The 72,089-nt window shown below is 34.8% G+C and overlaps 4 protein-coding genes and 1 long non-coding RNA gene across 6 annotated transcripts; 3 read left to right on the forward strand and 2 right to left on the reverse strand.

Moving 5' to 3' along the window:
* The first annotated feature begins 6,452 nt into the window (after positions 1–6,452).
* On the forward strand, positions 6,453–7,292 carry LOC132639958 (uncharacterized). The gene has a single exon (XM_060356334.1). It carries the CDS (start codon positions 6,453–6,455, stop codon positions 7,290–7,292), a length of 840 nt encoding a protein of 279 aa, XP_060212317.1.
* A 4,111-nt stretch (positions 7,293–11,403) lies between these two features.
* Positions 11,404–12,589, forward strand: LOC132642877 (uncharacterized). The gene is made up of 3 exons (XR_009583360.1): positions 11,404–11,573; positions 12,097–12,146; positions 12,420–12,589. It is a non-coding gene; the product is annotated as an uncharacterized LOC132642877 (long non-coding RNA).
* A 2,093-nt stretch (positions 12,590–14,682) lies between these two features.
* On the reverse strand, positions 14,683–21,595 carry LOC132642064 (transcription termination factor MTEF1, chloroplastic). 2 transcript variants are annotated; one of them, XM_060359319.1, is made up of 2 exons: positions 20,550–21,594; positions 14,683–15,092 (listed from the first exon to the last, which is right to left on the reverse strand). In XM_060359319.1, the coding sequence occupies exon 1, from the start codon at positions 21,464–21,466 to the stop codon at positions 20,555–20,557; it is 912 nt and encodes a 303-aa protein (XP_060215302.1). In that variant the 5' UTR covers positions 21,467–21,594; the 3' UTR covers positions 14,683–15,092; positions 20,550–20,554. The 2 variants fall into 2 exon arrangements, with proteins under 2 accessions (XP_060215302.1, XP_060215304.1); XM_060359321.1 differs by lacking the exon at positions 14,683–15,092 and adding an exon at positions 16,596–17,254 and having other exon boundaries at positions 20,550–21,595.
* Positions 21,596–32,400: 10,805 nt separating this feature from the next.
* On the reverse strand, positions 32,401–34,551 carry LOC132642065 (expansin-A1-like). Its single transcript, XM_060359322.1, has 4 exons — positions 34,395–34,551; positions 34,137–34,271; positions 33,749–34,061; positions 32,401–33,221 (listed from the first exon to the last, which is right to left on the reverse strand). Exons 2-4 carry the CDS (start codon positions 34,264–34,266, stop codon positions 32,915–32,917), a joined length of 750 nt encoding a protein of 249 aa, XP_060215305.1. The 5' UTR covers positions 34,267–34,271; positions 34,395–34,551; the 3' UTR covers positions 32,401–32,914.
* Positions 34,552–45,010: 10,459 nt separating this feature from the next.
* Positions 45,011–45,799, forward strand: LOC132639959 (uncharacterized). The gene has a single exon (XM_060356335.1). The coding sequence runs from the start codon at positions 45,011–45,013 to the stop codon at positions 45,797–45,799; it is 789 nt and encodes a 262-aa protein (XP_060212318.1).
* The last annotated feature ends 26,290 nt before the right edge of the window (positions 45,800–72,089 follow it).

Consider the following 72,089-nt stretch of genomic DNA (forward strand, 5'->3'; position numbering starts at 1 on the left):
CACTCAGGTATGTGAGGCTTACCTTTCTTTCCTTGGCATGTCCTAGAGCCATGTAGGATATGATATGATATGATATGATATGTATCTTGAGGTTATTCCATTCTGTAATTCGAAGTCTGTTTGTGATCTGTATGTTTTCCCTAACTTAAGTGTCAAATGAGTCTGATAGGTAAATCGTGATTTAAGCATTTTTGATATAAACATTCTGGGCTAATCATGCCAACACAAATGTTCTGACGTAAGTATTTGGCATAAGTGTTCCGATATGAGAAATTCCGATACAAGTAGGTACTCTGATCTGAACATTCCGATATAAATATGTGGAATTAAGTATCCTGGCATAACCCTTTAGATATATTTATTCTGACTTAAGTGTTCCGACGTACGTATGATTCCAAGAGTTCTATTTGGTTTGATCCACAATCATGTCTAAAAGGTAGTTAACCTAATTACAGCTTTGGTTTTCCAAGAAAAGCTTCTGAAATGATTATAGAGCGTTCTGTACTTCGAACGCTCGTAACTTTTGTATACTAGCTCCGATTGACCCGAAACTCGTTCTGGACCCCCACATGTCTATAAGCATTCCGTCATAACCCTTTTGATATATGTATTCGGACATAAGTAGTCGGTTATGGGTAATCCAATGCAAGCAATTTGGAACATGTATTCTGATTGAGTAAAAGCGATAAGTACTTTGATAGAAATAGTCTTTTAAAAGTAATTTGACATAAAGTATTCTGTAATAAGATATCTGTTATGGATATTCCGAGAATATGTTTGAATAATCTATAAGTAATCTGTAATAAGTGATCTGTATGGACATTCTGAGAATACGTTTGATTAACTTATTGAGCTTGAGTTATGCGCATTTGATTCTTCACGACTCTGCTCGTGCATATGTTATGACTTCCTTCGCCGAGTCCCGGGCCGGTATGTATCGTGCGGATGGTTCGCCGAGTCCTCTGTTGAGGGCCGGGTTCCATATATGAATTCTGAAGTATGATGTGTCCGGTTCCGGGGTACCGTGTTATCTGTCCGTCCCCGGTTACCGAGGTTACGTTACGAAGTATGTTGTGTCCGGGCTCGGGGTGCTGTGTTATCTGTCCGCCGCCGGGTACCGTGGTTATGTGTGATGTGTGACGGAGATCGGAGAAAAACTTCTGGAAGTTAGATGTGCTGTGGCGCCAAAGGCAGGAGTGGCAGCCACGTTCCTATGCTATCGTGCGCATTCATTGGCACTGTTCATCGGTACCTCGGCGTGTTATCTGTCCCCGAGGCCACCATGCATATGATATGATGTGACCGTCCCTCGGCGTGCTATTTGTCCCCGAGGTTATCGTCTGTATGATATGGCACTTGTCCCGGCGTGTTATTTGTCCCCGGGGTTGCCGCGTATATGATACGATATCCGATCCTGATACGTATGACTTACGTTGGAGAGTAAGTATTCTGACCTTCCGTATATTCTGTATTCCGTCTGCTATATGATGTCATTTAAACAATTTGTACGTTCTGTAATCTGTCTAGTATACGAGGTGAGTAAGTATGATTCGTGTCTGGAAAAGAAAAACGATAAGTGTTTGATATTTCTGAATAAGCTTTTGTATGTTGTTCTGTCTATATCAGTCATGGTTTCGTTTTCTGTACTCATGCCTTACATACTCAGTACATATCCGTACTGACCCCCTGTTCTTCGGGGGCTGCGTTTCATGCCGCGCAGGTACCCACAAATGGTTAGACGAGATGAGCTGAAGATGGCCCAACGGATTGGCAGGCTCCATTTCCTCCAGGAGTACTGCCGAGTCAGGGTATGTATGTTGTGATGTCTGATTAGTATTAGAGACTTTGCAGACAGCGTCGTGGGTAGTGATAGTCAGTCTGTAAGCGGCTCCATCAGCCGATATGCGATTTGGTGTGCTATATAATAAATTTTTGTATAATTACAGATTTGTTAAATTCTGGAAATAGTAAGCAGAAGATTTCGAAAGCACAACATGTATTTTGTTCGTAATTGACTTTCAAAATTCAAAAAAAAAAATTATGTATGGAATCAGAGTCTGAGGGTTCGCTCGACTCCGTATGTGGGGTCGGGTGCCCATCACACCCTAGTAAGATCAGGGTGTGACAGATAATAGGGATGAAAGGAGCGGGGTTCTCTTCGATTGCTCCCTTATAATCGATCTTCTTTGTTTTTGGCCCCATAGTGGTGTTCGGCTTTGTAGTAGGGTCTTTTGGTTGATCTATATACGCCGGTAATCCGGCCGCCGGTGGTATCATTAGGTAAGAGAGTGAGTCTACGCGTTTGGCTTTTTACCGTTGTGGTTTGTTGTACGGAGAGAGTTTTTTTGTTATGAGTTCGCTTGGGGAATCGAAACTTAGCACATTCGGATACACATACTCATTATGAGAATGTGTTATATAATCATCTTTTTGGCAAATAAAAGGCCTAGGCTGGGATTGGGGGAATTGTCCGGAATGATCAGGGTGACATGATCATAGCTTTCTCAGTTACTATACAGTGCAACAACAACAATATAGCTGAGGTTTGGGCTGCTGAGTTTGGAATGAAATTATGGTGTGGTCTTCAAGGGCACACTAATTTCACTTTAGAACTCGACTCATTGATTATAGTGGATATGCTGAACAAGAAGGACAACAACTACTTGAAGCTGAAACAGGCCAATGAAGGATGCTTTTGATGTTCAGGCATCTCATTACTATAGGGAAGGGAATCAGGTTGCGGACTATCTTTCCAAACTGGCCTCATCCTCTCCTCATAACATAGTCTATCACTTTTTTGATCAGCTACCAGGACAGGCTAAAGGACCATTTCAACTCGATAAATGGCAGATGCCTAGTAGTAGAACAAGATTTGATAAAGCCAACTTCTATGTTAGTTAGTTGGTTGCACATAGTTTCTACCAGAAGACCCTAAATTTTTTTGATGCCTTCTGATTTTAAAGTGATAGTATCACCTTTGTGGGTTAATCTTTGTGTTGCATCTGGGTCAGGACAAGCCCCCCTCTGCTCCTTTTTGCTAATACAACACCACCCAGACTTTAATCTAGGTAATTGAATTAAAAAAAGGCCATTATTGAGTGAAACTATTAGTGAAAACATAAAAGAAAGGACACAAGATTTAACGTGTTTAGGATAAAATTTTTCCTACGTTCACCAGAGAAAAGTTGTCTTTATATTATTAACAAAACAAGGGGATATTTCCCAATTACACCTAAGAGAATTGCTCTCAACTCTCTACTTCGAGGACGAATGATCCTGAGAGGGGGATAATGTAACACTCCGTGAATTTGGGTTAGGTGTGAATATGTTAAATGAGAAGTAATGTGAAATTTTAGGCATGTGAAGTCCCACTAAAATAAGTTTGAGTGGAAATAGTTGCTTTAAGATCAAGTCGAATAGTGAGGTGCATAAGATTCGATTGAATCGACTAAGTTAATAGTAGGTCTGACTTCCAGCTAGTATACGTGCAAATCCGTTGGAATTTAAGAAAACATGAAAGTTGTAGAACTTTGAAATACCTTTCTAACGATATATGATGGAGCCCAAGAAGAGCTTTGTGGTAGAAGTTATGCTCATTTTACCAAACGTTGTCGACGCAGTCGAAAATCAAAAAAAATTGACTAAGTGTGAAATGGTTCGGGGAGCTGCTGAGCGAGCTCCAAAGTGAGACATGAGCTCGTCATAGGCCTCGCTCAGCGAGGTATGAGGTCCAAAATGTCCAGGCCTATAGATACGACCCTTGGACAATTTTATGTCATTTTTCACATTCCAGACTTCGTTCTAAACCGTATTTTGGAGAGAAAATAACCCTAAGGTCTCCCCAAACCTCTAAGGTAAGTTATTGATCGATTCCTATCATTACTACATCAAATTAACACTAGTTCATCCTTCAAACCCATAGACTCTTGAAAACCGAAGAAAGAGAAATTGAGAAGACTCTGGGAAATCTCTTAAAGGTATGATCTTTGATCCTTATTGATGTTATTTAAAGGATTTAGACTAGTGTAGGGTATTAGAACGATCAGAATTCATAGGCGATTCATGGGGGGTTTCAAGAATACGTTTTTGGGCATGAGCCTTAGATTTTCGATAAGGGTAGAAACTCTTAGAATTTTATTGAAGTCCTGAACTTTATCACTAATAATCATTGTAGAACGATTTGTTGAACTTAGAGGAATACTTTTGAGCGGGAATTAAGGTATGTCTACCTTTTCAAAAATGTTTTGATACACTATACTTTGAAACCATCGTTTGAAATATGTCTACTTTTAAGACTGTTTTTGAAAGCTTGATTGGTTTTGAGAATTCTCCTTTGATTGTTGTACACATTAAAACCATGGTTTGGTGATTGATCTTTGGTGAATTTATTTTTGAACTAAAGGCGATATTTTGAATAACGCCATGCACGTGTAAGGTCAAGCCCGCATCAAACCTTGTACGAATTATACTATTGTGTTGAACATGTTTTGCCCCATTATTGGAAGATTGAAATTATTTTCTAAGGATTGAAGTTTTAAACGTGTTTGAATGGGTTTTCTTGAACTTGAAATTGAATAAGTGATTTGAATAAGGTGTCTAAATTGGTTATGCCTTGAGAAGTGAATCCGGCTATAAGCCATGATTGATGATTCGGTTGATATACCATGACTTGTGTTTGTTTGTGCTTGGGCCTGTATGGGTAAGTTGTGCTAGTCCAGAGGATGATTAGCCATCATGGATCCTAACGTATCGTTTTTTAGCATTGCTGTGTCATTTTAGAGGACAATTGACCTCCTTGGGAAATTAACCCCGGAACATCTATTGATGTGGTGGTCCAGAGAACCATTAGCCTCCGTGGAAAATTAACCCCAGTGTATCTATTATAATTAAACCCAGTGTATCTATTGTTGTGCTAGTCTAGAGGACTATTAGCCTCCGAGGGATGGTAACCCTGGTGCATCGATTGATTGTTCGCCCACGAGTTGGCATTTGTTGAATCTTTGGTTGCCCATAAGTTGGCTTGTTGATGATTCTGGATTCGTAAGTGAACACTTAATATAGTAAAGGGTAAATGATCTAAGTTTTTTGTGTTCTTTGTTATTGGTTTCTTCCCAGATGACTTTTACTAAATTTACTGGTTTACTCTATCTTTGGATTTCAAACTGTTTTTTAAAGAACTTAAGGTAACGAGAATGACTTAAGTATTCAAAGTGATTATTTCTTCATCATTGACTTATACTGGATATTCATGAGATGTTATCATTTATTTTGAACTGTTTCTCAATATTGTTTTCAATTACACTCACGAATTATATATTTTGATATTAACTATTGCCCTTTAGACATTCGCTGAGCACCAGTACTCAGGCATATCATTGTTGTTTTTTTATAGTATGTTAGGTAACGAAGAAGAGCAGGTTCGTGATACTCCTACGGAATAGGAGAACTTGCTGCTTTCCAGACTTATTAGTGAGCCCACGTGTTTGTTCGTGGGACACCCCTCTATTTAAATTTATTGCTTTTAGTTTCCGAGTTGCGTCCTGAAGTTAGTTCATTCATTTATTTATCTTAAAAGCTCAACAGATAGTTGTCAGATTGTGGGTAGTTGTTGAAGTCTCGTTCGACTTATGGAGCCATTTGCCACATTTTATAATTGATTATTCATTTTGACTTTCGCTGATTTTTATAAGTATGAGTATGCTTTCAGTTATGACTGTTTTAAATAAATATTAAAAGACTACTGAAAGAGAATATATGTTTATTGATTTTATAAGGTGGTTTTGGTGTTGTTCATAGCATCGGATGCCTGTTGCGTCTAGGGTGGGTTTTGAGGTGTTACAGATGTATCATCGGGATACTTTCCGTCAATAGCATGGTGTTACATCGCGCACTTTTGTATGTTGGATTTGTCGTAAGTTAATCGACATAAGTTCAAGGACAAGATGATTTTTGAGGTTATAAGTAGTTATGTTATGTTTAACAAGTGATAAGGAAGTGTCATAAGAACTAAAGGTTAAATGAATCGAAGAAAATAAATTTTGTCAAAGTTTAGAGATGTTGAGCAAGTTATACGGACTGTATGGAATTTTGGTCATATTCAAGTATGCAAATCAAGAGCTTGGTGTATAAAAGGATGAGGTCCAGAAATAATTTAGGACTGAACAAGTGTGACGACGGTGATTGAGAATAATATTTGTGTTAGATTATGTAAATATTTAGTCAAATATATTTTGTAATCTTCTATTTTAGGTTAGCATATATTAGTCAAATTAGTTCCTAATTTTTAGCCTACATTTATGTTGTAAATGTTGTATATTAACCTATTTAAGGAATGAGAATGATCAGGGAAAATATTCTCTTACATGGTATCAGACTAGGTCTCTCCTAAAAACCCTAGCCTCCGACCCCTTTTTCGTTTTCCTCCTCTTCGGTCCTTCCTCCTCCTCTTCTCCATGGCTGACGCGACCAAGTTGCATCCTGCGACTACAGTCACCAATATCAAATCATGCATTCCTATTGTTCTTGACTATGAAGGAAGCCAATACAATAACTGGGCTACCCTCTTCAAGCTCCATTGCCGAGCAAACTTGGTGATCGACCACATACTACATCCAGCCTCCCCCACCGTCCCACCCCCGGCAACCGCAGCCGAGAAACTTGCTACTAAAGCTCTATGGGAACGGATAGATGACATTGTTCGGCAATGGATATATGGTACGATATCGAATGATCTTCTCAACACGATCATTCATCAAGAGGACACCGCAGCCGAGGCTTGGAATCGCCTTGTTCATCTCTTTCGGGACAACAAATCGGCTAGGGCTCTTGCTCTTGATGCAAAATTCACCAACACCAAATTGGTGAATTTTTTGAATGTGAAGGCATACTGCACCAGGCTGAAAGTTCTTGCTGACAATCTCGCCAATGTCGGACACAAAGTTTCCGACGAACGACTTGTGCTTCGTCTTCTGCGAGGGTTATCGGAAGAATATAAAACCTTTCGAACGATGATGCAGCACCGTACTCCTCTCCCATCTTTTGACGTTGTCCGGTCGATGCTCGAACTTGAGGAAGACAGCCATGGCGAGGAAGCCATTCACGACTCCGGGTCGAATGCTGCTCTCGTTTCCCAAAATATTAATCCTCATAATTTCTCTGGTAATGGGCAGCCCAACAATTCTGAAAATACCTTCAACAATCGAGGAAATTCTCACGACCGTGGAAAGAGGAACAACCGCGGTCGCAACGGCGGCAACCGCAACAACAACCGCGGTGGCCCCGGAAATGAGTAAAGAAGCGGCGGGGGCAGCCGGAATAATGCCCAGCCCAACCAGCCCGCCGCATTGCAGTAACAGCGCGCCACTACCCAGTCGTGGTATTTTCCACCGTGGGCTGCTTGGAGGCCACAGCCGTGGGCCACCCCACCGTTCCCGTACCCCACCGCAGGGTGGCAGTAGCCCCGCGGCTGGCAGCAGCCACGCCCAGCCCCGTCACAGCAGGGAGTTCTCGGTGCTCGTCCTCTACAGTCATTCTACTCGGCAGCCCCGTCATCACATGGTGGGTATGCGCCCACGGACATTGATCAAGATATGCACACAATGTCTTTGAATCCACCCGATGACAACAATTGGTACATGGATACCGGAGCCACATCTCACATGACCAACTCCCAAGGTACTCTCTCGTCTTACAATCAATTGAGCAAAAATAATGGCATTGTTGTTGGTAATGGTAACATGATTCCGATTCGTGGTTATGGTCATACATCCCTTCAAGTAAATCCCTCCTTAAACCTGAAAAATGTTTTACATGCACCTAAACTCATCAAAAACCTTATTTCCATTCGTAAATTTACTATCGATAATATGGTTTCTGTTGATTTTGATCCTTTTGGCTTTTCTGTGAAGGATTTACGGACCGGGAGCAAACTCATGAGATATGAGAGTTCAGGTGATCTTTATGCATTCTTCAAAAATTATCGAGCCATCTCGCCTCCGCACCATCTGCTTTTACCGTCATCTCTCATCACATTTGGCACTCCCGTTTAGGTCATCCCGGGGATGTAATTCTTAGTTCTTTACATAGTAGTAATTTTATTGAATGTAATAAGGCTCGAAACAATGTTTGTCATTCTTGCCCTTTGGTAAAATTAATTAAAATGCCTTTTTATGACTGTATTTCAACTACTACTATGCCCTTTGACATTGTTCACAGTGATTTATGGACTTCACCTGTTCTTAGCTCTTCTGGTCACAGATATTATGTTTTATTTCTTGACAATTATACTAATTTTCTTTGGACTTTTCCCATTAAAACAAAGTCCCAAGTTTATGATTGTTTTTTGTCTTTCGGGATTTTCATTCGCACTCAGTTTGAAAAAGAAATCAAAACTTTTCAATGTGACAACGGGCGTGAATTTGATAATGGTCCTTTTCATAAATTTTGTGAACAAAACGGGATGCTTTTCCGGTTTTCTTGCCCGCACACTTCACCCAAAATGGTAAGGCGGAACGGAAAATTAAATCCATAAATAATATTGTTCGTACACTCCTTGCCCATGCATCTATGCCCCCCTCCTATTGGCATCACGCCTTGGCCATGGCAACGTACCTACACAATATTCTCCCTTCTAAAATCTTAGCATATAAGACACCGACTCATATTTTTTATCAAAAGAATCCATCCTACTCTCATCTCCGAGTCTTTGGTTGTCTATGCTTTCCTTTTTTTCCGTCCACACAAATTCATAAGCTACAATCTAGGTCCACTCCGTGTGTTTTCCTGAGGTATCCTTCTCATCATCGGGGGTACAAATGCTATGATTTATCGAGCCGAAAATAATCATAGCTCGGCATGTGTAGTTTGATGAAAACTCCTTTCCATTTTCACAAATAAGTAGTCCATCTTCTACCTCATATGAGTTTTTGGGTGATGATAATTCCCCATTGAGAATACATTTGTTGCATGACCAGGCCGTTGCTCCGCCTCCTGCAACCCAGCACCCAAGCTCACCCATCTCCTCTCCTCCCTCGTCGCCTGTCCAGCCGCTGCCCGCCACCCCAGCTGCCCGCCAGCTCCTTCCCAATCCTTTCGCAGTCCAGCCAGCAGTCCCGCCACTGCCAGCCCCTCCGTCACCCTCACTGCTAGCCCCCCACTCGCTGCCAGCCCCCCACCACGGCAGCAGCCCCATCTCTGCCAGCCCCCCACCCGCTCCTCGCATGGCTACACGTAGTCAACATGGGATATTTAAGCCGAACTTGAAATACCGTAATCAAGCCTTAAGTGTCACCAACAATTCCATCTCCCCTATTCCCCGGAGTACAGTTGGTGCGCTTAATGACCCGAATTGGAAAAATGCTATGCAAGATGAATATAATGCTCTTATTGATAGTAAGACTTGGGAGTTGGTCCCTCGTCCTTCGAATGCTAATATTATTCGGTCTTTATGGATTTTTCAGCATAAAAGGAAATTTGATGGTTCTTTTGAGAGGCATAAAGCCCGTCTTGTAGGTGATGGCAGGTCTCAACGGGAAGGTGTTGATTGTGACGAGACTTTCAGTCCGGTGGTCTAGCCGGCAACTATCCGTGTGGTTCTTACTATTGCTATATCTCACTCTTGGCCCATTCACCAACTTGATGTAAAGAATGCTTTCTTACATAGCAATTTGAATGAGACCGTCTATATGTATCAGCCTCAGGGATTCCGGGATCCGGCTCGTCCTGATCATGTTTGTCTCTTGCGTAAGTCTCTTTATGGCTTGAAACATGCACCGCGGGCATGGTATCAGTGTTTTGCTGAATATGTGGCAACCATTGGTTTCTCGCATAGTACATCTGACAACTCTCTCTTCACTTATTGTCGTGGAAAGGATACTGCTTACATTTTGTTATATGTGGATGATATTATTCTAACTACATCTTCAAACTCTCTCAGACTAGGTATTATGTCCAAGTTAGCTACGGAATTTGCAATGAAAGACTTGGGTCCGTTGAGCTATTTTTTGGGGATTGTCGTCTCCCGGGACAACAATAGCCTATTCATGTCTCAAAGTTCTTATGCAGAGGATATTCTTGACAGGGCAGGCATGTCACAATGTAAGCCTTGCCCCACTCCAGTTGATACCAAAGGCAAACTCAGTGCTACTTCGAGCGCCCCGTATGAAGATCCTACGAAATATCGTCGTTTGGCAGGTGCTTTGTAATACTTGACATTTACTCGGCCAGACATATCATATGCGGTCCAACAGGTTTGCTTGTTTATGCATGATCCCAAAGTTAATCATATGGAAGCATTAAAACGCATTTTGCGATACATTCGAGGTACAATTGACTTTGGTACACACTTATACAAAACCTCTCTACAGTCACTACTATCATATATAGATGCTGATTGGGGAGGATGTCCAGACACTCGACGCTCCACAGCGGGTTATTGTGTATATTTTGGGGATAACTTGATTTCTTAGTCTTCCAAGCGCCAACCTAGTCTATCTAAGTCTAGTGCTAAAGCTGAGTACCGAGGGGTTGCTAATGTTTTCTCCGAAGCTTGTTGGATTCGTAATCTGTTGCTTGAACTCAATTGTCCTATCTGTAAAGCAACTTTGGTCTATTGTGATAATGTGAGTGCCATTTATTTGTCTGGAAATCCGGCACAACATCAACGTACCAAGCATATTGAAATGGACATTCACTTTGTTCGTGAAAAGGTTAGACGTGGAGAGGTTTGTGTCCTACATGTTCCGTCCCGTTATCAGATTGCCGACATCTTCACCAAAGGTCTTCCACGCGTACTATTTGATGATTTTTGGGACAGTCTAACCGTTCGTAAACCTCCCGCTTCGACTGCGGAGGTGTGTTAGATTATGTAAATATTTAGTCAAATATATTTTGTAATCTTCTATTTTTGGTTAGCATATATTAGTCAAATTAGTTCCTAATTTGTAGCCTACATTTATGTTGTAAATGTTGTATATTAACCTATTCAAGGAATGAGAATGATCAGGGAAAATATTCTCTTACAATTTGGTGTATGTATAAAGAGGCTAAGGACTAGAGTTCTACCACATGATTATGATAATGAGTATATGAAGTGTGTTAGAAGTGATCAATATTGAGTGAATTGAGATCAATAAATTAATTATATTTAGTTGGTTAAATGTTGGAATAAAGTGGGAGTTGGAGAAATTGAATATTGTATTAGTAGATAAAGGGATGCATGGGAAATGATCATTATAATAAGATAAATGGATAGGCTTCATTGTCACGACACATAAGAGACATCTACACGTGGGCCTTGGACAAAGAGACACCAACTTGGTCATTTATTATAATGTATAGGAATCTGATGGTTCTTTCTTGAATACAAACAATATTTTTCATCAAATTAGTGATTAAAGGTGTGGGTCTTACGGACTGAAAGTGGAGAAAACACTTGAGTCCTCTTCTATGTACATATTGAGTTCACAAAGGATAATAGTCTCTACGTGGAAGTACAAATATAAGAACGGCGTAGAGGTTATATCCATGCCCGTTTTGTTCAGATGATGGCAAATTGGAGATTTCTTCGAACTAAGGTAAGATTGAAGAAGTGTAGTTCTTGGCATATAAAGTAAGAATTCTCCTATTCTTGATATATTTAAATTCGTTCGGGTCATAGCTAAATTATGGGATGAGAAATATGGAGTTAATAGCGGGAAATCATATTTTGACGTTGTTGTTGTATCGACTGTTTGGTAATATTCTAAGTTGTGTTGTGGCTGTAAATTATTGGAGTAACTTGAGTATATTGTTATTGTTGTCATCGATATGTATTTTGAAGGAAAGACAATATTGGAGAAGTGTGTTTGATAATCGTATCCGGGCTTGTCGCTCGTCGTGAAATGTTTATGACTTGTTGTTACTACATGGTATCTCGTTATTGATGTATACTTGCTGGATTGTTCTGGTTGTTGTTGTTGTTGATATATGGAGTTGGGGGAAATGAGAAGAATGGGGGAGATGCTGCCCATTTTGTTTTAGGATAAGTTAAATTTTCGTTACACGATTAAGAGAATTGTTTGTATGATTAACGATAGTATCATTATTGTTATCATATAGGTCGAGGAGCAGATACGAGTTGAGTTCCTGAGCCGTTAAGCTAAGACCAGGTATGTTAAGGCTATTCCTTCTTTTCATTGGCATGATTCCTACTATTGAGCCACCTTTGACTATTCGCACAAGGATGTGCTATTCACAAAGATTGTACTTGGGTTACCATGACCTTATTGTAATACTCCTCTCTAGTTAAGAACGAGTATAAGAATAGTCGAGCTATATAAGATGATAGAATGAACGAAGGTATAACTAGTGTATATGTTGCTTATTGGCTGTTATGTTGCCTTCGAGTTATCATTATATGTATGTATACACCTGGCTTACAGGTCATGGAGTTGTTGCCGGACCGACGGGTCACGGAGTTGCGTATACCTGACCTACGGGTCATGGAGTTGGTTATACCTGGCCGATGAGTCATGGAGTTATCTATACCTGACCCTCGGGTCACGGAGTTATATCTATATAGATATGTTATCTTGCCTCAGATGAGAGCAACCCAGGTAGAGAACCTCCAGATCCTTTCTTGATATATCCAGAGTACAACTTGTTATTTCATTTCAGTTGTTATCTTGCCTTACATATTCAATACATTATTCGTACTAAAGTCCCTTTTGTCGGGGGCGTTGTATTCATGCCTGCAGGTTCTGATAGACAGCCAGATAGACCTCCTCAGTAGACGAGACGAGAGATCAGCTGACTGGTGAGCTCCATTATTTCTGGAGTTGCCAGGTCTACTCGGAGTCTTCTTTTGTGTATACATACATGATGGGTAGGTCGGGGCCCTATCCCGATCATGACACATTTACTACTCTTTAGAGGCTTGTAGACGAGTCCTATACAGTATGTTAGTGTTGTGACATTTCCGGTCCCTTATACTTATCTACTTTGAGACTGTTAGTTGGCGACCTTGTCGGTTTGCACAGTACGTATATATGTTGAGGCGTGTGTACCTTTCAGTTTTGACTATAAGTTCATAGATATTCAGAGTACGGCCTTGTTGGTATTTTCTGCTTGCAGATAGGCCTTGTCAGCCTAAGTTGGGGGTAACCTCTCCATAGTTACAGTTCATATGGTTCGCTCGGGCCGAGTAACCGGGTGCCGGCCACGCCCCTCCAGATTTGGGGTGTGACACATGAATTGAACCTTCCCTCAGCAGTAACGCCATCACGCCATCATCTGGATCTTCCAGATATTGAAGTTGTTGCGCCCACTGAATCTTTCGATTTCAAACTTCATGGAACTCATATTTGCTTGTTCTTTCTCCTAGGATCTTTAAAGATTCCTAATGCTCTAATATCAATTGTTAGCGGAAACGTAAAAGAAAGAACACAAGATTTAATGTGGTTTGGATCAAAATGATCCTACGCCTACCATAGAACAATTGCCTTTATACTATTAACAAAGGGAAGGGAGATTTCCCAATTACACTTAAGTGAATTGCTCTCTCAACTCTCTACTCACTACATGGTCATTCCTTTACAGATGACCAAACTTGGGCTCCAAACACAAAAATAGAAAAGGAAAAACAAATACAAAATTTGTCCTCCACTAATTTTACTTGCTCTCCAAGTTCACTTGCTCGCCAAGGTCACTTGCTAGCCAAGTATATTTGCACATGTGATTTACTACCACATTGTCCAAACCAAACTCTTCAGAAACTAATCTAGATCGTGATATGCTGGAACTGAACGTGAAGTACTAATTTCAATAAGTTATTGTGAAATTGATTGAAAACATATGACGTCGTCCTGTCAATGTTATCTTCACTTGGCATTTTACTTTTAAGTCGTTCAATTGCAAAGGACACAATATTAAGACTCTTAATTTTAGGCACATTAAGTGTAGTATTTACATGTCTTTGTTATGATTACTTGGAGAGTATATGCATGTATTGGTCATAGTTTAGCTGAATATGCGCTGTTAAGAGTGGTGGAAAACTTATTTTCTCTTAGTAAATTGGAACAACTATGCATTGACTACCAATAGTTGCATCGTATCTTCTTCCCTTTTAGTGTGACAATCTGGAGTTTTGTTTACCTTCTGTTGCTTGAAGCCAAATGCAAGACACAGAAAACCAAGTGATCAAACATTTCTTTGCCATCTCTCCATACTTCACATTCACCGAGAAACACTTGCCATCGCTCCATACTTCACATTCACCAAGAAACATTTAGCAAATTATTTCTTTTTTCTAGTTAAACGAATAAGAAAAACCAAAAACTACATGGATAGTGGTGTATGTCAAAACACAATTAACCCTTAGGTTATTCAAAATATAAAAGAATAAAAACACGAAAAAACTTAAGAGATTTAAATAATTTTGATCTTGTATATATATTGTAACTTTCAGCAAAATAGATTTGGATGAACCCAGTGGTGGATCCATAGTTTTCACTCAGAGGATTCGAAAAAAACAACAAAAACTAAATATAAAAAAACTATGTTGTTCTTAGGGATCGAACCTAGAACGCTAAAGACAATTTTGAACACTCTGAACTGCTTGAGCTAACCTTTTGCATTTGTGGGCGTTCAAAAGTTAATAAATGTGCTCGTACCTTTTATATGTGTGCAAAATCAAGTATATGCATATAGCATTAAATATTGGAATAATTTCAATAATAGACAATTCGGCACAAAATATTACATCTACTTAGTCATATTTTTACTTTACATCCGCATAACCGACTTTTTTTTGCAACAGTGTTTATACACACGATATACAATATTATATACTTACTGTAGACAATGTATAAACCTTGTATAAAAGTGTATAATATTATATAAAAGGCCTCAAATAGGCATACACTGTTATTTTCCCTTAAATATATACTTATAGAACTCGCAGTTCCAACTTGTATGCTTCACAAAGTGCACAATAAACCACTCATCGGATCACTTCCTTCCAACTTCCTAAATCCACCTCTAACTTGATACTCAAACTCGATGAGAAGTTGTCTTTACATCCAAAAAAGGGGAGTACTCAAAACATATTGAATTACCTGTTCACGCAAAAAAGTAGGCATTAATGCGGAGCCAATTGAGAATGAATACAACCACATTTTAAAAGGTGCAGAGAGGTGAAGAAGTGAAAAATTCCAGAGAAAGAAGTGAATCCAAATACAAATTCAATCCTATATCAGAACCAACTCTAAAAACAAAAACAAAAAAGACCGTTTTCCAAGAATTATTGATCATCAGAAGTGTAAACAATGGCAATTAATGTGTCAGACTGGTGGAAAAGCTTATTGAGCATTACATCAGCTGAGTCAGAACTGAATGTATAATATTGTCCTTTGTTGCCATTGGAGAGGAACAAAATAATTTCAGGCTTTATTACCACCCTCTCTGCCATGCACGGAAACCTCTGTTTTCTTCTCTTTCTCCCAATCTGCACATGGATTTTCCACATCTCTATTTCAAGAATACTCAATGTGTACCTAGCTGTATAATGCAAATGCTTATTTCTTACAATAATTTAAGTCATGTACTAAGACGACCTAAAATGTATCCATAGTATCAGCATAATCTAACTGGATATAATATTTTAATACAATATTTACCAGGTAACCAATTATTAATATTTATTATAGAAATTTATTTGTCATTATCTTATAAATGACATGATTATAGAGGAGATGCACATCACATAGCTGGAATAATTTGCTTAAATTTTTGTTCTGAGAGACCGTAAATCGAAAAAGAGCCTTTTAAACCACCCCATTCCCCCAAATGAGAAGGGAAAGTGCTTAGGGCATTAACGAGTAATTTGATTTTAGTTAGACCATAGGTGCTAAAGTGTATAGGAAGATATTACGGGAATGTCATACACGTAATAGTGGATAGAGTAGCAGATCAAACTCCGGAAGCCAGGGTGGCAGGATCATCTAATCCTAACATGATCCTCTATCAGACCAAGTTGATAGAGAAGGTTGGACCAATCGAGGGAGAGAGTAAGGCCTTTAACCCTAACTTGACTCAGCTTGATTTACTAAACTCAACAGGAGAGTATCGATTTTATACGATGAAAGTAATTGGTGCAATGCAAATTCAATAGTCGATAATCGACCAAAACTCCTGCTTTTGGAGGATAGGGAAATATAACAATCTTAGGGGAAATATCGGAATAAAATATCCTGCCATTGGATTCCACTGTTTTTGTAAAGGTATCTATTACACTGGTCACTGCATGAGATTCAAACTATACTTAGAATACCCTCTTAAGCAATTCTGGTTTCAAAATTCTAGTTGAAATTTTCAAGCTTCTTATCAAAGAACAGTAATATGCCAAACATTCTCGAAGATAATAAAAGAATGTCGACATTATTTAAGAATGTTTCTCCTTCTTAGATCCCATCATCCATCTTGGATTTGCCTTCTCTACTTTAAAGCCCCCACTTGATAACTAAAAAGAAGTGTTTTACAGGGAAAAGGGAGTAGCCCAATTTGTCTTTACTTCCTTCTAACTTTTACTAGACACCAAGGCCAGAGGATCAATTTGAAGTCAATAGGGTAGGATCAAACAAGACCCCTCAAAACTCCTCAGTCTAAATATAACAATCAACCTATGTATTTCTCCAATCATGATTATGTAAAGGATTCACTCCCTTAAAGAACAACGGGAGATTTGGTTTTGTAGCTCATTACAATGGAGATCAGTAAGAAATAGCAAAGAAGATCTGTAAATAAAATACCAGATATCTTTGTTGGATCATTTTCTTCTATTCAAATTGCAAATGGGGATAAGAAACCATTTCCTCATGTAAATTCAAGAGGTGTCATATTATATCATCTAAAACAGGTTAAAGTTATTACTCAGACACACAATTCTTTAGCTTCCAGTACTGCATTCCAAGTAGAAGGCCCGCCTTTCTGGCCCTTAAAGCTCAAGAGGCCTGCAAGGTTGATCCTACTTAAGGTAGGCCAGCTTCGACAAGAGGCCCATAAATAACAGAATGCTTCCTGGCCCTTAAAGCCCACGAGGCCTGAAAGGCTGATTCTATTTCAAGGTAAGCCAGCTTCGACAACGACGATAACAACAACATACCAGTGTATTCCCACAGGTGGGCCAGCTTCGACAAGAGGCCCATAAATCCCAAAGGCCTCTTACCTGGCCTTTTAAGCCCAAGAAAAGTTAATGTTTGTTTGAGACTTAAGTGCAACACTGCAGAAAAGCGCAAATGAAGCATAAGTCAAAAGTTAAATGTAATGCATGAAAACGTAACTATACCTTAAGTGAAATACATGGTGCCAATCAAGTTAAAACCAGTTTAAGTTTCTCTGATTCAAATATGATTTCTTTATGTTTCCAGATGATAATTTGGTATTTAGTTACTATTAAACTTCTAAATTTCATTAATAAAGTTTACTTAATAACAAATATATCACTTTGCCAATTATTAGTGTCAGCTTCTTCACAACATAGCCCATGGGCCATGGCTGTTGAGGCATACTGGACTAAAGCACCAACTAGTCTAGGGATCAGTCCAATCGAGCTCCAATGCTTGAGCACACTTCTACAAGCCTTTTAACAACACTTTTCAACATATCTTACATCTGCTAACTACTACAGTACTACTGTTACTACTTCTAACAAAAAATGTTCATCGAATGTGTCAATCCTTAAACTATCCAAAACATTGCATTTCATAGTGAATTCTACGGGCAAGTTTAACTTCAGAGGTAGTTACAATAAGTACAACAAGGAGAAATGTAGGAACACTCAATAGATGGCTTCATATAGATATAAATTCATGTTTATCAGGATAAAACAACCCAATTTAAGTCTGAAATACCAGGGCATGTTATTCGCGGCTGGGATTCTGAGAAACGACTCTTATCCCAATCAATTGTTTAACATGTAAGGGGGCAACTACAATTGCACCCAATAATCAGGAATTCCTCGGGGTCCAACTAACCCTGCTTTGCTGAAAGTGCATATTTAACGAAACACATTCCAAGAGCAAACTTTCAGTAGAACTAGCTTAAAACTCTGGGATCGAGCTACTCATAGAATTGGACTAATTGACATTAAGAACATAATACAACACTACTATGCTTCAGTCCCGAACAAGTTGGGTTGGCTATATGAATCCTGACAACCAAGTTACTCCATATATAAACTCATCTCATGCCAATATTACACAAAGTAACACCACTAAAATAAGCATTGGTATCATGGGCATAGCATGAATTGGGGAGAAAAGTGAAAACGAGGTCAAAAGTAGGAGTCAGAACAAATTGCAGATGCCAGAAAGTGGCAATACCAAATGTTAAAGCATGGACATACATTTTAGCAACATCTTATTAATTGCTTACTACCCCGCCTTTTCAACATGAGAAAAGAGAATGCAACAGAATTCACTGACTACACAAGATGTTTCCAGCACATTTCCATTATTTGATTGTATCAATTGCCGTCCAACCAGTAAACTCTGAGATCATGGAAAATTGAAACTCTAAAAGAAGTTTATTTTTGCAGACTACATGTGTATTATAAATCATTTGTCCTCTAAGAGGATTCACAATCAAGCTAATGATAAGGCATAAATAAAGAAACTACGAAAGATAGTATAGATTTTGAGGCAGCTTTGCACCCCAATTCTGTTCTACTCTTAAGTAGCATCCCAATTCTGGTTACTCTAAGTAGATCAAATTATCACTTGGGCAAAAGAAACAGCTTTTTCAGCAGTGGAACCATGTAATATCATAGAGGAAAGGCAAAAACAACAACAGCTGCAACTCGATTTTGGGTTAAACAAAATAGTCGTCTATGTTTTAGCCGAGTGAGCAGAATCTGGGTGCATCAAACTAGTTGGTGCATGTCAAAAAAGAAACCATAATTTGATTGTTTTAAGAACAGAAAGATCCACCTGAAACAATAATATATTTGTGTTAAGTGTTAACTGAGGTAATTAACTCAAAACTTCTAGTGCATCCCGATCGCTTCCTTTCACAAAGGAGAAATTCACTTAGATTATTTGTTAACCATAAAGCAAAATAAGCAGTCAAAGTAAACATATAAAGGTGTCTTGTTGGACACCCTCCCTCATCATCCATGACTAAGTTATGCAACCACGCATGTCACAACAAGCTTTCACTTGGATGATCTTAGTCAAAACTAAGTTCAGGAAATAAGGAAAGTAGGACTATGAGCACACAAGCAGCAACAAAGATGAAAAGATAATTTTCAACCTACTAAGTTTACCATTAGAATTTTAAGATTGCCAGATCCATTCAAGCAAATTGAGAATTCTTTCAAATAGACCTCAATGTAGTGAAGGATCTTTGATCAATCATGACCCTGAACACCATTGTGCACAGAAATATTAAAACAATGGCCAACACATCATCATATTTAATGCAATGATTGCATTCAAATAACAGACTGATGATGGGAAAGGAAAAAATCATTACCATTCAAATACATAGAACTTACGTATCATCTAATCATCACATTAATCGCCAATGACAACGAACAAAACCTTGCAAGCACACTTGAATAGTACTGTCTCCAATCTATTTTATATGACACTTCCATTTTGAACTTTTAAACCAGTTACCAGTATTGTAATATTTTCTTTCACTGTTATTTTTTTGATAACCGTGATGTCCGGGCCAGCTTACGCGCATCTCGACTAATTCCACCGGATACCTGCCACCTCCCACCAGCAACAGGTACCAGGTTTTTTTTAAAAAAAGGGGAGGGTATTACCAGGTTAGTAATATCACTGTTATTAATATGGTATAAAAGTCCTAAACTCCATCCAGTCTAATTTTTGTCGTATAAACAAATGGAGGGAGTATTTGTTAAAAGCCCAACTTCAACAGTCAGGAGAGCGCAGTGAGTCCCATTATCATTATATACACAGAACAATGCCTGTTTGTAGGCGTAAAATCTCCTATAACACCAAGGAAAATCACATTCCTCTACCATAGGTGCGGCTATAACTAAATCCGCTTGAAATAATACAAGGACAGATTACAAATGCAATCTTTGAGAAGCGGGGTGGACATGCATCCTCGAGAGCAATACTTCAAAATGCTAAGGACCCGTTTGGCCATGAGAATTATTCACGTTTTCCGAAATAATTTTTCGCCAAAGTCAGCGTTTGGTTGTAAAATTTCCAAATCTAACTTAGAGTTGGATTTCAAATTTGGAAAAGTGCTCCAATCCTGTTTCCAACTGTTCTGAATTTATGGCCAAACACCTACTAAATCATCCGTCAATGATATTTTTAATCAACAACAAAGAGCATAGCATACTTCGAATTGCATTCCCTATGAAACAATAATAACCATGAACACAGGACACCACATCAAGGATAAAAATCATTACTTTATCGCAAAAATGTACATCTAACCACAATAAACATTTGTGAAATTCACATTTATCATTCACTCTAATGATTCTCCAACATATACAAAATCAACTCTATCCATAGAAAAGAATTACTTACTAGTACTACAATTGCTTATCCTCCACTAACCGCAATCGCATTTCAATCAATCTCGCATTGAATTCCCCGTCACTAACCTTCAACATATCCGATAAAGACATCGAAAACCCGTGTTCCACCAATAGCCTATGCCTAGGCTTAATCTTCCCTTCCAAACTAAACGAAAAATACTGTGGAAACTTCTTTAATTCCCTTAAATCCCCATTCATTTCGTTCAAAAAAAACCCGACTTTCGGCCTAAAATTCTTCTCAATACTAAATGTCAACAAACCAGGTGACCTTAAAACCATATTAACAACCTCATCATACTTAAACCCTAAACTCAACATGTAATCAATTTTAGGGTTTAAAGTAAGCTCAACACTTGAAACAAGCAATACAGTGGTTTGACAAGTAATCCGGTTTTGACCCGAAAACCCGAATTCTTTCAAGAATTGAAATGTGGGTTTTAATTGATCCTCAACGCTACAAACCAAGATTCTTGGACAACGTATAATCGATTTACGAATGTCGTAAAAGGGTAAAACGACGTCGTTTAATAGGAAATCGAAGATTGGGTATAAGTCTTTATAAGGGTCTGATGTTAATAATTGGGGATGCATATCAAGTATTCGACCAATTGCTGAACGTTCAATACCCATAGAAAAGAGACAAGTTTCAACAGATTTGATTGTATTAAGTGTTGCTGATCGAAGATGAGGGTTTAATTGAAGGGCTTTAGTGGGATTGATTTTGAGTTGTTGAAGATAGAGTAATTTTTCTCTGAATTTGAGACCACAATCAGTTGAAGTATTAAGCATGGGGGGTTGAGTGGAAATGTGAAAGGATTTGAGGGTTTTGTTTGGTTTTGGAGAAATTGAGGAAATGGAAGTAAAGGGGAGGAGTAGGGTTTTGGGAGGGTTTATCCATGTTAGCATTTCAGTGAAGTTGAAGAGGAAAGGACTGTAATTGCATGCTTTGTATTTTTGAGCTCAATCTAAAGATGATATTTGAGAGTTTGTTGCCATCTCCTTATCTCTATTGCATCCCTATTCTTTTTTATTATTATTATTTTGGAGAAAATGCACGAAAAATTTAGTGGAGTGAATATATATATTAATTAATCATAGTTAAATGATGTTATTGTATATTCATGCATATGGTAATATGCATGCATCTATTAGTTTGGTATAAACATTCGGTGCAAATAAGTTTTTACTCTTAGATTATGTTGGGTTGTAAAGTTACAAAGTGAACTTTAAACATGAAGTGTGAATTGAGAAATTGAGGGAAATGAAATTTTGGAAAAGTTATGAGCATTCTCTCATATTGGTAGTGGAAGTCTTATGTTGAGATGAGGACCTCCCCTCGCGCCACAGTTGTCGCTCGGCTTCGACTTCAAATTTGATCAAATGATTTGATTGATAACTTTTTTGGACTAAATTTATTATCCACTTTCATTATTTAATTTTTCTTTTCTTAATATTAATTCGCTCAGAATTTAATTAATTCGCGGAATAAATTAAATCCCAACTGTCTATTCTTTTCAGAACAGACACTTCCTTTCCCAACATACATCTTCGCATCTGTTGAGACCTCCAAACAATGGCTACAAATTACGAAACTAACTCTCCCAAAAAAAAAAAAACCTTTTCATCCCCAATTCTGTGCATCGTTTTCAAAGTTGAAAAGTAAGTGTCGTCTGATTACTACAGTTTGTTGAGTTCACTGAAGTTTTGCAATTCTGGTTGCCAGTATTGCAGAATAGAGTTTCGTTCTATCCTGAGAGGAATTAATCCAAACCTTGGGCAATTGTGAGGGGATTAAATTCTTTAAGTAAACATAATTTTCTGTGGGCTCCAAACTAATACTATTGTTTAACATTTTCTGATTTACAGTCTATAGTTTGATTACAGGGATAACAGACTAGTCACTGAAGTTTGACTTTAAAGCGATTAGCTCGTGAGGAAAGAATTGCTCAAGACAAGACCAAATATTCATCTCACAAATCATTGTGGGAGACTCAACACCCCTGCACTCCCGAGTCTGGACGTCTGGAGCATGAATAAGATAACATGGGAGGCCAATATCGGATAAATAATGAATTGTGATAGGTCTAACTCTTATAGCATGTAAAGAATGAATTTTAGACCTAACTTAACCTAAAAAATTAGCTCATGAGGAAAGAATTGCTAAAATCCATACAAAGAGATAAAATCCCCGTCCCTAACCAATGTGAAAGAACTCAACATGCACTTGCCCGAATGAATATATGAGGAATAAGGAAGTGATCCTTACGAGTTTATGATGTCGATCAAAACTTTATTGGGTTGTAGTCGTTTCACTTGCTAGATACTCTGTAAATATGGCAGTAGGTAGCCACTTCTAGCACCCCTATTTATAACATACTTATTCAACTCTTAAAAATAATTTTAAAACCTCCTCCATCTTCTGGTCAAAAATTAGTTAAACTTAAAATAATTTTCTAAAAACTAGATATGTTTTAAATAAGAGTGCTAAAAGCGTCACCTGATGTCATTTCTAAATTCCGTACTCTGAAGGTCTGATATTGAAAAATTAGAGTTTGAATTCAGACATTCGGGTTTAAAGTTAGGCTCTGTTAAAAATTTGATATTTAATTGAATTTGAACTTCAAAAAATTGCGCAGATTGCCCTTCTTTTGGGGTGGTCTTTAAATGTTGCCCCTTATATTTGTGGTCTTTAAGTTTTGCCCTTCGCTTGAAAAATGGTCTTATACCTGAGGTTCTGGGTTCGAACCCCCACTCAGGCATAAATTAAAAAAAAAAAAAAAAAAATCGCAAGGCAAGGCTTGGGTCACATGTATGCCGGACCCGGCATACACTTGTTAAGGAATAACCAAAGTTATGCCGGACCCGGCGTACTTATGGGCAAACTTTTAGTTAAGCCTTAACTAAAAGTCTGCCCATAAGGCAGAACTTTTCCTTAAGACATAGTTTAGTTATGTCTTATGGGGCAGACTTTTAGTTAAGGCGTAACTAAAAGCATGCCCCATAAGGCATAAATTTTCCTTAAGACATAGACTTTGCCTTATAAGGCAAACTTTTAGTTATGCCCTAAGGAAAAGTTCCATCTTATGGGGCATACTTTTAGTTATGCCTTATGGGGCAGACTTTTAGTTAAAGCGTAACTAAAAGTATGCCCCTAAGGCGGAACTTTTCCTTAAGGCATAAACTTTGTCTTATAAGGCGGAACTTATATTTATGCTGGGTCCGGTATAACTTTAGTTATTCCTTAAAAAGTGTATGCCGGGTCTGGCATACACGCGACCCAAGCCTTGCTTTGCGATTTTTTTTTTTAATTTATGACTGAGCAGGGGTTCAAACCCAGAACCTCATAATTTATACACGAAGCTCAAGATTACAACGCGAAGAGAAAAAATTAAAGACCAACATTTTGAGGGGCAAAAACTAAAGACCATCCCAAAGGAAGGGCAATCCTGCAAATTGCCCTTCGAACTTCAGTGCTCTAAGGTTTGAAGTTTTTTTTTAAAAAAACAACTATTTGTGGAGGCCCAAATAATAAGCAGTTACATGTAGCCAACAAGTTAGAGGCACTATGTTGGGCCTAACACGTTTGAAGTTGAAGAAAACGATACGAGCTACCCTTTAGATCAAGGGAAAAGGACATATATGGCGGTCAGCCATAAATAATCCCACCCTCAAGCTTAATTTTTTCTAAACTCAAATTATACTCAATAAACTAATTTCATCCATTAGTCAAAATTTAAATAATACAATTTTTAAATAAAAACCCAAACATAAAAATATTTGAGGCGATGTTTATGTATAATATGTGTCATTTGTGTATAAAATATGTATCAGTACCTATCTGTAATGTATAGAAACTGTATAAAATATGAATCACTAAGGTATGTATCATTTTTGTATATAATAGGTATCATTTGTGTATATAATGTGTATCAGCACAATGCAACTGCCCTGTATAGAATGAAAAATTGTATCACTTTTGTATATAATATGTATCATTTTTTGTATAGAAAGTGTATATATAATTCCAGTATGTGTATATAAACTGTATCAGTCTTGTATAAAAAGTGTACCATACGTATAAAAAATGTATTATAGAAACCGTATCATTGTGGTATATAATATATATCACTATTGTATATGTTAAAATAAATATCATATCATTATTGTATAATATGTGTATAATAAATGTATAATTAACGTATAATTTATGTATAATAAATGTATGATTAATTCCAGCATATGTATATAAACTATATAATTCTTGTATATAAAGTGTATATATAATTCCAACACATGTATATATGCTGTAGCAACCCTTTACGTCGCCACAAAAAGTCTTTTTTTTTAAAGGGCCTGGGCTATTGGGCCGGCCAGCCTTGGCATTATTTTGGGCCGACCGGCCATTTTTTGACATTAATTTGGGCCGATCGGACTCCTGGGGGTATTAAGCCCAAATGTTGGCCAAATGTGATATTACTTTGGGTCATTAAACACATAGTATCCTTTTCCCTTAGATCAAGCTACAGAAAAATCCATTAGAAAAGGGATGTTTACGTAAGAAGATATAAGACGAGCCCATTCTCGCTATTACTAGGGAAGTTTTTGGGCCTCTATTGTAGCTTCTTAGTCTTAAGCTTCACGTTGAAAAGGTTTGGGTCTCTATTTTGTGCTGGTCTTTAGTTTTTGTCCCCCAAGGTAAACAATTTTTTCGCAGGCATAAATATATATTTCGCATCATAATAACTCATAAGTTATGCTCCGCGTCCTTAAAGAATCTATGTCACGCTAGGCATCAGTTCTTTGACAGAATAAAAATTAAAGACCATTCCATTTGAAGGCCAAAAATTATAGACCAGTTCATTTGAAAGATAAACTGTGCAATTTCTTCAAAAAGTTTTTTGTTTTTTTTGGAAAGTCCTTCAAAAAGTTTAGTTCGACTATGGCAGCTGATAAGAACGATCTATACTTCACCCTATTTTACGCAGCTAAGTTCTTTGTCTTTTTATTTTTAATGTCAAACTATAAAAATGCTTCTTACAAGTAGTAAGCTCAATTTACCTTATATAGGCTTGAATAGATCTGCTAAATATTTATACTGCCGTTGAACTCCTGTTTATTACTCCCTCCATCCCAATTTGTTTGAAGGTAGTCCAGTTTGGGGGTCAAAGAGCTTTTTCTTTGACTTAATTTTAAATATAGATTCTTCGACTATTTTATAATAAAATTTACAAATTTGAAAATTACATAAAAAGTACTATAAATCTGCATAATTAATAATTCACAATATATGAAAAGAATTGAAAAAAATCGTAGTCAAAGAAAGAACTATTTGACTCCGAAACCGATCGACCTTCAAATAAATTGGGACGGAGGGAGTAGTAGTAATTAACCTTAATTCAATATGTGGATGTTGATACATGCATTTTTTTTGTTTTTACTTTTCATTTCTTACAGGCTCCTCTCCTCACATCACTGTCTTCTATTTCCCAAAGAGATGTTTTAAGTAGGACAAGTAAGAAGCGTTAAATGCGGTGAAAAAAAAGATCACATGTGAAGATGTCCAAAAAATAGGACATCCCTAAAGATCCCGTATCTCTCTTCTTTTGGCACCATTATATTTGGTCCCAGAAAAATGGAACAAATTATATTTACTACTTCCTCAGCTCAGTTCCTCTGCATCTTTCACTTTGGTAGTTGGTTCTAGTTAGTTTCCCTAGGACATTTCACCGTTAGGATAATCTTGGAAGCATTGTGTTTGAAAACTATTTTGGATCTTACACTAATCACATGTTGTAATATAGGTACATTATAGTCTGGGGCTGAGCTATATAAAAATAAAAATGAAAAAGTAATGAAATTCTATCTTATTTTAAAATATAAATATTTTAAGGATATTTATTTTAGTAAACATAACAAATAAATGACATGGCAGAATAACAAATACAGCAATTAAATATTTAGATTAGATTTCAGATTGTTTGTTTTTTTAATATGGGGTCCAATTTTTTTTGTCATGAATTTGGAGAGGGTGGGGTCCACTTTTTTTCATGAGTTTGGAGAGGGTAGGGTCCACTTTTTTTTTAATATTGCTTGGCTTTTTTAGTATGGGGTCTACCTTTTTTTTTTTTTTTTTAAGAGTGACTGGCGGCGAAGCATAGGTAAACCGATGCTTCTATATAGTAGAAAAATAGAAATATAATAAAGTATTTCTATCTACTTTTTAGAAGAATTGGTAATATAAAGTATAAAATGTAATTTTCTTGCTCTTAAATAGAAAAGTGGGTGGGACCACAATTTTTTTTTACCCTTAAATAAAAAAGTGGGACCAAAGGATAGACGACGATCTTGCTTATAAACTGGTTCTTCTATATAGTAGTAAAGTAATACATATATATATATATATATATATATATATATATATATATATATATATATATATATATATATATATATTATGTTCAAAACAGGATTAATATAACATTGTAGTTTGTACTCCGTATCCAAAATTTTATTATATTAGTGTTTGCTACGAATGCAAAGTTGGCAAAAAATCTATTAATACTTTTTAAAAGAGAAGAGTTATTTAAAAGGAAACTATTTTCCTCTCTTTGAGATAAAACAATAGCAAAATTTAAGCATCAGTTGATATTTTGAATTTTAATTCAATTAATTTAAAGGTGTAAAATATTTTATTGTTAATGTATGTATATTGGGCCTAAACAATACCTATTATTTTTTTTATCAAAATTTGATTTGGATAATTCTAATTCAAATTATTGTATTAATTTTACATGTTTAAAATGAAACAAAATAGAAATTTAATTTTCTATTTAAATGAAGAAATACTATTTTTTAATTTTTGGTAAATATTTTTGGTTTAACTCATTTTACTTGTCCTGTTGTCTTTTACACGATCTTTTAAGGAAACGTCAATTAGAATTATAATTTCACTAATTTACCTTATTAATTATTTGATCTCCATTTAATATTATTTTTTCTTTTATGACATTAATCTTTTTTCACATTTATTACAGTAAGGAAAAAATTTAAAAGTAATTAAATTCTATCTTATTTTAATATATAAGTATTTTAAGTATGTTGTTGTACAATAATTTCATTTGCTCCCACTAATGGGTTAATACGCATGTGAAAATGAATCCATCATTATTGATTTAATGAGATACTTTGAAAATTACATGAATATTGTTTGATTTTTTAATATGGGATGCACTTTTTTTTTTGACATTGTTTGTTTTTTAAATATAGGATTCACTTTTTTTTTTATATTGTTTGATTTTGTTAATATGGGGTCCACTTTTTTTTTCCGCGAGTTTAGAGATGGTGTGTTTCACTTTATTTTTTTTAATATTGATAGGTGTTTAGTATAGGGCCCACATCTTTTTTTTTTAATGCAACAGACGATGAAGCATCGGTCCAAACCCATGCTTCTATATAGTTAAAAAAAAAAAAACATTCATAACTAATAAGATAATATATTACTCAAAAGAGTTTTAAGTTATGTATATTGTTAATGTAAAAAATTCATTATTAGATCATATTATTCTGTTGTAGCATATTCTCATAGTCCATTTTTACTTGTCTTATATACTAAAAATAGATGTTTATCTTTATTTGTCTAATTTAAAAAATTAAGAGATAATTTATCATTACATACTGTTTTACTCTTACTATCAATTATTGGGTGGAAAACTTTAATGAATGCACAAATTTTAAATATATTTGATTAATTTCAATCATTAGATGACTTGGTAATAATTAGGGGTGATAGTAAAACTGTCATTCTATTTATAATTTTTTAAGAGTTGCGCAAAGTCAATACAAAATAAAAAAAATAAACGGAGGGAATAACATATTTTATTTTCAAGACTATCAATGTCACATAATGAGATAACTTACTTTTGAATATCATAATATATATTTTTTACACCGATAATATGTATAACATAAAGTTATATTTAAATTGTTTCCTAAGAGCGCAGATGATTTTTAAATGGGAAAAAGTGCAAATATATCCTTCAATGTTGTGATTTAGAGCAGATATACCATCGAGTTAAAAAATTAGTGCATAGATATCCCCGCCGTTACTTAAATTGCAAATATAACCTTTTTGCTAACAATTTTTTTTTTTAAAATAATCATTTAACTTGATTTTTAATTAAAAAAAATACCACGTGACTTTAAAAAAGTAAGTCTACTTGGTAGACTTACTTTTTTAAAGTCACGTGACATTTTCTTAATTAAAAGATAAGCTAAAATTGAAAAAAAAAAAATCTGACAGCGAAAATGACGTATTTACACCATTTGCGTAACAGTAAGGGTATGTTTGCACCATTTGTGAAACGGCAAGAGTATATATATATGTTCTAAACTGCAAAATTTGGAGTTTTATTTGCACCTTTACCCTTTTGCAATTAACATTTAAATTTAGTCCTTAGGAAGAAGGAGAAAAAAAAAAAAAAAAAAAAAAAAAAGGGAGGGGGGGTGGGTGGAAAGGAGAGCGCATAAATGGTGTATTGAGTCATTAGGCGCAAAACACGAGAAGAGAAAAGCAGGAAGAAGAAGGTTTGACTAGTCATTGTCAGCCTTTTCTGGGCAGCGAGCATGGGCTCTCCCGCCTGCTCTTCTTCCACTTTGAATACTGAAATCCCTCTCATTCTCTATTCTATACACTTTAAATTTTTTGCTAATGTAAGGCCTCGTTTAGTATGCGAGATGTGATAATAATTTTATGAGATAAAATATGAAATTATTTTATAAGGTTTAAATATGTCATCGAATTATTGAAAATGATTTATTTATATCACTCGTCAATAGTTTGACTCATCTATGTCACTGATGTTACAAACTGGGTCGGATTTTTAATTAATTTGAGATTAAAAATTGGGTTGGATTAATTAAACAATGTGGACCTCTAATTGGAGATCACATATTATATCTGGTGTTTTAAAATCGACGTTAACGAAAAATGACATGAATGAACCATTTTGGTAACAGCGATGGCATGAATGATCTGTTTTGTATAAATAAATTAAACTATTGATGTAAATGACATATTTGAGTCTTTTCCATTTTATATTTAGTTGTTATAAAAAGAGATAACAACCTTATGGGATGCACTGAAATAGTGAAGTATTCTTGTTTATCTCATCTCTCTTACAAAATAAGTAAGTGGTCGTTTGGTTTGAGGTCAAAATAGTCCCGGGATTACAATCCCGGGACTAATTTATACCATCTGTTGGTATTATTTTATACCATCTCAGATGGTATAAAATAATACCAGTATAAGTGGGTTAAGAAGGTATAAGTTGAGTTATTCCAGCACTAATTTTTATACCACGTTTGGTACAAGGTATAAAATAATCCCGGGATAAATCTATACCTTATACCAAACGTGGTATAAAAATTAATACTGGCATAACCCATGTTATACCTTATTTGACCATATTTGATTAAAAGTAAGAGTCGTTTTTTAAAAAAACAAATGAAAGGAAAAAGGGTCAAAAATACCCCTCGGTTTTGGAAAAAGAGCTAAAAATATTCTCATAACTCATTTTGAATAAAAAATACCCTCTCATCCTTAAAGTTTACTTTCAAATATATTTCTATCTTGACGGAAATTATCCCTCCAAATTACCTAAAATCTTTTTTAAATCCGCTTCATCATTTAAACCCGACCCAACTAAATAATAACCCATAAGATCTCCTTATTCTCCCAAATACGTAGGTATGAAGTTTGAGGGAATTGGGGAAATAAGGGATCTTATGAGTTATTATTTAGTTGAGTCGGATTTAAATAATAGAGCGGGTTTAAAAAATAATTTTGGATTATTTTGGAGGATAATTTCCATCAAGACAGGGGTATATTTGAAAACTTTAAGGACAGGAGGGATATTTTTGATCCAAAGTAAGTTCGGAGGATATTTTTAGCCCTTTTTCCAAAGTAGAGGGGTAGTTTTGACCCTTTTCCCAAAAAAAAAATTGTCATGTGAAACAAAATTTAAAATGATAGAAATTATTTAATTGAGAATACAATAAGAAGTTTAAAGATAACAATTTCTAAAATATAAAAGACGTATCTTTTTTACACAGATTAAAAAAAAATGTCACATAAATTGAGACATATGAAGTATTAATTTCTGGGAGAATCGACAAAATGGTTCTTTATATTTGGGTAGGTTCAAAATGGTCTCTTACGTATATTACTAAGCAGTTTTGGTTCTTTAAGTTTGTCAAAGGTATGTATTCTTGGCAACTGTCGAAATTAACAAACTTTAATTGTTAGTTTTTATGAGAATTGTGGAAAAATTCATGAAAAATACCAGGAAACTTCCATCAAACATAAAAAACGCAATAACAAAAAACTGCACCAAACAATAAAAAAAGATAAAAGTAATAGAAATTGCACCTCATAAAGTTACACTAAACTTTAAAAATAAATCAAAAATAGTAGAAATTGTATCTCTAAATATGAATTCATGTTAAATTCTCTTTTCACCGTGCTTGTTGAATATACCAATCATATTTTGTTAAACATTTGACTGAGACCAAAGCTACCCTGGGAAATATATTTAAAAGATTGTTTTGAAACTCTATTTTCACAATTTTCTACTGCCAAGTAAAACATATCCCGACAACCGTAGCTGAACAGCTGTGGGCTTGTAGGTTAAGTTTGATTTTCTTAAGGATTAGTCATAAACTTTTTATATGTATTAACAGTTTTCGAGTTTATGAGAATTGATAAATCTTATGGGGTGCGGGGTTTTGTTTGGGGGGGGGGGGCAGAGGCGCATGGAGCATTATAATTTGGGGTTCAATTAAACTCCAAACTTTCGATACAGTGTACAAATTTATTAAATTTACAATAAATAGTAGATATGAACCCATAACTTTAGAAATATAATGGTTCAATGCTAAAAAATTTAAGAAGTTGAACTCCAAGAATTTAAATTCTAGATCCGCCTGTGTAGGCCGGGGGGGTGTAATCTTATTTTTATAGGAAAATATTTGACTAACTAAAGTATGAAAAATTTAAAAATACCTTTAAGGATGTAAGCTTTCGAGAGTAGGTAGATACGCATTTACTGCTTCCGAGTTCATGTAATAAATGCACTGATTTTTACACTTACTGACTTAGAATTAATAAACCAGAAAAGCTATGGAATTTCCCTGAATGTTTGCTTGTGTGAAGTTTCCAGGAAAGAAGACTTTACCCTACAAAGTGAAGTTTCCAGGAAAGTTTCCAATAATTTGTGAGACCTTCCAATGACTTCAATTAAATGTCCTCTACGTCAGAGTATGATAATGGTTAAAGCTTTATACAAAGTTAACATTTGCCGCACAAAAAATCAGTAAATAATAAGAGATGGTAATGTTAGTTAAATAAAGCTAAACTTATCTTTTTATTTGTGGAAGGACAATGTCCTTCACAAGCATAGAATCTTCTTTGCAAAACCTTTGACTGAGACAGGAATCTGATTCACTCAAGTTGAAATATTTGAACAATATCATCCACCTTTTACTTTGTGTCCCCTCTGGATTTTCATTCTTTTTTATTTTGCAAGACTCATTGTTAATCCTCCATTTTTACATAAATCTTAGGCATTTAATAAGAGATGGTTTATTATCATAATTATTCACAAAGTTAGGCTGATGGCAGCTGCTTTTTAAATTTGGCTGGCTACTTTCAATGCTTTATCAACACTATGTAGTAGTTTGTGGCCTGTAACAAATAGTACAACATCTTGAAGACAATAGTACAAAAGTTGAAGAAATTAAAAAGACAAAATACACAAAGGAAAAGAGAGCAAAAGATACAAAAGTTCAATACATAAGCATCATCTTCTTGAATCATTACTAGTTAAATGGATCTTTACACATGAGTCTCACACAAAACCGGGTCCATCTCCAGCTATAGGCTGAAGCATTGAAAAATAAAATAGTTGCCAAAAGATAACCTCCTACCAACTGCGGGTGGTAAAAGTCCACCACTGCTTTCCACTTCTGCCCTTCACAGAAGGAAAAATTACAAAATAACCCCAAAAACAAAATAAAAGAGTCATAAAATGAGTGGCCTCAAGAATTAGGGTCCCAAAAAAAGGACAACTTTAAAATATGTCCTTTTCATTTTTAACCCTAAAGGCCATCCCTTGGACCCCCTAAGATAGACATACACTCCTATATACTCTATTTGAGTACACCATTCTATACTAACAGTCACAATACTAATACTAGTGACCAATTCAGTATACATAATAATACTAGTAATAACACTAAAATTCTTAAACCCCATTTAACTAAACTATTAAATGCTTGAGTAGCCAAACTTTTTTTTTTTCAGCGGAATTGAGCTCCAGTGTATGTCTGTCCAAAAGACCAGTGAGCAGGAGCAACATTGTATGAGATCAAACTGCGCCCATCACCTGTGGTAACCTTAAATGAGAGTGTTTGGCCATTAAGGTTGTTGTTGTTTTGCCAGTTCTGTCCCCAGTTTCTTGACATTGGCTGCCAACCAGTTCTTGATCCTTTAACAGCCACAGAATGAACATCACCACCACCACCAACATTTGTTACTAGTACAAGGTTGAAGTATGAGTGTCCATTGATCGTGAACCTGATTCCTCCCCTTCTTCTGCAGGGTACCCTGTAATTTTTGGACAAAAGATTGGTCAAATTATATACTTACATGGTGGCAACATTTCTAATAGAAACTAAAAAGTGTTAACTTTTGACAAACTTAAAAGGACCAAAACTGTTTAGTGCATACTTAAAGGACCATTTTAACCTACCCTCAAAACATAAGGGACCATTTTTGTCATTTTCTATATCTTCTGCTATTCCAAGTAATACCAAACCCAAGCAAGAAGTAAAAGCTAAATAATACCATTGCAAAGAGCCAAAAGGGAAACTTCCAATAGTAAAGTTTACACCATTGTCAATAGGGGACCACACATGTGGTTTCACCTTTTTTTGCATCCAGAGTAAATTGAGGTCATTTTAAAGGAACCAATGAGAAATTTCAAACCTTTGGCTAAGCAATTTGGACATCTCTAAGGTACCTTACATTTGAGGGTAAATAGACTCATGTTGTGAAAAAACAAAACTCTCCTTGACACTCTTTTAAGGTATTAATAACATACTATACCAAGAATTAATTTAACAAAAGCATACCTTCTGTAAGCAACAGGGACAATTCCAGCTTTATAATGAGCAATGCGTTGGTAAATAGGCTGAGAGAGGTCAAAGTGGTGAAGTGGAGGATTACACCAGCCCCCTGCTTTATTAGGTAAGGCATTGTTTGGTGGGCAAAAATTGGTAGCTGTGACCACAATGGAACCAGGCAAACACCCTTGCCTGTCATTTACACACTTTAACTCAAAACAAGAACCACAGCTCAACCCATTGTTGAACAGAGCTGTACTTAATGCTGCAGTATTTGTACCATAACCTTGACTATAAAGATTCCCATATCCACATGCACCACCTGTTTGAAAAAATCAAGAATCAGCACAAATGTTAAACCTAAATTTACTCAAAAATCAAAATTTTTGCTGCTTACCCATTGTTCCAGAGGCATCACCACCACCATAAAAAGTAGCATGAGCATTAATCCAACCTCCTCCACCATTCCCATAAACAGATGACACCATTGCAAGAAAACCAACAAAGAAAATCCCTAAATAAGCCATGTTTCCTGCATAAAGATTACAACTTTTTAGCATTTTCTAAGGTATATACTTTCAAGAAATGTTAACAAATCTTGAAAATTGTGTTTTTTTATTTTAAAGAAAGAGAGAAAAAGAAGAAAGACTGTTACTTTGAAGAGTGAGCCTTGACTAGTGAAGCAGAGAGCTAACAAGAATGTGACTAAGCAAAAATGGGAGTTAGGTGTAGAAAATTGGGAGGGATTTGGAGGGATATAAATAGGAATGTTAAGAGTGTTGGGGGGGCCTTGGCCTTTAAGCTTGTGCTACAGTTTTCTGTTCTTTTTTCTGCTTATGCTACAGTTATACAACTGACTGACACTTTTTTCAGGCTGCCGAGGGGACCAAAAACTGCCCTAGATAGGAACTATTAATTAATACTCCATCAGTCCCAAAAAAATGATTTTTTTTATACAAGGCTTTTTTTGGATCGTATATTTTAAAAATTTTATTTTATTTTTTAAATTTTATGTAAAATTAAAAGAAAATAATCTTTTTGGGACAGAAGAAATATGAATTTGATGTTAATTTTTTGAGTTTTTGACGGTGGGTATTGAAGGTAAAAAAAGAAGTTTTGAGCCTAGACAAAATAAGTTTTATGGGCTGAAACCGCGTAAAGTTTGTAGGCTTGTGCTATTTCGTAATAAGACCAAAATTGCCAAAATCCAAGTGGGGTCTTCTGTTTTTTATCTGTTGGTTAAAACTTAAAAATAAATTATATTTTTTTGCTACTTGTCTACTTGGACAGTTCCTTCTTTCATTATGTAAAACTAGAAATTACTAAGCATAAAAGGAAGACTAGAATTAAACCAACTAATTCATGTTTCTCTCTTGCATGTTAACTATCTATTGAAATTTTTGTTTTGTATTTTTAGTTGAAGTTACTTTTAGACAATCGCACCTTGTTTTTCTTTGAATTAAACCTCGTGCATTGTTTAATTTTTATTTATTGTCACTGTTATAGAACCATGGTTTTTTGAATTTTAAGCTAATGATAGAGTAAGGGATTATTACATAATTATGTTACTTAAAAATCAGTTACAGGTAACGTTTTACATTGAACGTGTGGGTAACCTGTTGTGATCAATCAAATTGCATTGATTGTGTGAACATTTTTTACATTGTCATTGTACTAAATTTTATTTGAGTTCAATTGCACCATAAACATATTCTTGAACCAAGTTCAATAGAGATTTTTCTCTGGTTAGTAGATCATTAAAGAAAACTTGATGGAATTTCACTGGTACTTGTGAACTATAAGAAAAATTCAAGTGAATGAATCTAACAACAACAATAAAATGATGGCAAAATAAAAAAAAGGTTCAACCTTCTAGGTTTTGTCCATACAATTTGCTAGTAAAAACTTTAATGAGAATAAGTGCGGCATCTGCTACAAACACTGTCATTTAAATACTTTCTCTGTTTTAAAAATAGAATAGAATAAATTATGTCATGAGCACCTGTTCTTTTCAGTGGTTCTGTAGTTTATAGTAATAAGTAGAAGTGAGTGAATTGAATACGAGATCTTCTTTGGTAGCAGAATTTAATAGAAATGACTTACTTAAACATATTCAAAAGTAGTGCTCAGAAATTCAAATCATTAGTTTAATGCTTCTCCCCCATTAAATAGCAGTTTATGACTTTATGTGATAGCTGCAAAGTACATCTAACCTCCCTACCTACTCAATTAATAGTAGTGAAATACACAGCATGGTCTAACACTTTTTTATTTATAAAGCTTGTAAAGATACAATGTAATGAATCGGTTTACAAACACGTCTTCTATTAATTCAACAATGAAAAGAAATTGCAACTCAAGTCAATATATGTAAACTTTCGGCAAATACTTACATTGGAAATTGAAAATACTAGGATAGATAGAATGGATGAGAAGCTTAGACTAAGAATGGAGATGAGAGAAATCAGACATTTTACTCAATAATTTGCATAACCCCAAATTGCACAAACAAGGCATTATTTATCACCCTGAATCTTAAACATAACCACTTAATATGATATTGGGTTGCTTCTGCCGAGGCTCCAATGCAATATTTTCGGTGACCCATTTGTTAATATTGGTTCGGGCCATTCATAAAATACAATTATGAAGCTAAATCTCAAATTTGACATATATTTAGAAATAATTTAGCTTTAAACTTTTTATTTTACAGAGATGATTCATTGTCACATAAATGTCTATGACTTGTTTTACACAATAATTTTAAAAGTCTTTGTTATGTATTAAACTTTGTATCCTGTCAAATATTTTCAAGTAACATCAGACGGAAGAATCATTAATTTGACAGATAATTTTGGCTACTTAATTTTTCAAATATGTGGTACATTTTGGGATTTTGCGACACGTGAGATCAAGATCTTCTAGATTTTTCAAACATGTCGTGATCTCTTTATTTATTCAATTTCTATGAAGTTTGGTTGAAATATTAAAAGTGGATCAACTACTACCAAAACGAGAATTCATGGTGTGATCCCATTTTATTACATGGTTTGCAGAGTTTTTATACACTTGCACAAATAAGCTAGTTCCAAGTATTGTGAATCTTGTGTATGTAATAAAATTGTTAACAGTCACTCTAATCATATGAACCATATTTTTTTGTTGGTATTATGTACCATTAAATTGTCAATATAATCGTACTATTAAATTGTTGATTCAACCATGGTTAAAAGGTCGATCAATAATTTGAATTCTTGGCACTACGACTTGAATATGATCAGTGATCCAAATTTGTGACACTATGATTTGAATTGTGAACTCTTGTCTATTAACTTCTTTTTTTTAAGAAAAAAGGTTGCTTCTTTGATCTGTTACCCGTATAACTATTCATACATTAAACTTTTGAATTTATTAAAAAATGAAGTAATTTAATTATTTATGAAGGCTTGCTTGAGGTTGATGAGTGACTGTCATTTAAAAGTGTCGTACACGTTTAAGAAACTTTATATCAAGTCCTATAAAGTCATTCTCTTATAAATTGAATTGACATATTATAATTTATCCTTTTTATTTCTTTTTCTTTCTTTGTTGGATGATAAGATCGATCACACAAATACCGAAATATTGTCAATGAATTGCACTTTTCAAGTTGAGGAAAGATTATGACCTCAGAAAAATTACAAAATACAGTACAATATAAGATAATAAAACTATAAGGATGTGTTGGTCTTGTTTAGGATGAAAATGAAGGTGGCTTTCGTGAATTCTGGTTCTCCTGCAAATTACTGTAATTGAAAATGACAAGTTGAAAGTTGAAGGTGCGGCAATGGAGAAAAAAAATTGCACATGCACTCTATTTGTCTTCTTTCTCCCTCTTTCCAAAATTCCATTTGGAATTCTCTTTTTGCTTTATTGTTTTCTTCCACCACATACCATGTTAAAGAATCTTATATAAACAAAATAATAAAAGTTAGGTGTAGGAAGGGTGATTTTTTATGCATTCTAAAAGCTTATTTTAATGCAAAAGTTAGAAACAAGTGATTAAAGTATATTAGTTATTGTTAGAAATGAAGTAAATTAATTCCGTTTTCTTTGAAAAGCCGTTGATTGTTTTGTACACTTAATGGGAATACGATGTGTTTGTAATAGTACTTACTAAAATCGCATTAAATTAGAATTTAGAAATGGAGATAATACTATATTAAACACATTTAGAAGACCATTATGCAAAAACAAGTAAAAAATTCTAGAAAACAAAGCAGTGGGAAGTAAGATGTACTGTATATTTTTTTTGAATGAGATGAGAGTTGATATGAGGACTTTGAGTTTCTTTTTTCTTTTTGATTTTTTCCATTGAGAACAAGAAAATGACAAAACTGGTCCCTTGTGTTTAAGAGTAGGTTTAGTAGCCCCTTAAATATAATTTTGAGTAGTTTGATCTTTTAAGTTTGTCAAAAAGTGATCAGTTTTAGGTTCAATCAAATATTTAACAAACTTTGTATGTTAAATTTGAAGGGAATTATGAAGAAAAAAAGCATTTAGCAGAAATTCACATTTAGAGTTGTACTTTTGAAGTTTCTACTATTTTTGATATCTAATACAACTTTTTATGTTGTGACAACTAGTATTGGATGAGATATTTCTGGTGTTTCATGTTACATCTTTTCTTTCTAGTGTTTCATGTTACATCTTTTCTTTCATAGTTCTCTCAAGTTTAATAGATATCATGTTAAAGTAAAAAGGGCAGTCCGGTGCACTAAGCTCTCACTATCCACGAGATCCGGAGAAGGGCCGGACCACAAGTATTTGAAAGAAACTAAAAGTATTTGAGCGAAATTAAAAGTACTCACTTTTAGCGGACTTAAAAGATCAGAACTGTTCTGGAGTTTTTCTTTAAAGAGACTATTTTGAACTTTCTCTCAAACATATGGACAACTTTTGTCATTCTGAATGAATTGTGGGTTGCGTGTGAGAAATATGGATCAATCAGTAAAAATAATTATTCACCAATGGGTAAAAGGCTATCCTATCGACACGTGGATAAGGGAATTATATCCCTTCTCAATCCAATTAAGAAAACAAACAAATACGTGATAAATTATTTACGGGAAAAAGTTGCATTATTTTCTAATTTCCAACCCCAAAATCAACAAAAAAAAAAATTAAATGACCCTAAACAAGGCATTTCTATGAAATGTTAACTTGAAGTTAAGACCTTTAATGCAATTAAAGTTTTGGTCCAACTAGTCCCTTGGTTCTGAAATTCACTACCGCGACTAATTTGTATGCACGCCAGATAGAGTCCATTTAAGATAGAATCGTACACTATCGGAGATTTCTCTCTTCCATGAAACATAAGTGACCTGATAAGGTATTTATCGAAATTAATTATCTTTCAAATTCATGGAACATCAGCTAAACAAAGACATAACAACAATAATTCAAGCGATTTCATAGTTAATAAAGAATTGTTGGCATTGATTGTCAAATTAGGTTATCTATCCCACATACAAACTAAACATCGCGAAGAAAAATATGCAGTCGGTTTAGATTTTCTTCCTTCAAAAAATATGTTCACAATTCATTCATTAAGATCACTATTGTAACTTTTTCACGCCCCCTCTACTAATTAGAGTTACATTAAATTGATAAGAATTGACAAAAAGTTTCTCATACTTCATCTCTCAAGATTCATCAATTTTATTATTTTTACGATAACCATTAATAATCTTCCTCCTTTAGAGAAAAAGAGAAAGAAAAGGAATAGCAAGAGTAGCTACAGAAAAATGAAAGGACAGGGGTTGACTATAAGTACCGAATTTATTTTAACCACGTGATTTTTTTTTTTTTTTTTTAACTCTATGACACACAAAACAGTCAAGGAGCAACTTATGTTTTTGCATGTTTGTAAAGTTCATAGCCCATGCTGCAGAACTTTCAGCGGTTGAATTGCTTTTTCTTTTTCTTTTTCTTTTTACCGTCAACAATTATGGTGTGATAAATAGAATTTTCTTAGCTCTTTAGAAATTTAAGATTCGAGCATTGAAAATAAAAAATAAATTGGTAGAAAATCTTTTCCTTTTTAATGAATCTTACGCGATGCGAATTTAAATTAGTCAAAGTCCAAAACGAATATAGAACATGGAGAAAGAAACAAAAAAGAAAGAGATTGCATTTTTCGTTTAGGCAATTCACTATTGATAACGGTACCAAAAAAAGATTTCACCTACTGATAACTACTTTTTCTACAGCATGTTCTTGTCTTCATTAGGAAATTTTATTCTGGACCGTTCAAATTCACTTATCTTTGTTCTTTAACCCTGACCAAAATCTAATATCACATATTCCTAGAATTGAATTTTCACTTTTTTTTTATGTTCATTCAGACATATCATTGTTTTTTCTATAAAATTGTACTCCCATCCTATAATAAGTGTCATTTTAGCCAAATTTCATAATAAGTGTTATTTTAGAAAATCAAGACATAAATTGACTAATTTTTTTTTAATTCTACCCTTAGACAATAAAGTAACATCTTAATGATGATTGGAAAAGCCACATAGTAACTTGATATTATTGGATTCTCAATGTCAAAAGGTTTACTTCGTGCTCTAATCAAAAAGTAAAAGTAATTTATTTTATTATATAAAGATAATTTGATAAACTTTACATTGCATTATTAGCTTCTTAATATGCGTGTTTTTAATTAAAGTAACACTCGTTACGAGGAGGGAGCAGTAGTAAGATTTTTTACTTTTACATCGTGATGCTCTGTAATTAAAAGTCAAATGCCTGAATGATTCTTTCTTATGAACTGATAATTACGAACCCCTTCATTCTTGCACTTTTTTTAATGATCATCATTTTGTTGTGGAATTTTAAGTATTTGAGTTATAATTAATTGCAGTATTTTTGTCGCTTTTAACGGAAAGAATCAGTCTGTAATCTATAATTAGCTTTTTTGGTCAGTCTTTTAAATTTTTCGGCCGGTTTTTCATTTTTAGCTAAAGATTTTAGTTTTTGGATTCGACCACAGTTTTAAGACAAAACTAAAAACTCCTTCCTATTTTCTATTTAAAGAAAATCCAAATTCTTTATTATATCTATCGGTTAAATAATGTAATGGCATATGTTTTCTTATCGGCAATGATGTGACGTTTAAATTTACTCTATATATCCGTTTTAATTTATGTGATTATTTTAAGTGGGCATGCATAGTTTAAGGGATAAAATAGAAGCACAACAACAAATGTGATAGGCTTAATACCCAGATAGACCCTTAAACTTGACATGTTTTGTAAGATAAGCATATAAACTTACAAGGTGACCAGATAGACACTTAAACTTACTCAAAGTGTATTTTTCAAGTTTTCCAGTTATTTTGAAAACAAAAACTATATTTTTCAAACACTCACAATTTTCATGGCCAAACAAGCCCTAAATATATCACAAAATATTTTTTTTAAAATACAAAAATAAGGCAAACGCATATACATGAGACTATAAATGTGCACTTAAACCAATAAATACTCGCTAATCGCAATTTTGCAGCTTTCAATTAACTCGGGTTTTTTTTTTACACTTGAATAATTAAAAAACAATAACTTTAACCAATAAAAATCCTTAAAAAAAGAAATTTCAAATTAAGAAATTTCTAAGTTCAGTATTTCAAGTGTAAAAGAAATTTCAAATTAAGAAAACTGTAAAGCCGAGAAGAAAATCCTTAAAAAAAAGAAATTTTTTAATTTGAAATTTCTTTTTTTAAGGATTTTTATTGGTTAAAGTTATTGTTTTTTAATTATTCAAGTGTAAAAAAAAAACCGAGTTAATTGAAAGCTGTAAAATTGCGATTAGCGAGTATTTATTGGTTTAAGTGCACATTTATAGTCTCATGTATATGCGATTGCCTTATTTTTGCATTTTTAAAAAAATATATTTTGTGATATATTTAGGGCTTGTTTGGCCATGAAAATTGTGAGTGTTTGAAAAATATAGTTTTTGTTTTCAAAATAACTGGAAAACTTGAAAAATACACTTTGAGTAAGTTTAAGTGTCTATCTGGTCACCTTGTAAGTTTATATGCCTATCTTACAAAACATGCCAAGTTTAAGGGTCAATCTAGATATTAAACCAATGTGATATATAACTAGGACATGAAATTTGTCACCCAATGCCCAATGGTTCACTTTTTGAGACGAAAATTATATTTCGTGTTTAAATACATGAAGCACATATTTTTAGTGACAAAACGTATAATTTCATAACAAAGCTTTGTCCACTAACATTTCCCACCGAAAAAATGAACTAACGCCATTTATTGAGCACTATTAGCCATGAATTTTAAGTTATAAGTGATACATTATTTTGTCATTAATGGTGTACGCAATTTGTGACGAACCATTTTTTGTCCTAAAATTAGTTGTAGTGAAGGTTTAAACTTAAATTATTTCTAAATATGAAAATATAACATTTTTTTATTAATAAACTAAAAAAAGTGCATCACATAAACTGAAACAAAAAGCATATTTCTTAAACCAAAAATGAATGTAATCTATAAAGTAGATACCAACTGTCACGGGCCGCCTCCTTTATAGTGTCTGTGGTACACTAATGGCCCGTGCGGCGCCCGTAGTCCAGGCGGACTACGAGCCAGCCTAATGATAGTCCCAGGACTCATGGCATGATCTTAAGTCCATGGCTTTGGAGGCTTAGCTTCAACGGTGCTGCTGAGACGATGTCAAGGCTTTGGCCTTGCTTTGCTAGAATGCCCCTGTGGCAGGTTTCATATGTTCTGTCTTCGCCTGCACTCTCACTTGGGGTTGGCTATGGACATGACAGTCCCTCGCCAGGAGCTGAGCGTCGTGGGTGCGCGCACAGTCCAATCCTCTGGCTTGACACCGCTCGGGCGTAATCTCAACAAGAATAAGAAACTGAAATCGAGTCGGAAAACAACAAGCTGAAAGATAAAAATTTGAAATCACTATTTCAATTTTGATGATCGATTTTAGTATGTATTTACTATTTATTATTTACTTTACAAACTAAAATGGGATGAACAAGACTTGCTACTTGCTAGTATGTGAAATATCGGTACATATTACACTAGCAAAACGTAAAGCTTTGCGCCCCCCATGGGGAAGAGGGCTCGAGTTCCGACAGAGAAAGCTATAATGGCTCAGGCGAATGCGGCTAAGGGGGCTACAAAAAAAGGACAGAAGGTAAATCTGGCAGCGAAAACAGTAGCAGAAGTGGGCTCGCAAGTTGGATCTGAATCCAGTCAAACAGTAACAAGTGCAAGTGATGAAGAGAATTCAGTGGCACAGACGGTACCGACGGTGGTTTCAAGTAAAACAGGGGGTGGGTCACCAACTGCAGCTTCAAAGGCTGCGATTCAACATGCAGCAGATGCGGACTGGCTGGATGTCATTCACTCGGCGAATAATAGTGGAAAACAATCATGTGCTGATGAGGCGGAGCAGCTGGAAGCTGAATCTAGTCAGGTACACGAAGCGAGAAGTTCAATTTGGGATAATTTCGATATCTCTAAAATATCCAACGCTGGATTCAAATTAGAATATGTGAGCCATGTTACGAAAAGAGATAAGAAGATTGGGGAGATTGAAATCGAAGACATCACAACAGAGGTTGAGTACTGGAAAAATGCTATGGTGTGCTATGTTCTAGGAGCTCATCCTCCGTTCACAATGCTTAGTGGTTACATACGAAGATTGTGGGGGAAGCATGGCATAAATAAGATCGCAATGCTGAAAAATGGGATTGTATTGGTACGATTCGATACTGATTTGGGGAAGAACGAGGTATTGCAAGGTGGGATTTATCACTTTGACAATAAGCCGTTCATTGTCAAGGCATGGTATCCGGACATGGAATTCTCGAGAGAGGAATTGTACTCAGTCCCAATCTAGGTGCGCTTTCCAGGACTGGATTTCAAATATTGGAGTGCGAAGGGTTTGAGCAAAATAGGAAGTCTTGTGGGTAAGCCATTAATGGTGGATAGAAATACGGAGGAGAAGATAGGCCTCAACTTTGCACGAATCTTGGTGGAAGTGAATATTGGGGAGGCATTGCCAGAAGAAGTGTATTTCAGAAATGAAAGGGACTCCATTGTGACTCAAAAGGTAGTATATGATTGGAAACCTTCTACTTGTACAATCTGCCATAAAATTGGGCACATAAAGGACATTTGTAGGAAGAATAAAACGAACCAAAAGGCAACAGAAAACAAGCAGAGGTGCCAGCAACAAGGGGGTAACACTTAGGTGAAAGTGACTGAACATCAGAGGGAAAAAGTGGTACAAAAAGAGGCTCAAACTAATGGAGTAAAGCAGAATGTGACCCAACACCAAGTAGGTAATAACACTGGGCAGGGGACAGTAGTGAAAAATGTAGCTACAGAAGAGAATGCGACTCAGGGAGATAACACTAGTGTTGGAGCACAAACTGAGTGGTTACAACCAACCAAGGTGGTGAGATCATCTCAACCAGTGAAAGGGATAAGTATTGCTGCAAATGATACTAATACTTACCAAGCTTTGCAAATTGGAGGGCATAGAGGAGATGGTACTAGTCAGCCTAGACATGGCTGGAAAGGGGGAGGTAATATGCATAAACCCCCTGATGCTTAGTTTGTTTAGCTGGAATGTGAGGGGCCTAAATGGCCTAAATAAGCAGAAAGAGGTTAAACTTTTCTGCAATCAGTTTAACGTTGATTTTATTAGGTTACTAGAAACTAAAGTCAAAACTAATAAGATAGCACGGCTTGCTCAACAGATGTTTGATGGGTGGGAGTATGTTACTAACCTAGAATTCCATTATAATGGGAGAATATGGGTGACGTGGAAACCTGATATGTTTGATGTGAGGTTGCTAAGGGGTTCTGCTCAAGCTATTACCTGTCAAGTAATCTATATTCCAAAGCAATTAGTATTTGTAACCACTTTAGCGTATGCCTACAACACTAAAGAAGAAAGAAGGGAATTGTGGGAGTATATGAAAGAGGTGAATTCTAGTTGTTCTCTCCCTTGGGTGGTGATGGGGGATTTTAACAACGTCCTAAAACCTGAAGACAGAATTGGGGGCAACCCTGTTACCTATGCTGAAATAACGGAGTTCCAAGATTGCCTGGAAACATGTAGTTTGATCGAATTGCCTTGTACTGGATGTCAATATACCTAGAGTGATAAAAAAGAGAGTAGTAGAGTATACTCTAAAATATATTGGGTGTTTGTAAATGGGGAATGGATTGATAATATGCCGACATGTTGGACTACATTCCTGACTAAAGGGGTGAGTGATCATTGCCTAGCTAAGCTAGCATTATTGGAGACTCAGGTAGGAAAGAGGAAGTCCTTCAAATATTGTAACTTCTGGAGTGCTCATCCATCATTCCAGGATATAGTAGAGGCAGGGTGGACAACACAAATAATGGTATATACCATGCTAAGGGTAGTAAAGAAGTTGAAGTTTTTGAAGAAAGACTTGAAAATGTTGCATTCTAGACATTACAGAGGTATTATTACTGAGGTTGAGGCTGCTAGAGATGACCTAGCTATTATGCAAGGTAGATTGCAACAGAATCCATTGGATACTCAGGCACAAATTGAAGAAAGAGTAGCATTTAAGCAATTTCGACAGCTCTCTGCCCTAGCTGAATCCTTCTTGCTTCAAAGGAGCAAGGCCACTTGGATTAGACTTGGTGATGATAATACCAAGTATTTTTTCTCATTAATCAAGCAAAGAATATTAATGCATGCGGTTACTCAATTACAAGATGAGAATCAAATTGTTCAAACGAACCCGGACAAAGTGGCTGATATCTTTGTGAATTTCTACCAGCAGTTGTTGGGTGATACTGGGGGACCTAGGTTGAAGTCTCATGCTGGATGTTACTTGGAGGGGCACAGGCTTACGATTGAGGAACAACTACTACTTTTACAAGATTTCACAGGGAAGGAGGTTAAGGAAGCTATGTTTAGTATTAATGAAAATAAAAGCCCCGGACCTGATAGTTATGGGAGTGGTTTCTACAAGGCAACTTAGGATACTATTAGCGAAGAGGTAATTGAGGCTATACTTGAGTTTTTCAAGAATGGGCAGCTACTGAAACAGATCAATGCCACAGTGATTACACTGATTTGTAAGGTACCTCATCCAACTAATGCTGGTCAGTTTAGACTAATTTCATGTTGTAATGTGATCTATAAGTGCATATCTATTAGTTAATGATGCTCAGGCTGCCTTTGTGAAGGGCAGATCATTGGGCTATAATGTTCTTATGTACAATGACTTGATGAGGCACTATAAGAGGAAGACATCCCCTTGATGTATGTGAAAATAAACCTAAGGAAGGCTTATGACATGGTTATATGGGAGTTTATAGAAGAGATGTTGTCTGGTTATGGGTTCCCTAGTAAATTCGTGCAATTGATCATGAGTTGTGTCACCTCGACTAAGTTCACGGTCAAAGTTAATGGTGTTGGACATGGATATTTTGATGGTAGAAGAGGGCTGAGACAGGGCAACCCCATATCTCCCCTATTATTTGTAATGGTTATGGAGTACTTCACAAGAGTCATGAGGAAGATGGCAAGAGTCTCGAATTTTAGATTCCATCCCATGTGTAAAGGACTACAACTTACTCACCCCATTTTTGCAGATGATCTCATGATCTTCTGTAAAGGATCCTTAGCTTATGTGAAAAGAATCATGGAGGCTTTGAAACATTTTACTGAGACTACTGGATTGATGGCCAATACTGAGAAGTCTAGTATATTCATAGCTGGAGTAGATGATTACACTAAAGCAATATACTGGAGGATATTGTTTTTTCCTTAGGAGAATTTCCAATCAGGTATTTGGGGCTGCTTTTATCTCCTAAAAAATGGAATAAACAGGATTGCAACCAGCTTCTTTTGAAGATTACAAATAAGATATTAGCTGTATCAGCTGGGCACTTGTCATATGTTGGTCGATTACAGGTTGTTAACTCTTTTTTATTCTCAGTACATAACTTTTGGGGTTCTGTCTTTGTCCTTCCCCAGAGTATCGTGAAAGCTGTGGATAAATAGTGTAGAGAGTATATTTGGGGTGCTTCTGAAGCGAAAAAGAAGATACCACTTGTTTCATCGGATCAAGTATGTATGCCTAAGAAGTATGGTGGGCTGAATGTTAAAAGTTGCAGGTTATGGAATTTAGCCTCAATAGGGAAATTAATTTGGACCTTAGCTGAAAAAAAGGATGTTTTATGGGTCAAATGGGTCCATGGGGTGTATATGAAAACTACTGACTTCTGGTCTCACATCCCACCTTCTGATTGTAGCTGGTATTGGAAGAGGCTCCATAAAATGAAGCTCACAATGGTAAACTGGTATGCTGGTGGTAGATATTTATTGACATCTAATGGGAGATACAGTGTTACTACCAGTTACATTGCATTACTTGGGAACAAAAAAATCATGGATGTTGCTCACCTCATATGGAGTCCTATCATATTGCCTAAACATAGCGTGATCTTATGGCTTGCAGTGCAACATAGACTCTTAACTAAGGATAGACTACTGAAACTTGGATTTCAATGTGATGTGGTGAATTGTTGTATGTGTGATGATAGAGTCATGGAGTCTGCTACTCATTTATTTGTTAATTGCTCTTGGAGCATAACAGTTTGGGATGAACTCGGTCGCTGGTTGGGGCATAGTCTTGGGCTGAATGATGTCACCATATCTCTACTACAGATTAAAGGAAAGCATTAGAAAAAGTTCCAGAAAGAGGTGGTTGCTGCAGCAGTTGGAGCTTGTTTATACTATACGTGGATCGCAAGAAATGACAAAATCTTTAAACAACACAATGTACAGGTAGATACTACAGTTCAACAAATCAAAAACGATATCAAAGAAAGAGTGGAAGCATTTAGCAATACAAAATGGGCAAGGAGATGCAAGGCATTTATACAGAGAATTTGTACTTAGATAGTTTCTGCAGATTTTTATTTTCTAGGAGTACTATAGAACTTTAGGTTGTTTTGTTGGTAGCTAGTGTTTTTTTTTCTGCTTGAGGCCCATCTGTGTATGATGTGCTCTTTTGGTGTAAAGGATTGAGTTGGTTGGTATGGTAATATTCACATATATGTTACCAAAAAAAAAACTAAAATCTGTTGTAAACATTTATTGGTGGATGTCCACAAGGACTTGGCCAACAAGGAACATGGAGACCAAGTAACGTGGCCACCAAGTTTCCTTAAATGGCTTGCCCATCAAGCATAAATTTCTCTTATAAATAGTGGCCATTTGAAGAATTTATATACACAATTAGTTTCTCCCTATATACTTCTCTCTGGTGTAGTTATTTTATATTCTTTATTTTATAACACGTTATCAGCACGAGCCTCTGCCATATTGAACAAATACTTTGAAAGCTTCGAAGGTGCAATTCTTGAAATTACACTGAGTACAAGTCGTTGCCTCACTGGAGATAAAGTAAAGGACTTGCGATACTTATTTAGTCTAAACAGTTCAGGTAACATGTTCCAAGTATTTTTCTATCTTTGTTTTGATGGTTGATTGTTGTTGACTTTAACAACTACAAAAATTTTAAACTGATCATATAAAATTTTCTACAAAACTTAGTTACGAAACTAATCAGTGCTTATAATAACGTGCCAATTTCTTCATATATTTGCTCGTTCACTTTTAATCTTTAGGAAAAAGCAAATTTTGGTTTAAACTGTATGATGAAAACGGTAGATCGAGATAGCTGCAGGTAAAAAATAATCCAAGCTTTCTTGGTTGCACTACTATGTTTGAAGTGGTAACATGAACATCTGGACTATTAGCCACGTAAGTATAATGAATTGCAATGATCAAATTTTGTGGCAGTAACATATGGTTAGTAATAAGGATGGCCCACAAAAAGAATATGGCTATCACGAGTTTGCTACTAATAGTATGACTCGGTGGTTCGTTTGATCCATGGAACCTAATTGGTTCTGAACTTGTATGCCTCAAAGTGTTCCTGAAGAACGATATTGTTACAAGGGATTATGGTGTTAATTTTATATCCCTTAAATGACTAAGAATGAGAGTTTACAAGACACTCAAAGTGATAATATTTATTAAATCTCGTTATGATTAAATTCATTTATGTCTATAACCACCAGAAGTGGGATTATTTTTATGGGCTTATTGTTGGGACTAAATATGTATAACTCAATTTGCTCCTGAAGTAGCAATATCTTAAAAGAGGTTATAAGCTATCGCAATTTGATATTCTTAAGGTACGTTCAGACAATTATGTTTTATTCCTGAAGAATGAAAACTTCTGATAAATGTTGTAAATACAGATCCATTCTCTAAAGTGAATGCGATAGTATGTAGTAAGGCCTATAAATATAAACGTGCATTTGATTGTGAAAGTATCATGATTCATCTCCAGAAGAGGTAGAATAATTGAGAAGAAATATTCTGAATATTGTACTAAACTCATAAATTTAGTCCTCGAGTAGCAAAATTTGAACTCTACTCCCGAAGTAGTAGAGCATTGAGCTCTACTCACGAAATAGTAAGACTCTGAATTCTACTCCAGAAGTAGTAAGACTATGAATTTTACTCCTGAAGTAGTAAGGCTTTTAATTCTACTCCCGAAATAGTACAACTCTGAAATCTACTCTCGAAGTAGTAGAATTCTGAAATTTACTCCTAAATTAGTAAATATTTTTAAATTCACTCCTGAAGCAGTAAGACGTTGAAATTTACTCCTGAAGTAGTAAACCTTTAAACTTTACTCCCGAAGTGGTAAAACTTGAAACTTTACTCTTGAAGTAGTAAAACTCTGAAATATTACTCCTGAAGCAGAAAGAATTAGTAAAATATCTGAGAAATATCCTGAAGCAATGTCTTCTTGTGTTTGAGCAAAATAACGAGATATTGATGAACGTCGTATTTCAAGCACATTTAAATAATCAAGTTTCGTTCCCCGAAGTGAATGAACAAATACCACAACCTATCTGCTGGAGGGATAAAATACAGGAATGTAGATGTTATATTTTTGTGGTATGAAATTCAGACATTGCTACACGTACCTGTCGTACGTCGAAACATATTAAAGTATCATTCTAAGGCAAAAGGAAGCAGAGTAGAATGCTTTCCCCTATAACCACATTAATACATTATGGTTAGTTGTTATTGATTTCCTTGAAGGAAATAACAATTAATGTATCTTTTTATGAAGGATGTGATTATTATGTGATTGACGCTTAGATACAAAATCTTCAGTTAATGATGAATCTCCCTGAAGAAGATGTTTGAAATATTGAAGTTTAAAATTCAATGTTTATTTCGTGACACCAGTAGTGTCGAAATATATAACTACAGGCATGATATAATTTACTCCAACATCGTCAAGAATTATGTGATGCTTTAATCAGGGGGAGCAAATACGCACTGTACTCTTTTTCCCTTGACCAAGGTTTTGTCCCATTTGGGTTTTCCTGGCAAGGTTTTTAATGAGACAGCTCTCAAAGCGTATTACTAGATATGTGTACTCTTTTTCCTTCATTAGGACTTTTTTCCCACAGGGTTTTTCCTAATAAAGTTTTAACGAGGCACATCATCTATTAAATGAACAACCAAGGGGGAGTGTTGTAAACATTTATTGGTGGATGTCCACAAGGACTTGGCCAACAAGGAACTTGGAGACCAAGTAACGTGGCCACCAAGTTTCCTTAAATGGCTTGGCCATCAAGCATATATTTCTCTTATAAATAGTGGCCATTTGAAGAATTTATATACACAATTAGTTTCTCCCTATATACTCCTCTCTGGTGTATTTATTTTATATTCTTTATTTTATAACAGAATAAATGCTTAACATGATCTAACCTGTGGAATTTAAAGCACCATTTATACGTGCTATTCCTTTTCATGTAAAAAATTGATTTAAGTCTAGTCGAAACTTCTTTATATTATATTATATTAATATACTGAAAAAAGAAGCCAAGTAGAAAACATTGAATTTGGTGTCTACTTATGGCATATTTTCCACAAAGAATAAAGAACGTTAGGTAAAGTAAAATAAATGGAAGATGAAAAAACTACTATGGTAGCCTAGTAAGTAGTTGTCTATTTCGCGTGCCCTTTTGTACTGACTTATACTGATTTACTGCATACCGTTGTTACTGGACTGACAACGTTAGCTGGAAAGGAGCTTTTCCGGATAAAATGAAAACTTGATTCATGTAACCGGAGAAAAATTTCTCATTCCTTAACCAGAAAGAGTTGTTATCATGAAAGAGGGATTAAGTGGAACAGAATTGACTGGAGAGTCGTGGAAACACTTCAAACACTTCTTTCTTCCATATTTTAGACCTTAGCAATTTCAATCTTAGATTAAAAGATTATGTATGGATGGTCTGAATTGTCTAAATAAGAATTCTTGAACAGTGAACAACCAGGAACAACCATTCATGACCAAGAAATAATGGATTCTTTTTTCGGATAGAACGGCTGGAATGCCAACAGGCGTATATTATTGAATTCACCCGTCCCCTAACTCATTGTACTAGTTACTCCTAAGCAAGGAAGGGCGACTAAGGATTGGCCCGGGAGAGTCGTCTCAAATGTCGATATCATTTTCTAAATAAGCCAATAAAAAAAAAGACAAGTAGAAGCCAGTGAAAGTGAAAGAGGAGTAAGCAGGGTACAGGGTACGACAAAACCCTAGGCCTAAGGGGCCGTACGTAAACAAGTACAGATCACATGATTTTGTACTGATCCGCTTTCGAGCTATCGAGTGACAATTGGCCGAGGAGCCCTTTTTTCTTTTATAAGGGAAGAGATTGTAGCTAGGTACAAATAGGCCGGTGAAAGACAAGTAGACAAGCACGCAGATTGTACCGGTCAGCTTTGAGCTGTCGAGTGACGATTGCTCCATCTCTTAAGAACCGACACTGGGGCCTGTATATTACTTGCTATACAACTTCTCGTTAAAAGTTGAACGTGAATTAGAGTCCAGAATTAAAAATGCACGCATTGGGCACATAGTGCTCAAGTGTTGTTTAGTTCATAATGAATCATAGCAGCTTGCTTTAAACATATAATTAGGTCATAATTACTTACAAGGGATACACACACTTGCTGAATTAGGACTTCCTAGTGAAAGAGGAAAAAGAAATAATCAATAATAAATAAATAAATAAATAAATAAATAAATAAATAAAACATAGCGCCATCAGTGGGATTATTGTGCCCTAGAAAGGTGAGAGTATCTTTCTTTAATAGATTTGCCGCTATTGCTTTGTTTTTTTGCTTAGCTTTTTAACAACCTAAAACCTAGCTTTAACTAACTACCTTATTCAAACCGTTGGATCCTTTTTATATTCAAACACAAAACACCCTTTGAAACCACTTTCAACTAGTAGCGGAGCCTGAATTTTTATTAAGAAGATTCAAAGTATGAAAAAATAAACACACGAAGATGCCAAAGGGGTTCAACGTCTACTATATATACATTAAAAATAATTTTAATCATGTATAAATAGCGTAATTTTTCGCCCCCTTCCTTCCTCCGCCCCTGCTTTCAACTACCATTTTTTTTTTTTTTTTAACCATTTGGTGGGAAACCCTTTTAAAATATGAACTAGCTTTTGACCCCACAAAGGAAAAAGCCCTCCAAAACATTGATATTTTCTTTACGAAGGGATTACTTTTGATTGAGTGAGTAATGCTTTAATTTAGCCAGAACACATGTAGTGTGTAAAGCAACAGCTTTAACTGAATTCACCAGTAACTAATCAAATGCACTTCATATTCGCTAACGTTAATTAGGAAAATGACAAAAATGGTCCTTTATGTTTTGGGACGTGTTCAAAATGGTTTCTCAAATATACTCATGTACAGTTTTATCCTTTAACTTTGTCAAACCTGTGCATTTTTGCTGTAGTCAAATATTTAACATACTCTGGGACAGTAGCTACAAAAAAGGGTTTCGCATGAACGCACATTTGGGGGTCTAGTTTTGTCGTCTCTGCATTTTTAGGACATGACTTTCTTTATATTTCTAGTTAAATCTTTTCTTTTCCCATAGTTTCCATAAAATCTAATAATCAGATTTTGTTAATTATTTGACATAAACTAAAAGTGCTAATTTTAAGTAAATTTAGTGGACCAAAACTTCTTAGGGGTATATTTAGGTGACCATTTTGAAGCCTAGGAAGCTAAAAAGGAAATAAATGAGTGTTCTCAAGAAGATCATGTCCAACTAATATAGTTTTAATTAGGGGTATTGGATAGTCTTTGATTAATCATTGTGACTGTTAATTTTGCCGACATTGATACTAGTTATGGTATGTTACACTATCATTTGCTTTCTATCTTGATTTCGCTGGCAAAGTTGATGCTCCAATTTTAAGTTAGCACGAGGGAAAAGTTAATCATTAGAATCTTTTTAACTTTTCATGAATAAAAGTTGAAGTGTTGTGTAAGTAATAGTAGTCTTTACATATGTTCTTCACATTGATATGTAACTTTGGAGTCATCATTTTGCTCCTAAACAAACTACGATTGTGCATATAAACGAATCTTGAATTAGAAGAAAAATAAAAAGAACAATTATACAATTGCGTAAGGGAATTATCTAATCAATGAATTGAAGCATAGAACTAAAATTATTTTCAATATGAAACTAGCACTTTTAGTCCCTCAAATATCAATAAAATTTTAATTTTTTGTCCTTGCAATTTATGATTAAGTACATTTAACATTCAATTAGTTGATATGAACCCTTTTGATCCCTCTGGATATGAATCTTTCTAAATTTTACGATGTATTAAGTTCCAAATGAATTATTATTAATGTGTTATGTTAATTTTGTAGTGTTACTCCGCATTTAAAGGTAATGTAATTCTAAAAATAGTCTAAATATCACATATTTCTAAAATAAAAGGATCAAGACCCGTAATTTATTAATAACTAAGGGATCAAAAGTGCAACTTTATCCACTGTTAACGTTCATGTTTCCTACGCTAGTTACCATTTTAGCCCTTTACAACTTCTTTTTTAAAAAAAAAAAATAGTTTTATGACTTTTTTATAAGAGATCTTCATTTTTTACACATAAAAGATTTGAAAAAAAATACATAAAAGATCTGAAAAGTTCATTTTCTTCTATTTAAATAGTAAGCGGGCAAGCGATCTCATTTCCTCCCATTCTCACGGATGTGAAAAACCAAACATCATCTTACTAGCTATTTACCACCGAGACCTAATGATCATCTTCCTTTATTAAAATTGTAGTTAGTCATTTATCTAGTAAAATACTGAAAATGACACCATTAGATAATGTCCAAACTGATGATACTCGTAAAGTCGGCTCAAGTATATTTTTTGGGTCCATTTATAAGACTAGCCGATTAGGTCAAAGATTTATCAATGTGTTAAGTTAATTTTGTATTATTACTTTGCATTTGAAGGAAATATAATTTTAAAAATAGTCTAAATATCACATATTTCTAAAATAAAGGGATCAAAACCCGTAATTTATTAATAACTAAGGGATCAAAAGTGCAATTTTATCCATTGTTAGCATTCATGTTTCCTACACTAGTTAGCCCGTTATATATATATATATATATATATATATATATATATATATATATATATATATATATATATATATATATATATATATATATATATATATATATATATTTTTTTTTTTTTTTAATTTTATGACTTTTTTATAAGAGATCTTCATTTTTTACACATAAAAGATTTGGAAAAAATACATAAAAAATTTAAAAATTTTATTTTCTTCTATTCAAATAGTAAGCGGGCAAGAGATTTCATTTCCTCCTATTCTAACCAATGTGACAAACCAAACATCATCTTACTAGCTATTTACTACCGAGACCTAATGGTCATCTTACTTTATTAAAATTGTAGTTAGTCATTTATCTAGTAAAATACTGAAAACGACACCATTAGATAATGTCCAAACTGATGATACTCGTAAAGTCGGCTCAAGTATATTTTTTGGGTCCATTTATAAGACTAGCCGATTAGGTCAAAGATTTATCAATGTGTTATGTTAATTTTGTATTATTACTCCGCATTTGAAGGAAATGTAATTTTAAAAATAGTCTAAATATCACATATTTCTAAAATAAAGGGATCAAAACCCGTAACTTATTAATAACTAAGGGATAAAAAGTGCAATTTTATCCATTGTTAGCGTTCATGTTTCCTACACTAGTTAGCCCGTTACAATTTTTTTTTTTTAGTCTTATGACCTTTTTATAAGAGATCTTCATTGTTTACACATAAAAGATATGGAAAAAACACATAAAAATTTGAAAATTTCATTTTCTTCTATTCAAATCGTAAGCGGGCAAGAGATCTCATTTCCTCCTATTCTAACCAAGGTGACAAACCAAACATCATCTTACTAGCTATTTACTACCGAGACCTAATGGTCATCTTACTTTATTAAAATTGTAGTTAGTCATTTATCTAGTAAAATACTAAAATGACACCATTAGATAATGTCCAAACTGATGATACTCGTAAAGTCGGCTCAAGTATATTTTTTGGGTCCATTTATAAGACTAGCCGATTAGGTCAAAGATTTATCAATGTGTTATGTTAATTTTGTATTATTACTCCGCATTTGAAGGAAATGTAATTTTAAAAATAGTCTAAATATCACATATTTCTAAAATAAAGGGATCAAAACCCATAATTTATTAATAACTAAGGGATAAAAAGTGCAATTTTATCCATTGTTAACGTTCATGTTTCCTACACTAGTTAGCCCGTTACAATTTTTTTTTTTTTTTTTTAGTCTTATGACCTTTTTATAAGAGATCTTCATTTTTTACACATAAAAGATATGAAAAAACACATAAAATTTTTGAAAATTTCATTTTCTTCTATTCAAATCGTAAGCGGGCAAGAGATCTCATTTCCTCCTATTCTAGCAATCTAACAAACCAAACATCATCTTACTAGCTATTTACTACCGAGACCTAATGGTCATCTTACTTTATTAAAATTGTAGTTAGTCATTTATCTAGTAAAATACTGAAAATGACACCATTAGATAATGTCCAAACTGATGATACTCGTAAAGTCGGCTCAAGTATATTTTTTGGGTCCATTTATAAGATTAGCCGATTAGGTCAAAGATTTATCAGACGTATGGATATTGAACTATTATTCATGTTGATTATGACTCAAACTTGCAAAGTTATTCCACTACGTTTTTTCCCAAATTATGTGCTTTCTTTTTCCTTTATGGTCCTTCATTGAAAATTCAGAAGAAGAAAAAAGCAGATGTTAATGGCTAATTTAAGTATTTTTATCAACAACAACTTTAACAACATTCCCAGTAAGATTAATTATTATAATCACAAAAAAGATTAATTATTATAAGCACGTAAACATCCTGAAGAAGAAAGGTGTTCATTACAACTAATGGTGCTAACTATATAATTCTAGCCCATTAATTAGCAAATTAGTCAAAGTTTTATTTATTCTGAATAAGGTCTGATAACAGATAAGAAAACCACATTTTATTTATTTATGATTTTTCTTTCAAAAAAATTCTTATCGGGAGAGGGGACCAAATTTGTTAATTACGCGTGTTATATCTTATTAATAGTGAAAACGAAGGGAGTATAGATTCATCTTATCGAATGCATTTTCATATCCATATTTTGTACAACAAGTTGTTTCGACCAAAGATGCATTTTTTCCCCTTTCAAATCCCTTTCAGATAATAATATCAAGGTTGAGATGAAAATGAAAGAACTAAATCCCTGATTCCACGAATGCTAATTACCGTTAATTGTGGTTTAATAGCTAGCTACTTCTGATTTTGTATATCGTTGTAGGTCCACTAATCTCATTTTCCTGAACATGACTTGTCATTCAAATCTTTTAGTTTCGGACAATTACAACGCCCACCCCGCACCCCCGAAACAAAAAAAAATTACAAAAAAATTTCCACCCAATCTTCACTCAGAAAATTCAAAAAGAAAATTAGTGGTCGTTGTAGATAGGTGTAATCTCATGAGTTGCATCCTAATTGTTCGAATTTCACCCCTAATTAATTCCATCAGTTACGTATAGTGTTTTATTTTACCAAAAGCCTCTTTTTTAATCTCTCTTGCTATTCATAAATGAAAAAAAAAAGGTTTATACGCTCAATGTTTACACAAAATTGCATTAACATACTAAAATCATGTGTAAATTGAGGTATAAATACATGCTCCCTAGTTTGCTTGGCCCTATTTCTCTATTATCCCCCTTCCAAAAAAATCGCATTTCCATATCTAGAATAATTAATTTTAAGTTTCTCTCCGTTAATGATACGCTTCCACAAGCATTAATGTTATGACATGTTTAAAATTACAAGGTTAAAAAGTTTTATAGCCACCCAAATGTTATGATATATCTAAGACTACAAATTTTTAAAAATTTTCATTACTTCTTTAAATTTTGTGTCTTGCCAAACTGTGTGTACGAATAAATTGAAACAAATAAAGTACTAATTAACCATATTAAGCCGATATAAATATACATAAAAGAGACGTTCCGTTTAAAGTAAATATTGAGTGTGAGTAAATATTTTTAATCAACCACCCCGTCCCAAATAGTTGTAAAAGAAAATCTTTTTTCTTCTCCAGCACTCTTTATCACTCCAATCTTTGGTTTTGGACAATTATTTCACCACATTGTCCAAACCAACCCATCTAATCCTCTCCCAAAGTTCTCCAACAAGAAAAAGAATTAATTAATTATGTGCGAAGAGTTTTCCATGTCTGCCACGACATCCAGAAAAAGAAAAAGAGATAATCATTAAGTTAAAGAACATGATGATGGGGATCTACACGTGAAGTGAGGAGGCAACTTTCCATTTGGAAAATCTTGGAGCCACATGCACCTACACCTTTCATGCAACTTTTTGTCTACCAAAAGTTATAAGCGGAGGCGGATCCAGGATTTAAATTTCATGGTTCAATCTATAGATTTTTAGCATTGAAGTCATTATATTTTTAAAGTTAGGGGTTTATATTTACTATTTATTGCAACTTTAATAATTTTTTACACAAAAATTTAGACTCCGCGTCCAAAGTTTGGGATTCAGTTGAACCCAACCTTATTGGCTACATACGCCTCTGGTTATAAGCAACTATTAGTAAAAGAAATTCTTTGCTTCTTCTCGCCGACAAAACAATCCAACACAATAATAACTTTATCCATTCAAATATTTTAGACATACACAATACACACAGTGTATATATAGCCAATATGGTTTGTGGTGGGATGTTCGGGATCCCTCCACCCTTAGTTTGAGTCCCTGGGAGTGGAAGAACTTTGGTTGGGAGCACCACCCTAGAAATGGACCCTGCAGTGCGCGATTCGGATTTAGCCGGTCAAATTCTCAAATTGCAAATTTAAACGTTATAACTTGAAGATAATCAATTTATAATTTTGGTTGATTTTAGCTTATGTAGTACTTCTAACTGTTTATCAAATGTGTAAATAAATCAATATGTCTTCTAAGCTGATTTTGACCACCTTAATTTTAAGTGTATCCAAAATACTCTTTATTATTAATTAATTAATATATATTATAAAGCTAGGCATAGACAAAATAATGTGACACCTCTCTATGACCCCCATTCCTATTTATCTTTTTTCTTTTTTTTTTTGACATTTTTACCCTACTCTTTTCAATTTTGATAAAACAATAATAAGTTATTATTAAAAGAAAAACAACGCTGCACCCATTTACCCTTCACCATTAATAATTAACTCCTATTCAATGTTAATAATAGCTATAGTGAATGTGGTTATTACTGTTAAATATTCGTGCATGTTCTTTCCAAAATGGTAAACCTAAGTCCCTTAGTTTCTAAGCTTTAATTTTTGTTCTTTTATCTTCCTACCGTATAGCATTTGGGTATCTTTTCTGTCACTTTATAATATGCACAAGTTTAGAATAGTTCATCATTCATGTTGATCCCATTATTTTTTCTTTTAAAAAAAAATCTTTGGTTTCTGTGGCCGTTCATCAGCATATGTTACAGGTAAATAAAATATTCCTCCCATAACTCTCATACTATTTGAGTTTGTTTTTAACAGAATCCTCCTTTTAAAGATTTTTTTTTCATTTTGTGTTATGTATTTCTAACATTATTTGACAATTGTAAAATTAAGTCGGTAAATTTATATAATGATATTAAAAAGTAGATTGTTACTATGAAATAACTTAAACCTAATACCATAGTACTATAGAATACTTAAAGTGAATCGGTTTTTAAATTTTCACGCACAAGCAAAAATGAATAAGAGTGTGCATGCTTTCATCTTCAAGGAATGACCTATCTGTTAATATTGTGGGTAATCATTCCTTTTACTATATTAATTATTTCATTGGATTTGTCATGTTATTCCCTTTTCTAAGATTTATTGTTTTAGGTCTATCATGATTAAGTTTAGGGGGTGATTTTTTAGATTTATCATAACCATAAATTTATACAGTTGTTTTGGTCAGACTAATAACTTCAAAGTTATATTAATGGCTACTAATATAGATGACATATTTTAGAGACCTAGAGAGCGTCTTCTTCATATCCTTTTTTGGTTAATTTGGTGACAATATTAAGATATTTGACCATTTACAACTTTTCAGACTACATTAGGAACAAAGCTTGCTGAAATGCATAAAGCGACAAAATCTGAGAAGGGTTTTGGGCTTTCATGTTGACAATAGTATTGGCAGGTATCATGGCACGGCGTTTCTAAAATTTTCCATTATGAAATGGGCAATTGGCGCGAATGCCCCTCTTTTGGGCTGGTCTTTACATTTTGCCCCTCAAAATGGTGGTCTTTAATTATTGCCCTTCCGAGCAAAAGCAACATAGTAAAAAGACATTACTATCCCTAACCGTTACATATAAAAACAAATATCGTTATTCTCAAATCCTTCTCTTCTTTCATATCGTTAACTCAACCCAACTTCGTTCCCAATTTTTCACATTATTCAAATCGTTATTTCAAGCCAGATTTCTCAATTGATTTTGCTGCTACAACATCAGTAAAAGGTACAAATCTTAATTCAACTCAATTTAACGATTTTATTGAGTTTAGATTGTTAACATTTGAAAAAAATCATCTTCTACGACCTGATTATTAAGAAACAGATGACATACAGCTCAGATTGAACATTGCGCATGATAAAATTAATCAGCAAAATAGAATTGATTGGATATATTGCTTTGTTCTGATTTTAATTACTTTATACCTTAATTAAATTAGTATACAATGCTTATTTACTTGAAATTATAATTATAGTAAATTCAATTTAAATCAGGCAATGCTTATCGATTTAAACTTGAATTAAGGCAAACTGTGTACAAATTTAGAACAAGTATGCCGGAGGAGGCAAAAGTTCAATTTACAAAAGAGTATAGTATGCCGTTACTGGCAATGTTCTGAACCAATTTCATAACAAGTATGCCGGAGAAGGCAAAAGTTCTGGTTTATATAGAAGTATAAATTAGTCCAGTTGCGTCAATCCTCTAATTAGAATAACTGTTGCAGGCATTTGATTTAAATTGGATTAAGGTAGAGGAGGTTTTCATTTTTTTTAACCAAAAACAGTTACTGCATTATCATTAGCAAAACAAAAAGTGCTTATGCCCGAGGAGGCAAAAGTTCAATTTACAAAAGAGTAGAGTATGCCGTTACCGGCAATGTTCTGAACCAATTTCATAACAAGTATGCCGGAGAAGGCAAAAGTTCTGGTTTATATAGAAGTATAAATTAGTCCAGTTGCGTCAATCCTCTAATTGGAATAACTGTTGCAGGCATTTGATTTAAATTGGATGAAGGTAGAGGAGGTTTTCATTTTTTTTAACCAAAAACAGTTACTGCATTATCATCAGGAAAACAAAAAGTGCTTATGCCGGAGGAGACAAAAGTTCAATTTACAAAAGAGTATTGTATGTCGTTACCGGCAAGGTTCTGAACCAATTTCATAACAAGTATGCCGGAGAAGGCAAAAGTTCTGGTTTATATAGAAGTATAAATTAGTCTAGTTGCGTCAATCCTCTAATTGGAATAATTGTTGCAGACATTTGATTTAAATTGGATGAAGGTAGAGGAGGTTTTCATTTTTTTTTTAACCAAAAACAGTTACTGCATTATGTTAAGTAAAACAAAAAGTACTTATGCCGGAGGAGGCAAAAGTACAATTTACAAAGTAGTAGAGTATGCCGTTACACGCAAAGTTCTAAACAAACTTCTGAACAAGTATGCCAGAGAAGGCAATACTTCTGTTTAGAAGCCATTAAAGTAAAATTCTACAAACCTAAAGAAACTTACACTTCATTAACATACATTTAAATATATATATGTCCACAAAACATAAAATCCTAACTTCATAGGTACCAAACTACCATCATCAGTTCTAATTTCATGTGTACCCATGCCAAATTGCCCCATCGTCAATTTGGCCAGTGTGTTGGAATAACCTCTGCCTTACAAATCGTAATTCTCTTCGCATATCATCATTTTCTCTACTTAGAGCACCGTAAAGAACCCTCAGAAAATCTCTGTCTCTTTTGATATCAGCAATTTCATGAGTAATTTGCAAATTTGCAATATTAGGATGGATTTGGCTATGAAGATGGGCATGTTCATGTGCTTGCCCGTGGCCACCATTAACATGTACAATATGTTGATTTTGGTTCATTTTGTATGTGATTATATCTGGTTTTCAGAAGTAAAGTGTTTTTTTTTCCTTCTTCCAAAAGTTGTGTTGGTTTATATAGAAGTATAAATTAGTCCATTTTAAATTGGAATAACTGTTGCATGGATTTGATTTAAATTGGATAAAGACAGAGGAGGTTTTTCAGTTTCATGAAAATAACTGTTGCAATTTCATTGGAATAACTAATCTCAGAAACAGTTACACCGTTTTTTAAGAATGCTGGTAGCGGCAGAGCTTCTGTTTACAAAATGGTAGAGTATGCCGTTTCAGGCATACTTCATGACTTTACATACAAAGTCTGCTGGGAAGGGCAGAACTTAAATTTTCAAAACTAACAACTTAAATACATTTCATTTTGTTTTTTTCTCAAGTGAATCTCTCTTTATGCAGGAAGTTTAACAAAAAAATGACACCAAGATGCATCTACGTAGCCTTCAACGGCAAATGGGACGCCGCCTACAATTATGTTAATCATGAAACCAAGCTAATACTTGTCAATGATGGTGTAAATTTTCAACAATTCACTCAACAGATATTTGCGGGGCATACACAAGATACTCAGTAAAAAGAGGCCAACATATGGTTTGACACCAGTGAGAAAACATCCAAAGGGATGCGTGTAACAAACGACATTGATCTTCACACTTGCTTGTACCTGCTCAACAACAATGACAACTTCAGAAATTCCCGTTTCATATTAGAGTTCAATTCAGCTGATGCGGAGAACAACCCATTACAAGAACATCATAATGACTCTATCCTAATGACAGAAGGACAAACCATAGAGGAAATTGACAGACAACTCTGCATTGCTTATGAAGAAGACATGTCTGAAGTTGGATTGGATGACGAACAACACAGCCTTATTGGACATAACCTTGGGATTCCACATGAGCAGAGCGAGATAGTAACTCCTAACCAGACATCTCAGCAGCCACAATGGCAACCGCCAAACATTGAGCAAGTTGTAGACAATGACCTTTCTCACCATCCAACTTCAATGAATGTTGTATCACTTACTCCGAGCATGACAGTTGAAGAGACACAAACACAGCCATGCAACAAAATAAAGACACTAAAGAGGAAGAGGATACAAAATGATACACAAAGTTTGACACCTAGTGCATCGATTGATCAAATAGAAGTTGGCATTTTATTCAAAGACAAAGATACCGTGAAAAAGTGCATGAATAACATTGCAATTACTCGTCATCAACAGTACAAGGTAGAAAAGTCATGCACGCAACGGTATTACATCAGATGTGTTGACCCAACCTGCATTTGGCATTTCCACAGTTCAAGGTTCAGAGGATCATAACTTTTCAAAGTAGTTAACTTTGAAAAGAGACATAGTTGTTCAATAAATTTCATCACCTCTGACATGAGGAATGCAACTTCAAAAGGCATAGCGGAATACATTACAGACCTAGTATTCCATACACTACAAGAGATAACACCTAAATTTGTCATGGAAGAAATGAGAAGCAGATATGGCTTGCACATTGGTTACCACAAAGCATGGTGTTCCCTCCAACACGCTTATAATGTCATAAGAGGAAGCCCAGAAAATAACTACACACTTCTACCGCAATATCTTCACATGATGAAATTAAGAAATCCTGGAACAGTTGCTAACATCAAATGGACCGCTGACAATAAGTTTAAGTATGCTTTTTTCGCTTATGGAGCATCAATTGAGGGTTGGAAACACTGCAGACCAGTAATGATGGTGGATGCAACCTTCTTGAAATCAAAATACCGCGGTATGCTCATGATATCAGTAGAAAAAGATGGAAACAACAGCATATTTCCTTTCGCATTTGGTATTGCAGACTCTGAGAATATTGAATCCTACAGGTGGTTCTTCAGACACGTGAAAAAGGTGTTTGGCACGCGCAAAGACCTATCAATTCTTTCCGATCGCCACACATCAATTGCAACTGCAATCAAAGAACTGTATCCAGATACCCATCATGGAATATGCATCTACTACACGGACAAGAACTTGCAGAAATATTTCCCATCCGAAGCGATCCTATCACTGTTCTACAATGCAGCAACTACCTACAAATAGGCAGATTTTCGTACCTATATGTCACAGATACAACAAATTGACCCAAAAGCTGCAGAATACATAGAAGACGAACCACCGAAAAGATGGGCACGTTCATTCCACACCAACAGGAATTACAACATGCTCACAACAAATAATGTCGAGACAGTGAATTCTGTATTGAGGAAAGCAAGGGAGTTGCCAATAATAGCATGTATTGATTACATCCAAAACAAGCTGCAAAATTGATTTTACCTGAGAAAATTGGATGCAACAGGACCGTCCCATGACCTGACATGTTGGGCTGAAAAGATTGTGCTTGAAAAGATAAGTAGAGGCTTCACAATGAAAGTAAGTACATTTTACTAACACACACTTCAATATTAGTTTGGTGAACAATGCATAGTTTAATTTTAACCAAACACAAAAGTTATGCTGGATAAAGGAAGAACTATGACCTTATTTTTATACTTTGTTCTGCCGGAAGGGACAGACTCTTATTTTAACTAGCATGGGATTATGCCGGTAAGGGCATAACTATGACACTGTTTTTATGCTCACAATGAAAGTAAGTAGATTTTACCAACACACACTTCAATCTTAGTTTTATGAGCAATGTATAGTTTAAAATTAACCAAACACAAAAGTTATGGTGGACAAAGGAACAACTATGACCCTATTTTATACTTAGTTCTGCCGGAAGGGGCAGACTCTTATTTTCACTGTACAGGAAGTATGCTGGAAAGGGCATAACTCTCACATAATCTGAAAATTGCCACAAAAAATATCACTCATTTATATTGTCAATTTCCACAGGTAGAAAACATAACTCCCGTCAAATTTGTTGTGAAAGATGAAGGATATCAATACAATGTAGACCTGAAGAATATGACTTGTGAGATCTTGGAGTTCCAAACTGACGAGTTACCGTGTATACATGCCATGGCAGTTATAGACAAAAGAAGTATACCCAAATCTACATACTGTGCGGACTGGTTCAAGAAACAAGCCTGCCAAGAGACATAAAAAGGTGAAATACTATCAGTTGGACATCAAGACTCATGGATTATTCCACAAAACATTATGGATATTAAAATAACGCCACCTGATGTTAAAATAAGACCTGGAAGAAAACAAACAAAAAGATAGCGCCCAAGAAGAGAATCGACAAAGTACACATACAGATGTGGTAGATGCAAGTTCTTTGGACACACTAGGGCAATCTGTAACCACAGTCCAGCTCTCAATCCATATTCAAGAAGATACAGGAAGAGGAAATTGTCATCCTAACATCACACTCTTATACATGGTTTATATGAATTTATCTTATGATTCTTAACGCATAATGCACACTCTGCCTGAAAGAAATGGAAAAACTTTGGTATTACTAAGACTGAGACTTCAAGCATCTTATCACACATTTATTCTTCTGTCCATTCTTTCTTTTATTATTTTCTTTTACTAAGTTGTTATCTTCTTGTTGCTGATAATAAAAAACTATATAATAGCAAGAGATAAATGTCCCTACATGAAATCTACAATTCTCTACCATAAAACATTGACGAAAAAGAAAAAAAATCATCAACTTTAATTATCCAGTTTTATAATTTATGCCTCCTGTGGCAGGTATAACAGTTTTTGCCGGGAAAATAAAATTAGTATCTCAAAGACTACATCCTGGTAAGTTTAATAGATGTATGCCTTGAGACATAACAATATTGTTTCTCTCTGTTGTTTTCATGTTTTACATTTATGCCGGAACCGGCAGGTCTTCCGCTTACAAAATAAATAAGTATGCCGTTAGGGGCACACTTATGTGCTTTGTTGTTTATAAAATATTTTAAAATGCTGGAAAATTGGATAAAACATTCAGCACAATAAAATTAACACTAAGTAAAATATTTCATTCATTCATAGCAAAATTTCATTCATACAAATATTGGAGAGGAAAAAAAAAAGAAGAAAAAAAGAAAAAAAAAAACAACAACATAGACTAAAAATAAAAATTCATTCATACTAAAATAATAATTATGGCGTCTCAACTAATCCCAATAAAATGTGTTCTGACTGTTTAAAAAAGTTAAAAGGTTTTGTCTTTGTTGCTGGTTGTAGCAAGTTCTCTGAACTTAATTTCTGCCGGAAAGGGTGGAACTTCTGTTCATAAAATGAGAAACTATCCCGACCCCGGCAAACTCCTATTAAATAACCACCATAAATTTGGTTTTCAACAAAATAACAACTTTCCGTCACAAATAGTCCCCAATTAATGCATTTTGGCTGGTCAATAACTTCAAAGGGTTTGTCTTTGTTGCTGGTTATGGCAAGTTTTCTGAACTTAAATTTTGCCGGAATGGGCAGAACTTCTATTTACATAATGAGAAACTATGCCGACCCTGGCAAATTTCTATTACATAACAACCATGAAGTTGTGATGCAAAGGGTATAACTTGGATTTTCAACAAAATAACAGCTTTTATGAACAGAGAAGTTGAGATTAAAAATGAACATCATCAAATTACAAAGGGGCTTAAAGTTGAAATTTATAACACAAACAAACTGTACAATCTTATAACATTTACAAAAAACACAAGGGCGCACGAAAAAAAATTACATAGTGCAAAAATAACTAAGACAAACTATTTTTTTGCTTTCTTCATAGATCTTGCTCTCTTTTTCATGTCATACTCACACTCCATATCGTTATGCTCATGATAATCACTTCCAGCTGTATCTGGTGGCGTGTCATAACCCTTTTTCAGCTTATCTTTCACATGACAAATCAAATTGATTGACCACTCTTTCATGTAGTCCATCAAACCAGAACTATCCCAATCAGCAGGATTTTGACCGCTAATTAGCATATCAGCAAACTTTATCAAAAAACGACCACAATTATAATCTCTGAAAGTCATAAAAGAGAGATGTTTTAGAATAACAGAAAAGCAAAAACAATAAAAAAAAAAAAATCAACAAAAAACAACGGAAAAAGCTAAAAAAAATATAAGAATGAAACGTACGATCCTTGCTTTGGACAGGCAGCCCAAGTATATGTCAGATTACTGAAGTTATTATATGATGGCCTAAATAATTGAAAATCACTGACCATCAACAACTTAGGGATCATACCACAGTAGGCCTGGACAATGCGAACCAAATGATCATCATTATGATTGAGTGAGTTATAAACTACCAATTTACACTCATCAATCATGAAAACAACAAGTACATAGTGAGAAATTGCTTTAGGATCATCATATCCTGGGCGAATAAGAATTAATACCCTGTTGACATTCTCCCATGATATACCACATTTTCCCCTTCGCCCATACACAATATTATTCAGCAAAAATGCATCATCACTGCCGCTAACAAACCAGTGGTAATTAACCGGGTCTTCGTAGTATCTATTGATGTCAAATTGCACAAGCTGATCAAACATCATATCGACGGTTGTATACTTAACAGCATTGGCAGTTGGAGGATGATACATCATTTTCTTCCTCAAATAATATAGCATCACATCAATATGCTGTGTTAAGGGGGAAAAAAATAGTGATTCAGCGATAAACAAAAAAAAAAAAAAAGGAAGCAAGAAGCAATAACTAATCGAAAAAAAATAAGAAAAGAAAAAGTAAAAGACAATCACGAACCTCATCATTAAGCGCATAGACATCATGGTACAACTCCAAAAAAAAAATCCTATATTTTGGCTTAAAATCACCCAACTGATAAACTTCACTGAGTTGGTTCAACTTTGCAGGATACATTACCGCATCTTCAGCCCTGATTAAAGAAAAGGGAACAAAAATTACAAAAATACAGGCAGAAGTTTGGTTCACAGAAAGGGAGATTTATGAACAAGTTTTGAACAATATGCCAGAAGGGGTAAACCTTATGCTTGAAAAAGGGAAAAGTATGCCGGAAGGGGAAAAAATACAGAGATTGTACTTAAAAGACTGAAAAAGAAAAAAACATAAGTCCAAAATAAGGAAGAAAAATGCAAGAAAGCACACACATAACTAACAACTTACCCAGTAGGTCGAAAGTTACTTGGTGGAAGATTTCGAGGATTGATAAATTTTTTCCAAAAGTTCACAGCAACTTTGCTTTTGATGTAATGGAATGGGTACATCCTTCTGTACTCTTCATTTCAGTCACTTTCGTCCTTCCGTGACCCAAAAGGAATATCACTACGTGCAGAATATAGCATCCATCCGAGCGCCGGGGTATCACTCACTGCTTTCCTTTTCCTCTGGCGCCTTGTCTTCAAGGAAGATAGCACTTCCGCCACTTCAACAATAGATTCTTCTTCAGCAAAAGGATGGGTTTGAATAACAGTACTCTCTTTGACAGCGGAAGAAGCGACATTTGCAATATCTTCAAAGGACACATATCGAAAATGGTCCTCCATTCCTTGAGAGTTATTACCCTTTCCATCAACAACAGCCGACTCCCTTGGAGTGGTGACTTGAACCGCGTCTGCATTGGCAGGTTCGGTCCTCAATGGCTCAACCGTTTAATAGGCTCGGGCATAACACCAATATGAAAAACAACAGCGTGTTCATCACCCTCTTTAGAAACTTGAGCTTCAGGTGTTTCACATCTTATAGGCTCAAGATTTTCAACTGTTGTTTGCTCAAGATTTTGAGGCATATCTCCTTTTGGTGAAGATACGTTAGATTCTTCATGATTGGCGTCACGAAGTTGTTCACCGCCCAATTGTTCCTCCACAACAACCTACATAAAGTAACAAATTAAGAAACACAACATCCATCATCGAAGCAAAAATATTAAAATAAAAAATTAACAAATTCTGCAACTGGTAAAAGATTGAAAATTATGTCAAAACAGGCAGAAGTTAGGTTCACAAAAAGGAAAATTTATCAAAAAGTTTTGAAAAATATGTCGGAAGGGGAAAACCTTATGCTTGAAAAAGGGAAAAGTATGTCAGAAGGGGCAAGATTTAAGTTTCAAAAAGTAAAGTTATGCCAGAGTGGGCAGAAAATAACTTTCTGAAAGAGATGAGTATGCCGGAGGAGGCAGAACATAGGTTTGCAAAATAAAATGTGAAAGTATGCCGGAAGGGGCAAGGGCTAAGTTTCAAAAAGTAAAATTATGCCGGTGTAGGCAGAAATGTAACTTTGCAAAAAAGGTAGTATGCTGGAGTAGGCAGAACATGAGTTTGAAATAACTATCATTTGCATAAGCAAAACAAAAAAAGAGCACACAAAGTGTTAACTTCCAGAAAAGTGTGCCAGGCAACTTAGGTTTAGAAAACAACAAAGTATAAATGTAAAATTACCGAAGACAATTCAACCTCAACGTTTTCAGTTGCATTTAGAGATTGAACTTGTTCAACATCTGTCTCCATAGGACATGTCACATTTCCTTGGCCTTCTCCAAAAACATGTTCAAATGCATTGTCCCTATCTGCTGCCACATTTGTAGATTGAGGACCATCCGGAAGCCATGGATTAGGAGAAGCATCTACATCTTGTACTGTCTTGTGTAATTTTCTTCTCTTGTAAAACCAGATTTTACCTCCCAACTCTATCTCATCAAAGGTTCTTTCACTAGAAACAGCCTGCACTTCTTCCATCTGAATTTCTTGATTACTTTCAGCCTCAACATTAGACAAATCAACACCAAACGAGTTGCCCCCCTCGTCTCCGGTGGCATTTTCAGCATCCCAAAATGCCTGTTCAATATCAGCAATATCTTCACCAACATAAGACTGCACCGATCTTCTTCGTTGGCCAATGGAAGATTGCTCAACATTTTTACGAGACCTGACTTGTTTTGTTTTCCTTTTAGCAGCAGCACTTTTACGAACAGATCTCGTACTCTTACGTCTACCCTTTTCAACATGACAAGGAGAATTAACATGTCGACGAACATTTTCAGCATCAAGAGCAGTTTGGGATTCAAAATTTAATCCTGCTTTTTGCAGAGCAGAAATCAGTTGATCCATCCGGACCTTCTCCTGTTGTTGATTATTCAAAATCCTATCCAATTTAACATCACAAACATTTTCCAGGAACTGTGAAAATAAACAAATACAACAAAGTATTAAACTCAAGAGAAAAAAAAAAGAACAAAACCGTTAGAGGAAAAACAGACAGGAACGATGAGAAATACCTCAATACGACGCTCTAGAGAAGAGCTTTCAGTGGATTTGCCAGCAATATTGGCATCTTCAGATTCACTTCCATCACCACTTGAATTGTCCGGAGATTCATCAACCACTCCTTTACCTCGCTATTGAAATAAAATCCATACAACAATAAATAATAATTACATCAAAACAGAAAAAGAAAACCACATTAAAAGTTGACACGAAAAGTAAAGGGCAATAAACACCATTACCTTTCCTCTCGTGTACTCTTCGGATACAAGCAATTTCTTGACATCATTGAAATGTGGAGATTTATTACTGACATACGACAACATCAGAGGTTCATGACAATCGCCAATAATTTCAACATGTTGTCTACGATAGTCATTGAACCTAGACCAAACCCAAACGCTAAAGCCATAAACAAAACCAACAACACCATAATCAATGGTATGTTTGTTTATCCCTTGCTTATATATTGATTTGAAGCACCTCAGGAGTTCAGCAAAACACAAAGACCCCCAATTAAACTGCTCAAACAATTCATTGTTCTCTATGTATACAATATGCTGCCACAATACCTTCTTATCTATTCTACCGCCCAATAAAACACGACCAAGAATGTATACCTCTGCTAGCATCACCGCATCAAGGTCATCTTCAAAATCTACATTTTCAGCACTCATCACATTCTTCAAATCCCTCATTTCCAAATTCCTTTTACCATATTCAACACCAAAATATCTTCTCAAAAGACGACTGCCATTGGTTTTGTTATATTTAGCATAGAAACATCTAGGAGGTTCAGTAATTGATAACCCAGTGACTCTCTTAAATGATTGGTCTGTAAATGTCACAAGTTTATCTTGTATATTAAAATGCATTTCATTTGTTTTAGAACACTGAACTTCCGACAACAACATAAAATTCACCAAGATACCCGACATTTTTATAATATGTAATTCCATAAATTTTCCAAAAGGACGATTCTTCAAAATTACCAACTGTTCTTTTGTAAGAAATTTCTCAACAAATTTAACAAACTTTTCATCCCCTCGCCATACAGCACTGATGCGTGTGTCTGTCCACTCTTCCGGAGGAATATAATAGTCAGCAACTTGTCCAAATTGACGTCTCACGATTTAGCACACTGACATGAGCAAAACATAAAATTCAATCAGGAAAAAAAAAGGAAAAAAAAACACATAAAAAACATTACCAACAAAAATACATTACCACAATGTATTACGAAAAACGTAAAAGAAAAAAAAACAGAAAAACCTATTCAAATAAAATACAGACACAAGCAATTGAAGGTAATAACTTATCAACAAGTAATAAAATAGTAACTAATAACTTACAGATGAAATTGAAACCCCAGTAAGAGAAATCAATCAAAAAATTGATAAAGATGATATAGGAAACGTGACAAAGCAACTGCCTTCTTCAGCTTTAAAATGAACAAATGAAAATAAAAAGTAAATTACAGGAAGAGCGGGCAAATATATATTGAACAAAAAAAAAAATTAAAACTACACATGTGCTACCCACGTGACAAAACTTATGCCGAACGAGGCATAATGTAAGTGTGCTAAGAATAAAAGTTTGTCGTTGTGGGCATAACTGTGTGGCTTTGTATATAGAAGTTCAAATTAGTCGATTTTAAATTGGAATAACTGTTGAAACGATTGGATTTCAATTGAATGAGGATACAAGGAGTTTTGCAGTTTTTTCTAAAAAAAAAAACCAACAGAGTTAGTGAAATTTGAATTGAAGTAACTATTGCAATTATTGACAAAAATACAAAGAGTTTTTCAGTTTTTTTAATTAATACATTTTCAATTGGAATTAAATGTAGCAATACCTATTAGAGATATTGGGAATAAGAGTCACTTTTTCATTATCTTTTTTATTTCTAGCGAAAAAAAAACTGTTACTACGAATTTAGAAGTATGCCGGAAGGGACAGAACTTCTGTTCCCAACGGGCAAACTTATGCCGGAGGCGGCAAGCTCATTTGGCTTGACTTTTGCATATTCAGCTCTTTGGATTTCAATTGGATGAGGATACAGCAAGTTTTGCAGTTTTTTTTTTAAACCAAAAACGGTTATTGAAATTTAAATTGGAGTAACTATTGCAACTATTGACAAAAATACAAAGAATTTTTCAGTTTTTCTTTCCATTTTTTTTTTTTTTTAAAACAAAACAATTATTACATTAATTGGAAGTAACTGTAGCACTTATTCGAGATGTTTTGGAACAAGGGTCACTTTTTTATTATCTTTTTTATTTTTAGGAAAAACAGTTACTTCCATCTTAGAAGTATGCCGGAAGGGGCAGAACATCTGTTCACAAAAATGGCAAAAGTATGCCGGTTAAGGCAGACTACAAT

This window comes from Lycium barbarum, chromosome 5 (assembly GCF_019175385.1).
Source record: "Lycium barbarum isolate Lr01 chromosome 5, ASM1917538v2, whole genome shotgun sequence".
NCBI lineage: Eukaryota > Viridiplantae > Streptophyta > Magnoliopsida > Solanales > Solanaceae > Lycium > Lycium barbarum.

Excerpts from the sequence above, each read along its gene's own strand:
- LOC132639959 (XM_060356335.1), top strand. The coding sequence starts at position 45,011 with ATGCCGACATGTTGGACTACATTCCTGACTAAAGGGGTGAGTGATCAT.
- LOC132639958 (XM_060356334.1), top strand. The coding sequence starts at position 6,453 with ATGGCTGACGCGACCAAGTTGCATCCTGCGACTACAGTCACCAATATC.
- LOC132642065 (XM_060359322.1), bottom strand. The coding sequence starts at position 34,266 with ATGGCTTATTTAGGGATTTTCTTTGTTGGTTTTCTTGCAATGGTGTCA. Across the intron at positions 34,062-34,136 it reads TGATGCCTCTGGAACAATGG|GTGGTGCATGTGGATATGGG; the intron begins GTAAGCAGCAAA and ends TTTTTCAAACAG. Across the intron at positions 33,222-33,748 it reads GTCCCTGTTGCTTACAGAAG|GGTACCCTGCAGAAGAAGGG; the intron begins GTATGCTTTTGT and ends CAAAAATTACAG.
- LOC132642064 (XM_060359319.1), bottom strand. The coding sequence starts at position 21,466 with ATGCTAACATGGATAAACCCTCCCAAAACCCTACTCCTCCCCTTTACT.